Here is a 56,902-nt window from a genome sequence, read left to right as displayed (position 1 = left end):
AACATAACCTATCATCCACCAAATATAATAGCCAATGAATCCTTCATTGACCTTTATCTGGTCCATTAAAATTTATTGACTTTGTTTCAAAAGCATGACTCTAAATTTGATTATAAAAACCTAAGATTAAAAAAAAAACTCAATAAACTTCATGTGGTAAAGTATGCCTACAGTGTCTTCACTTGGGATGTGGAAAGATCAGTATTCCAAACCCGTCCTCGGGAAGGCAATATATTTGTGCTAGAAAAGACACAACTTCAAAAACAAACAAACAAAAACACACATAATGAGTGGCCATAAAGCAACTTTGATGATCTCATTAAATAAGGCTCATGAATTGTGTCTTAGTTGGGATTTCTATTGCTTTAATGAAACACAGTGGCCAAAATGCAACTTTGAGAGGAAAGGGTTTGTTTGGCTTACACTTCCTTATCACTGTTCACCACCACAGGAAGTCAGGGCAGGAACTAAAACAGGGCAGGAAGCTAGAGGCAGGAGCTAATGCAGAGGCCATGGAGGAAAGCTGCTTACTGGTTTGCTCATCATGGCTTGCTCAGGCTCTTTTTATAGAAGCTAGGACCAGCAGCCCAGGAGTGACTCCATTCACAGTTGCTGGGTCCTCCCTATTGATCATTTATTAAGAAAATGCCCTACAGCTGAATCTTATGGAGGCATTTATTCTCTGATAACCATAGCTCACTTCAACTTGTCATAAAAACAGACAGGACAGGTGGTTACTTCTCTGCAGTCATGTAATAGCTCAGTCTTGATTGGGGGCTTTGGCTAAAGTTTCTGTATAAAAACGAGTTATGGTAATATGAAATGGCTCTTGTGACATTTCAGGGGGACTATGATCTGGAAAAAAAATCACTTAAGCTCAAGGTTAACTCAGTGGTATAGAATTTGGCAAGAGGCTCTCCTGAGGAGCATTACAAAATCACAGATGTTGGGGCCCTGCCTTGCACATCAGCATCTGTAGAAACTTCCTCTTGTAATTTTTGCTCACTCCTAGATCTGCTAGCTCCCAAGATCCTTTGCAATCCCTCAAATTTCAGACTTTGGTTTAATAGCTTTATCTATACTTCCTTTTGGTTTCTATATTTTTTTTTCTATTCAGTCTTTTTCCATAATAGGAAAGTACTCACCAGCAATTTGGGTGTTTTTAAACATGTTTGCCAAATTTTCTAGGTTTCTCAGCTCTCTGTGCTTCACTTTTCTTGCATGTGGTATTCTAGAAATTTGTCTCTTTGACTTCTACTACTGCTCTCTTGGTTCACTTTTCTGACCCTACCTAGTCAACTTCTCTTTTTTCTTTGTGAAACAGTTAGGAAGTGCATTTATTCACTGAGACGGGATCCTTGACTTTCTCTTCAGATGCCTTAGTCACAACAAAGCTTCATATAGAAATTCCTTAACTTATGCTTGTCCAGCCTCTTTCATGAGCTAGACACATGTGCAAACTTTCCCCGGACATCTGCAAGTATACAGCAAGGGTCAGGTTTGCTGTTCTAATGGCCAACAGTAAATGCAGTCCTTGCTCAGTCTGCCACAGTAGTCTTAGCCCAGAGAATAGGTTTTGCCATGACATAGGCATGCTTCCTGCATAAGAAAACAGAAGTTGCTCTGCTAGGGGTGGGGGGTCCATGAGAAAGGGGGGGGGAATAACCACCTCTTCCCTTATTAGTTAAATATGTAAAATAAAATTTACAATGTGATTATCACTGATTCCTCCATCTCCCCATGCCAGGAGATGGTTTCCAATTATCATTTCATTCTTGACTCTATTCATCCTGGTAGCATTAAGCAAATTACAAGTGGTAATATTCCATTCAGAACAAGTGTTAATAAATTGACCATATGGGCCCCAACTAATTCATTTATTTTGAATTGTTTTGCCAAATTTGCCCAAACAAGTTTTCCAAACAAACGGCTGATATTTTAAACTATCATAAATAAAATCTGGACATATAGGATATGTCACCCATTCTGCAGAGAGACATGACCATATCCTCTCCTTTTCACCATTAGCAATTTTTTAATGGCTCATTTATTGGAACAGCAGTATCCATTTCTACTTATAAATTTACCTTTCTTAAAAGTACTAATGTTATTGCTTGTGTGCCACTAACATATGTATTTTTAGTTGGAAGAATCAATTTTTACAACTGGAATTAGTTGTTATGATTGTTGATTGTATTCATGTATTAATTCCTCTGTTAAGTTTAATCCTCATATTCAATCACTTATGATATTAAGGCAGCGTACACATATTTGGCTGCCTGTAAACTTAGGTCGTTCTTGGGCTCAAAATCCTCTAGATTATATTGTTGTAGAATCCTTCAAAAAGATATTAAAAGGAACAAAGTGCATGTTAGGTAATAACTGTAATTATAGCTGTAATTCTTAACCCTGCTTCTGTTGTTGCTACTGCTTCTCTGGTTGGTATTGCTTTATATACATCTTTGCAGACAAAATACTTTGTAGAGCAATGGAATAAAGACTCTCATGAACTTTGGATTCAGCAAGCTCAAATATATGCTCGACTTCAGACAGAGAATGATGTACTTAAGCAAACTGTGGTATGGTTGAGAAAGAAATATTTATCTTTGCAAGAACAAATAGCCTTGCCTTATGATTGGAATTCAACCACTTTTTGCATTAATTATTTGGCTTATAATGATTCTTTACATGAATGGAAGGTTATTCAAACTTATGTTTTAGGCAATGCCTCTACTTGATCACTCATTAATCACTTACAGAATAATATAGTATTTACTTTTGCTAAATAATTTCCCAATTCAGATGCCTCCACCATTGCACAAATTTTTGCTGAAAAATTGACAGAATTAGATCCTAAGGGTTTCTTACAAAGTATTCTTCATAACTCTGGTGTATGCTTATTGTAATCATTCTTATGTATTTTTCTTGATTATGTATCAGTTTTGTATTCGATCAAATGCAGAAAATTTACGTGGTTGAAAATTCCTTTTAACTTCACATAAAAATAAAAAAGTAGGAAATTGTGGAGACAAAGAACTGGCACAGAGTGCAGGCTCATCCTGGGACAGATGAGATAAAGTTGGTAAATGGTTGCTTGGCAAACCAAGCATAGATGAAAGCAAACTTTCTCTGCCCATTTCTCAAACGTTCTGTCAGAATCTGTACCCTGGATAAGGAAGTGGCCTTTGTGTTCAGTTCTTCATGCTCTACCAGATATAAAGGAGTGCTTTGCTTCTGATACTTTTTTTGCCTTATTTCTGTGTACTTCTTTGCATTTTTATTACTGTTATCAATTGATGTATTGTTTTCTGCAAGGTGAGGTAGGAGTTTCTCATGATCATGTATGTGAGTAAACGAGGCTTAAAGAGTTGAGGCAATGCTTTTTAGTCTGTATAAAAAGCCATACAAAATAAAGCTTGTTATGCAGTTGTTCATACTCTGTATTCCCTGTGTCCTGATTTGTGTGAGGTCCTTACTCAGGGACCCCCAACCCTCTAGATATTGACATGTTTCTACAATTTCTGTATACATAAAATTATTTGAAAATTAAGCCTATTAAGCCAAATGCAGTAGAATATTCTTGTAACTTCAGCATGTCCGGAGGCACAGTCAGAAGTGTATGGATTTAAAGCAAGTTTGTCCTAAGGGCATAAGACTGTCTCAAAAAAAATGAGAAAAAATAAATTGATTGAGTAGTGGACAGTAAACTTGAATCTCTGTTAAAATACTAGAAGATAAAACTAAGCTGTAACAGTGTTCTGATGGTAAACAGAGATGGGTACATTGTGTCATTTCAGAAGCAATGCATGGAGACAGCAAGTCCAGAGTAGACAGGGACATGACTACCTCACACGTGTTAGTCACAACCCATTTCCTAACCAAGAGTGATGTTTGTCAAACATCTTGTTTAAAGTAATTCACCAAACCGTACTTATTTTTTATTTAAACTAATTTTCCGTGCAATATATTTTTATCATATTCTTTCTCTTTTCTCAACTCCTCTCAGATCCTTCCCTCCTACCAACCTAGCTAAATACATGGTAGCTTTCCCTGTGTCTCTCTCTCCTTGGCCTCAACAATAAAGAAAAACAAAACAATAACAAAAACAAAATAACTAAAGAAAAAGAAAACCAATTAGACAATAAATAACAAAACAAAGCTGTACAACATCAAATGATATTTGTTTAATGTTGGTCAATTACCCCTGGGTACCAGTCCTGCCCTGGAGTGTAGTTGATGTTCCCAGGGACACTTTATTGGAGAAAGCTGGTTTTTTTTTCCAGTAGGCATTAGTTGCAAATAGCTTCTGGGTTAGTGTTGGATTTTGCGTCCACCTCCCCTGTTCAGTGCTGGGATTCTGTCTGGCTTGAATTGTGGTTGATCTTTTGTGTGCTGCCACAATCCTTGTGAGTTTGTATGTGCATTGGTCCTATTGTTTCTAAGGGATGCTGTTTCCATGGAGTTATCCATCACCTCTGGCTCTTAAAACCGTGATACCTTCTCTTCTGCATAGAATTCTGAGCTTCAGTGGAAGGGGTTCAATGAAGACATCCCATGTAGAGCTGTGTGCTACAAAGTCTTTCAGCCTTTACATATTGTCCAGTTGTGGATCTCTTAGTAAATTACCATCTACTCCAATAAAAAGCTTCTCTGAAGACAGCTGAATAATGTTATAGTCCATAGCTATAGCAATATGTCATCTGAAATCATTCTATGTTTCTTTAGCCAAAAGTAGTAGTAGGTATTCCCCAGGCTCAGAACCTATCTAGTCTCAGGTCCTTGGCCACTTGACAGTGCCAGGTACAGGCTTCATTTTATGTAGTGGACCTTAAGCCCAATTAAAAAAAAATAATTGGTTGCCCCCATAATGTTTTTGCCACTATTGTACCAAAAATATCTTGCAGGCTGGTTATTTCCGGAGATTACAGAGTTTATAGCTAGGGGACACTGATTAATACTCTCCTCCTGTAGAAGCATGCAAAGAACCTTCCAGCACAATAAATATGAGCAGTAGGGATAAAGCCTCTAACTGTATAACTCCTTGATTTCTCTGTGTTCAATGGCATAAGTTAGTGGAGTCTTCAGCAATAGGGTCCTACTCTTAGGTTATGAATAGCAACCAACAGTCTTGACAATAGTCTATGAGGCTCAGGAAAATCTACAGGAACACCTTTGGTCAACGGCTCAACATGATGTAATCCATTCCTGGAACTCAAGGTTTACTTGGTGACATAAGATAAGTTGCCAGAGCATCGTCTCCTCTATTTTATGGTGACTCTATTATTATTCCATTCATATATACATATTTTAGGGTTCTTCTACAATGATAGATTTCCATATAGATTTTCAAATGACCTTTAGAGCAATTGCTCCTCCTCTTATCCGTCCTCTACTTTTCCCTCTCATCTGCTCCCATCTTGTTCTATTTTTCCATTTACCTCTTTATAACATTATTCTCTCCTTCCTTGGAAGATCACTTTGTCCTCCCTGGTCCCGTAAGAGCTGCCTAACCTCTATGGTTATTCAAATCAAAGCACACATGTTTAAATCTTAAAAGCCTACATCCACATAAAAGATAAAACATGCAGTGTTTGTCTTTTGGGCCTCTGGTTTACTTCACTCAGCATTAGGGCTTATAGAGCATTCATTTACTTGAAAATTCCAGGGAGCCACTCTAGGTTCAAGTCTCTTGCCAACTCTAAGGTGGCTCCCTTAACTAAGATATGTGCTTCCTTGCTCCCCTATCCAACCTTCCTTTATCCCAATCATCCTGTTTCCCCAAGTTCCCCCAATCCTCCCCTTCTCACTTTTCTCTCCCCATCCCTCCTTATCCCCATCCCACCTCACCCCCAAGATCCAAATTTTCTCCCCGGCAATTTTGTCTACTTCCCATAGCCAAGAGGATAACTATATGTTTTTTCTTGGGTTCACCTTCTTCTTTAGCTTCTTTAGGTTCACCAGGTATACACTCCGTGACCTTTATTTATGGCTAGAAACCAATTATGAGTGAATACATCCCATGTTCATCTTTTTGGGTCTGGGTTACCTCGCTCAGGATAGTGTTTTCTATTTCCATCCATTTGCATGCAAAATTTGAGAAGTCATTGTTTTTTACCACAGCATAGTACTTTAATGTGTATATATTTCACACTTTCTTCATCCATTCTTCCATTGAAGGGCATCTAGGTTGTTTCCAGGTTCTGGATATTACAAATAATACTGCTATGAACATAGTTGAACAAATGCTTTTGTCATATGATAGGGCATCTCTTGGGTATATTCCCAAGAGTGGTATTGCTGGGTCCAGGGGTAGGTTGATCCCGAATTTCCTGAGAAACTGAATGTGATGTCCCCAGTTAGTTCCTTGGGAAGCTGAGGATAGGGTCACTAAAAGTTTCTCTCTGACCCCATTTAACCTTAAGATATGATTCAGTTCTCCTTTCTGGTTTCTGAATCCTATCCCAAATCTTTAAAGCTGCTGTGCTACATACGGACATAGTGTGTTCATCATAAAAAGATTGATCCTCAGAATCAGAATTAAGTTCCTTGCCTAGAATTTTATCTAGGGAGATCTCAAGTCCTTTTGCTTTTTCCTGTTGCTCTAAAATTCAAGTTGCTTTCTTAAAATAGTACCTCCAAAGTAACTGTGGTCCATTTTCTAAGACTGCTAAGATTAACTGAGTCCAGTCTTGTGGTGTTGCTTTGTTACTGGAAGCCAACATTTTGACCATTTCCCTAACAAAGGATTAATGTAGTCCATAAGCTACAATTGATTGTTTAATTTCCTTTAGATCAGACATACATATGGGCTCCAATGTATATTCTTTGACAACCTTAGGTACTTGGTTCCAGATACTCTTTTTGATGTTATTACTGGAAAGGCAGGGAGAACTCTGGGGAAGTTATCTTAGAGATTTTTACATACCAATGAGGCTAAATTTTGTCTTTGTACATTTTTTCCCTGGTTATCAAATTCAATACATTCCTCAATCTTTTCAAATCTATTTACCACTGCCTTTTGTAAAGTCTGGATCGCCTGTCCAGTATTCTGTTCTAGTGCCCTTATTGAGGATTCCAATTTATGAAGTCTGTCAGGTAGAGATAATGTCTCATTTTTGAACATAATCTTCATTGCATGCATATTACCTTCCTAGAGAGACATTCTACCAGTCAATCTGTCATACTCATTTGACAGAGTATGATTAATACTTTCAACAGTACGGATTATCCCAATGTTTCAGCACCTGCTGTCATTAATTGGGTTTTACTTGCCAAATCGGCTATATCTTTCTCCAGAGTACTGTATTTTCCTTTAAATAAATTACTATCAGTCTGTACCATTTCTAAAAGTACCTCAGTTGACTGAGTTTTGTTAGTTAAATTGTTTGTATCCTTCTTCAGAGTTCTGACCTCTTTTTTGAGAGGCTTAGTTTTAGTCTGTAAAGACTGTACCATTTCTAAAAGTGCCACATTCTTAGCCCTATTATCAAACCATATTTTTTAAGAAAAAAATATTGAGGACAAGACTAATCCTCAGATTCAAAAATAGTGATGTAGGAGGGAAATCATATAAGTCTTGTGAAACCTTGTACATGCTGTAAGTAAAGAGGCTATTGAAACTTTGTTTGGTTAGATTGTCCAACATATTGCCCTTTTAAATTATAAATTCATAATTTATATTTAAAATTACAAATCTTACCTATGGTTGATTTTGAGCTGGAGTAGTTGCAATAACTGTTACCTGTTAGTAGGTGTATAGACTATACACCCCAGCAGAATTTTTCATGCAATATAAAAATTAGTGTGGTTACATTCTATTTCTAATTTCTGAATGATTACAATAAATACAAGAAAAAAACAACATGGTTCCAATTTCCCTTGCATGATTAAATATTTTATGTATTACTGGTGAAAATTAAGTTCCACATACAGTAAAACATTTATAAAGGTACAACAGTAACAGGAGACATTCTGGAGCCAAAGCCTTCAGGAACTTGCCTATCTGAGGTTTACACATCAGTGCCTTGAATTCTGGTGAGCCAATCTCACAAAATCCAAGTGCCACCATCTACTCCTCAGACATGACCACCTGCTGGCAACATTTTAGGTTTTTAATGTCAGTTTAATTCAAAGAAAATTGAAGACTAATTTAAAACTCTTTTTTTTTTGTAAGAGCTAATAACTGCCCATAGGTTATTGATAAGAAAATAATCATTATACAAGCTAAGGCCACGTGATTCTTCCAGAAGCCCCATGGTGAGAGATCGATGCCCTTGGTCATCAAGTATTCTTCACCAGAACATCTGTAATTCAACACACACAGAAGTAACATTAAAGTTTATTCAACACGTTCACTGTTCCTTTATTTTAAAAACTCATAGTTTCAGTACATTATTAAAAATTTCATCAGTATATTTAATTGGTAATCATAATGATGTGCTTACAATTTTGTACTATAATCAATATAAACTACTTGAATCAGGTCCCTTTGTTAATTTGAAAAACCATCTAATAGGTGTAGCTATTGGCACAAAGGCTGAGTTTAGAGAGTCATACAAGATCCAACTTTGTAGTGTTTATGGTGTCATCAGAGATTTCTAAATCTACAACATTTCTCTCTCTTCAAAGTGCAAATGGATGGATAAAGGACTTGTTTCTCCTGAAGCAGAAAACCTCACCTTCCTAATGACACACAGACACTCTAAGAGATCAAAGACTTTTGTAATTCTGCTGACAGAATTCAGTAGACAGTCATACAAACAAACAAACAAACAAACAAAAAAAACACAGCATCAAACTCTAGACCAAAGAACAAAGGGAACTAGGGGTTTCTGACAAGCATTAGTCAACTGCTGTCAACTCCTGTACTAAGACTGCAGTGACGACCATGGATGCTCAGCTTTGGAACATCCCCAGGCGCCCATGGCTATAGATAGAGCCTGGGTATCAGTTGAAGCACAACAGGATGCAGGAGCCCTGACACAGGTTAGAAAAATAGCTGCTGCTAAAAGTCCTGAATACACTACAATTACTGCCCGTATCTCTCCATTCCTGTGTGTGCGTCTCAATCCATGTATATATCCATCCCTATGTGTCTCCATCCCTCTGTGACTCCATCCCTGTGTGTCTCCATCCCTGAGTGTATCTTGGGATATAACAGTCCTCATATCCACTGAAAGGGAATATTTCTTCTTCCTTTTGTGAGAAAAATTCTTTTGTGAGTATGAGAACTGCAGATGGCCCTCCTAGGCTTTACTTTACCCATCCAAGACCTCTTGACTAGAAAACCATAAGAAATTTCTATTAAAAGGATGTCATATGACACGAGGAGAGAGGAGATGTGGAAAATAAGATATCCCCCATATCTGGTTTCTCATCAGCAATTTGAACATAAGTTTGTGTTACTGTTAGTCATTATTATTTTGAAATCCTTAAGAGATTTAACATACCAGCATATTTCTCTCTCACATATATATCAAAATAAAATCATTGAGAACAATCATAGAAAGTGAGTGTATTTTCAAGGCATTAGACAAACATGGTATTTTCTTCTCAACAAAGAGGAATGTGTATTTTTACATTGTAGGAAAAGTCTTCTGATAGGACATTTTTCCTAAACACACACACACACACACACACACACACACACACACACACACACACGCACCACATTTTTTTTCTTAAAGTCATAGCTGTGTGGGGCTATGGTGTGGGTGTGGGGCAGAGAAAATACTCTGAAATCTGGCAGGCAAAGGTGACTCACTTTAGTCTTTGATGCCCTGACATTTTTGGGCTCTATTCGCAGGTGCCATAATTTACACACATGGAAACTTTATACATTTGTAAACTATCAGAGCATCTTATGCCAAACTTAAATGTTCTGAAACAAGGAACTCAAATCCACAATCAAGATACCAAAATCATTTTCAAAATGCTCCAAAAGAACCCTTTCTGAAAATTTTCTACACCACATAGCAATAGGATTTAAATACAGCCATGTGTGCATTGATTGCAATCTCACTCTGGGAAACAGGCAGGGTAAGGAGTGTTAATCAGGAAAGGGTGGATTTTCCTGCTGAGTCTAGTAGCATTCTATGTCCTTGAAACACTGAACTCAAACTTACATTAAAAAGTTCTTACATCTCCCGACTTCTGATGTGTTTCTTTCTGGACAGAAGTTTTGTCCCATAAATTCGTTGTGCATCAAAGCCTGTAACACAAACAGAAACAAGGAAAGGCAAATAGTTTAAGATTTTAATAAGTTTCCAAAAAATAAACACAGTTATGACTTCAAGTTCAATCTTGACTTTAATTTGCAAAAAATAAAAAATAAAATAAAATAAACAAACTCCTACAAAGTTCAGTCTGCCCAGAAAAGCAGTGCCCCTTCCCACACTCAGAAAGTTTCCTTGAAATGATGGTGCTTCCCAGCTACTAAGAAGTAGATAGTCTAAATTTCTCAGTACTATATCCTACTTCTCTGCCAAGTCCATAACCATGTAAACATTGTAAATAAAATAGCACTCTTGATCTATATTGGCAATAATTCTTGTTTATTTTCGTCAAAATCAGTTGTGATAATGGGAGTAAGAAAGTCTGGTAAGATTCACTTACTATAAAGATAGCTTGGCAAAACCTATATGTTTCTGGGTATCACATGGTTTCTTTCCAGAGGCCATGTGACGTCTTGAACAAGTTCTCCTTTTGGCAAGGCCAGGGAGAATTTAATCCTTTTTGGTAAGGCTGATGGATAGTTCACTGTATAATTCTGGGAATGACCCCCAAAGCATATGTGCTACCTGCTCTCCTTGTTTTTCTTACAGAAATTATATTGTTGGTTACCTTTAGTTTCACTTTCTTAGAGCCATAGATGAAATGGCTATTGTATTAGGAAAACTTTACCCTGATGATTCTACTCTGGGTGAGCCAGAGGGGATGTTGTTAAAAATATGCAGTCAGTCTGTTTCAGTTCTTAAAGCCTTTGGTGTTTAAAGTGTAACTCTGAATTCAGGATTCTTAAGAACAGGATGCTGTTTTTCTAACGCACCTGGTGACTAGTTTGGAAGAGTTACTGTAGTTCAGGACATACATATTTATGTAATTGCCCTGGAGAGAATGATTCTAACCACAGAGGTCTAAGAGTAATGAGAACAAATAGAGGATATCAGGAGTTAATGGGAAGAGTCTAAGAAGAGGGAATCAAGCAAAATCACATTGATCCACAATGCCCTCATTTCTAATAGCTGTGCCAATACTGTAGGCATCAACGCTGTAGTAAACTCAGAGGAAGTGGACATGAGAGCAAGAGATAAGCAGTGCCAACTATTATGTAGTTTTCAGGATGACAGGAGAAAACCTGGTGTGTCCCTTATAGAAGATTAGAGGAGTATAGAATGAAGAATGTATTGATTCAGTCTTGGCTGATGACTTGAATGTGAGTGTTTAAATTTGACTATGGCTAAATATTAACCAATAGAGCTAAAATTCTCGTTCACTTTGTATTACACTGTAACCACAACTGCTGCCAACTATTCTACCTCTAGGTGTGCCTCATTAGAAAACTACCTTTGTTGCTTGCTGTACTACTTATTCTTCTAATATTAAAGATACAAATCAAATAGGTAACGATTACCAGTGGTAAAGTCAGGAGATGGAAAGGAAATGAGGTAAGGAAACGAAGTGGCAATTATTGTAATTGTTATTAGAAACTTAATGAAACAAATTAAGGAAAAATTAATTTTCCTTAAACTTAAACAAACTAATGGAAAGTGATTGTAAAACTGTTCATGCAAACTATAGAAAAAAGTTTCAGGCTAACATGGGCCACTTGTTTGAAACAGGTGGTCAGAGTTTTGTTTGGCTGACTTCACACATCCATTCCAGGTTGTTGGATCAATTAAGAGCAAGGCTCCCAGGATTTTCGGTTTCTTTTAATTTCTTAGCACAAACTATCACAGTCCCTGATCTTTTCATAATTTCCTTATTGGGTATAATCACAACTGTTTGCTTTTCATCATCTATCGTCTATCTTTCTCTTTACACTGGGATTTTTCTCAACCTTAATTTTCCGCAAATAACATGTGACTGGGGAAAATCCCAAATGACTCACTGACTTTTGGCTAAAACTAACAGAAAAATTGTTAACTTTTGTTTCTGGAAGGAAAATCTCTGGACAGTGTCTGGTTAGATATTACAGCTGGGAAAAGGCATTGTAAGAATCAATTCAGTTACTACAGTTTGAGACCCCAGTTACAGTGACAGACAGGACAACTTACCGTAAAGCCATAATGAGGAATGCTAAAGTAGTAAATCCATGAGAGGTTCTGCATGAAGTTCATGAAATGTAGGGACAGACCTGAGATAAACTGCAATGAACAGAACCACAAATTAGAACCAGTCCAGGGACTAAGAATTCTAGACAAGAAACTCCCTCTTCAAGACCCCTTCATCCTTCTGACCATTTCTGCTCAGACCAGCTCTTTAAAGAATTTTTTCAGTACTCTAAACAGAATTCTTCAGTCTGCAAAGTTAAGGCTCTTTGTGGGTTTAAAAGATGGACTGTTATCCTGCCTCTGCAGAAGGTAACTCTCAGATGCTTATGTGATCTTTAAAAAGGCATGAAATCTATGTTCAAATTATGCACATCCTTTAAACTTGCAATACTCCTATCCTTCATATTTACATCCTCTTAGATTCTTTATAATATTTAATTTATGTAGGTATTATGAATGATGAACAAGGGATAACTGTGAAGATCACAAGAAATTTGCCCTATCTAGACTTAAGTACACTAGAATATACAAAATGGCTGTTGGATGAGGAATAATTCATCTTCTCTATTGATAAGAGGCTTTCAGTGGGCTTTCCTGCACATCTGGGAACAAGAACAGCAGACTCTAGAAAACTTTACTACCTTCTGTGTCCTCTCATATAGGGGGAAGCATAGCTGTGAACTCCTTAAGATAGGATATGTTTGCATTACAGAATGGCCATACAGATATGACCATATAAATAGAAAATAAAATAAAACTTTGCATGTTCTCAAGGACATAAATCCACCATTGCCAAGCTACAGTAAGCTCCTGCACTAGCAGAAAGAATATGAACATTAACACACTACATCAATCTTTCCATTTACTTGACATGCCTTTGGGGAAAATGTGGGAAATGGTTCCATTTATCAGATTATTGATTTATTTACATTAAGTATGTAATTTATGGGCATGAAAGACTAAGACTGGATAACCAATTACAAGCATTGAGCAGAAGTGTGCTAAAACTGGTAACTGATAAGTACTTAGGAATCTGGAAACTATTTCTATTTCTATCAGCTTTCAGAAAACAAGTGAACACTGAGATTGACTCCTAGTGCTGCACAATTGCATTGACCATGACCTTGGCTTTTCCATTAGAGACAATTGAATAAACCAAATCACCTATGATATGGTTAAAACAGCAGGCAAGTCTCTTACACCAAGATGAAAGAAAGGTTGCAATCTGTCTTGTAGTGGGAAATCATGCCACTTTCTCAAATTTATTATGGTTTTGTAAAATAATCCCAAGAAATGTCTGCTAAGAGCTCACTAAAAAGGGCATGTCAACCACATCACAGGACTACATCAGAGCAGTAACTACAAAGCCTAGGAGGAAAGGCAGCAGCTCCTTCTCTTCTACAGACCATAATAAGCTTTAGAATAAAGCCTCCTGTTTCAAGTCCTGATGTATCAAGTAGGTTTTATGTGCAAAATGGAGCACAAGAAAACTTTTCCTCTTAGAGAAACATAAGTCATACTCACCATCATGAACATAAAATAGGTGGTTATAAATTGTGTTGGTATAGCTGCTACATTCTCCCCTGCTCCTAAAGACAGTGGCAGCGAACTGGCAGAATAAGCCAACATCAAGACAATAAATATCATAGTGAAGAAACCCTTCACATCTGTTTTTACTCCTAAGAAACAAAAAAAAAAAAGATGTGTGATCAGTCCAGCTACTGAAATCCAGACAACTGTACATGTTTCAAGTAATACTTCAATCACCAAAAAGACTTGTAACAATTTTACAGTCATCCTACTAATCATGGGCTCCAATTTAATTGCTTCCTTCCAGGTGATTACATAAACTTCTCTTAATTTGTAAAGATTTATTCTGTTTTAATTCAAGTGTATGTTAATGTGTGTCTGTGGGAATGTATGTCATATGTCTGCAGTTACCTTTGGAGACATCAGCTCTCCTAGAGCTGTGACTATAGCCCTGATGATGGGGGTGTTGGGAACCAAATTTGGGGGTTGTGGGGTTCAGCAAGTGCTCCTAACCAATGAGCCATCACTACAGGCTCATCATATGGCTTTATTTTTACACTTGCCACATAATACCTTCCATATAATGTCTATTCTTTTTTATAAATAATTACAAGCAATTTATGAGATCCTGACATGTAGAGCTCCAGGGAACACAACTTGCCAAATATTCTGTTTTCTCTTACAGGAGAATTAACAAAAGAAAACATTCTTGTTCTCATTTTCCTGTGTTTATCATGATTGTGCTAGTAAAACTAATGAGATCAGTAGTGTGCCGGTTAATTTTTGTAAATTTAACACAAGCTAGGGTCATATGGAAAGAGGTAGCCTCAACTATCCCTGGGCAGTTGTTCCTGGAATCTGTAATAAATAAGGCTAAATAACCCATTAGGAACAAGCCAGTAAGCAGCACTCCTCCATGGTTTCTGCTTCACTCCCTGCCTCCAGGTTTCTTGGTATACTGAAAGCTGAGTTGAAGATTAAGCAACCTTGCAGTGGTTTAATATCTAGAGGACAGGAGAATGCCTCCAGTTTAAGTTTTCCTAGGAAATCACCATGTAACTGCTCTGGAAGAAAGCAATAAGTTCCACAAACTGATTTGTAATCTTTATGGAGCTAATGCTATGAGCCATGCAAAGTCCTGTGTATCTATAATAGTCATAAGGACACAAGTTAGAGTTTGCAGAAGTTGAGCTCCTTGCCTAATTATTTCAAAAGTTATTAATTTGATTATCATGGTGTGTATGATAGATGAGTGATTATGGCTGTGCATGTGCCGAGTTGTGCATGTTCCATGGTGTGCGTGTGCCATGGTGTGAATGAGCTGTGGCCTGCATGTGCCGTGTTGTGTATGTGCCATGGTGTGCATTGACATGATGTACATGTGCCATGGTACGAACGTTCCATGTATATGTGCCATAGTGTGCATGTGTCATAGTGTGCATGAGGCATGTGTGCATGTGCTATGTTGTGTATATACCATGGTGTGCATGTGCCGTGGTGTATATGTGCCATGGTGTGTATGCACCATAGTATGCATATGCCATGGTGTACATGGGCCATGGTGAGCAATGACATGGTATGCACGTGTCATGATATGTATGTGGAGTTGAATGAGATGTTTCTGGAGTGATTCTCTCATCCACTGTGGATTCTGATGATCAAATTCAGATTGTCAGACTTGCAAGATAAGCACATTTACCCACAACCATCCCATGGCCTTAATGACTGGCTCTGAATGATCAATTTTCTATAAAACAAAGTCTAAGCTGTATCAGTATTTATATTTGAAAGTGTGACAGTGTGTATGTGTGTATGAGTGTCTATGAGTGTGTGTGTGTCTGTGTGAGTGTATATACAAGTCTGTGTGTATATCTGTCTCTCTATGTTGTATATGCATGTATGTGCTTGTGTGTAAATGTGTGGGTGTATGTGTGTGTTAAAAGTATGGAAATGCTGAACAAATAGTTGAAAGTGAAGCTCAACCATAATGAACAAATGAATTGGTGTACATATTTGCAATAACTATACATATTATATAATTTCAACAAACCTCATATTCAGTATCCTTTCTCTTTGTAAGATTAGGTAGCACAATGCACTGTATATGTTTATGTTTTTTACACACATACATATGTATGGCATATTATATACTTTTCTATATTTTATTAACATATAGAGTCAGACAGAAACACAGAGAAAAATGCACAGCTGGGCTAGAAAGATGACTCATGATTGAAAATATGTGTTTTTATTTTAGAGGCCCTGGATTCCTACAGTGGTTATTCTGTAACTCAGTTCTTCTGACCTCCCCAGGTACAGCCTTCACTTAGAGCACACACACACACACACACACACTCACATACATACACACACAGAGAGAGACAAACACAGAAATAAAGAAAAAAAATATATGGAGAGATATCTCAATGATTTTACTCATTTGGCACTGTCTGAAATGTATGTTATTTATTCAGTCATTATACTGCACAAAATCTCTTAACAAAAGCACAGTTTCATAAACAGTTTTTGTAATAATTTGTTAACAGGTCTTGGAGGTTTTTCTCTCACTGAACTCTTGTTTTAGATGTCACACAATATAGACATTCATTTCTACTTATTTTCTTCTACTTCAGGCTTGCCCAAGTTGTACAAACCAAAAACATGTTCCCCCAAGAGTAAAGACGCATTTCTCAACTTACCTGCTATGCTGAAAAGTATAACAGTAAATATAATATTTGGCAATAACCTCCTGGGTACCAGATCACCCAGCAATTTCCCAAGAAAATATGATGACACTCTGTAGTATCCACTGGTGTGCTCATGTCTACAGAGACAAAGATCATGTTATACATCCTTAAATTAGTACAGAAGACTACACTGACATCTGCTACCACAGGGAGTCTAACAGGACAATGTCCCCTATTACCCAGGCTGACTCCCACACATGTCCCCATCTTAGAGACCAGCATCTCTAGGCCATCATCCTTATGACATTCTCACTATGATTCTCCCCATCAGAGAACTCTCCCCTCTTTTGTCCACTCTGGGCATACAACAGCCTCTCCAGGGAAACAGCCCAGTGTGCCCACTCTTCCCAGAGTCTCTGCCCCTCTGAAGCTGGTTCCCTGAGGAGCAGCTCATTTGTACCTCACCTCAGACACTGGTCATGGAGACTTCTCTCCTTCCAGTTCTTATGAAGAAGGTGACACTGTCACTCTGAGGTTACAGTGCAGCTTCAGGGCACCACATCCTTCTTTTCTGCTACTCCCACTTTAGGACAGATGCATTCTTCAATAATCTCTCTTTACAACCATGAATCTTTACCAGACACCAAACCTAATCCTTTTCCTTCCTAGCCCTTCCAAATACCAATACCAAGCTCTTCTTTTCCCTCCTAGTGTCTTCATTTCATCTCTGTTTTTTTTTTTTTTTTTTGATACAGGATCACCAGAGCAGGCTGGCTCTAAATTCCATATGTAGCCAAGTATGACCATCCTGCCTCTACCCTAGCCCCAAGCCCCAACTTCTGGGATTAAAGAAATACAGCCATGCTCAGGGTTTTGTGGTACTGTGACTCTAACACAGAATTGTGTGCACACAGAGTCAGCACTCTACTGGCTGTGCAGGTCCCTCAACTGCTCCCTGATGACTCCTCTCCTTGGAATGTACTTACAGGCAAATCTTTGCCATCTTTGAGAACAGGGACTCCTAAGCACAGGTCACCAGGAAAAGGTTCTTCAATGTTTGAAAACCATGGGGGATAACCAGCTCTTTTATATGTGGCTGCTGTCTGGCTCTTTCCAGCCCTGCATCAAGAGGACCCCGATTCTTTTGCAGCTGTACTCTCTAGCTCCAATGGGCTGCTGAACCCACTACACCCAAGCTCTATGAAACCCCTGACATCCTTCTTCGGGGGCATCATGAATATCCTGTGATTTTTTTTCACTCCATTACTACTGCGTTGTCTACAGCACTGAGGTCTGGGGACAACACCACATATCTGAAACATTTACTGAATAGCAGACCCCTCTGCTCTTGGTTTCTCATCCAGTTTTCATTAATATTAGTAATATCTTTACATACTTAAGAATGTAAAGATGGGACCCCAAGAATGATGAATTCAATCTTTCATAATTTACTTACTCTTCAGCTAAACAAGAGAAAAAGGAAAAATATGCTGTTATTTCATGAGATAACATCCTAGGCTTCACTATGACTGTAATCAACTTGATCGCCAACCTCTGATGCCTTCTCAAAAGTAGAGGATACTCACAGAAAGTGATCCCTGTCAATCATAAAGAGCTCTCTGGAAGACATGCTTGTGATACATTCAAAACCTGTAAGCAAAAGGAGCAAGACAGCTCTGCAGGGAGAGAATGGAGGCAAAAAGAAAACAGAAAATTTAATATTAGAATGCTTTTTTTCCAACAGAGCTTATTCCATAGATTAAATAACATAACATAGACTTAAGAAAAAAAAAAAGCAAGACTGCGAGATGAGCTCAGCAATAAAGAGTGCTTGTTGCTCTTGCAAAGGACACAGGTTTAGTTGTCAGTACATACATGGTGGCTCACAACCATCTGTCCTTCCAATTCCAGCCAATATGTTGCACTGATCTCCACAGGTCTAATGGCACATACACAGTAAATATACATCTATACAGGCAAACACTCGTACATATAAAAATAAAATAAGTATTTAAAAAAAAGAAGGAAAATGTGGAACTGTTCTGACTAAAAAGTTCAGGAAATATGAGTCCCATGAATTATTCAGCTCTCTGTTGCCACAGCAGTGTCTATTATTTGAAGTGTGTCCTCTAAAGTCCAACAATTGGATAATGATCCTTAATATAATGATTCTAGAGTATGTGATTTAGAACTTAATTGGTTTTACATGAAATCATGAGAGTGAAGCCCCCGGATGTCATTTGTGTCCTCATCATGGGAAGAAACAGCATTTCAGTGTCTCCCACGAGAGAGCTGAGAGAAGGTGACCAGACAGGAAGAACCTAGGAAAGAATCCTCACCACACTCTCACACTGTAGTATGGAGACATATTTGTTTTGAAATCTACTGACACTGTGATATTCAGTCATAGCAGCCCAAACCATCACTTCAATTTAAAGTTGGAAAGCATCATTCCTAATGTATAAAGAAAGAAACATAAAGATAAATAAAACTCCAAAATGTCTGAACATCTATTTGGCCACTTTGCTTTTAAAAAATGTAAAAATGAAAAACATGGAATAGTGGGGGAATACCCACTCAACAGCTTACTACAAATATCAACTGTAGAAACATTGTTAAAGCGTTGATTATTATCCCTAAAATATGATAATTAACTCTTTGCAGTGTTTCCAAAGTTCTCAAAAATAAATTCAGTCATGCTTATTTATGAAGAAATAATTTATACACACTGATAGGGGATGGTAAGCAGGAGGAAGCCCTTTGGAGTGATCTGGTTTTTTGGAAATACATGTCAGGTTCCTCTAAGACAGATGGTAGAGCTGGATCCTAAGAGTCTGCTACATAGCATCTTTTCAAGGAAGTCAGAGGTCAGTGACTCTTTATCTAGGTACACAGTTAGATATCAGATCAGATGAGGGGGACCTTAGATGTATTAGTTTCCTCATATATCAAAGAAAAATTCAATTTTGTAATCTACCAAAGGCCAGATTAAAGAAAAGGATGAAAAAGAAAAAGACAAGTTAAGCATGGGTAAGACTCTAAGAAAAGCAGGAAGCAGTACTCCCAAGATACTGGAACTTGGGAGACAGATGCATGAGGAAAGTGGCAGGCCTAGGTCAGCCTGGGCTATATGACAAGCTCTTTGCCTTTCAGGTCACAAATGTGGTCCTGCCATTAATGACCAAACAAGAGCAGAGGACCTGTTCTGAGTACCACATTATCAACCATAGAGGAGAGGACCTGGGTTTCTCCTCCTCTCCTAATGAGCCAGTCTTGCTTTCAAGGCTTTCCTATTTGACTTTACTAAACATACAACTTTCTCTCTCTGCCCACTTTTCCATTTCCACACACACTCATTTTCTGGTGTTCAGTGCATTCTTCTTCTCTCTGTCTCCAAAATATTGTGCTCAAGTTTCAATCTGTGTTTACTTTCATATGTTTTTACCGGAAAAAAAAACAAGAACTTAGAAAGGGAACTTTATTGCCTTGGCTAGCTTAACCGTATACAACACATGTAATTTCTATATGATTTTTTAGATTGTATAATTGTAGATTGACAATGTATAGCTACATATTTAAGGTGTAGCACTAATATGTTTCAGCCTGGTAACGCTGTAGCAGTCATCTCACTACAGACTAACTTCTGATCCACACAGAAGGCAATTCATAGAGATGATTTTCATGTTTATTCTTTTCTTCAAAATTAATCAGTGTTTTCCACCTATCAAAACAGATTTTGGAGGCTGTGGCGCTGAACCATTCAGGAAAGTTTCTGCCATGCAGCCATAAGGACCAGAATTTAGATACATAGGACCCGTGTGAAAGTGTCCAGACACAGTACTTCCTATTTGTAAACCCAGAGATGAAGGGTACAGAGGTTGACACTTGGAGATTATGGGCCAGCCAATCTAGCCAAGTCAATGAGCTGCCAGTTTAGTGAGGGACCTGCCTTAAAAAAAAGTGTGTGTGGGGGGTCATCAAGGAAAGCCTGGCATCAACTTCTGACCTCCACATGCAGATACATGCATGATCACTAGCATGCACGTGTATATCCTCACCTAAACATGAGTGCACCTGGAAGAAATCTGTAAATTGCTGTGGGACAATGGTCTCATATCCTGTAAAGATTTGTCATTTGTACTGGTTTAATAAAATGCTAATTGACCAGGGTAGGGCGACCAGAACAGGAGAATTCTGGTAAGAGGAAAGGCTCAGTCTGCAGTTGTCACTCGGACCAAGAGGAAGAAAGATGAGAATGCCTCACTGATAAAAGGTACCAAGCCACGTGGCTAACACAGACAAGAATTATTGGCCAATTTAAGATGTAAGAATTAGTTATAAGAAAGCCTGAGCTAACAGGCCAACCAGGTTATAATTAATGTAGACCTCTGTGTGTTTCCTTTGGACTGAGTGTAAATATAACACACACACATACGCACACACATACACACACACACACACACACACACACACACACACACCAAATCAACAGTATTTCCATGATCAAGCCTCTCTGACCATCAGGTGGTACGCTGAGGCTGTGAGCATCAGGAAGGAAGCTCAGATGAACAAATAGTGGTGTGCCAAACATAAATTGCAACAAAAATCCTATAAATTTTGATCCTGATGAGAAACTATGTTGGGAACATGCTATAGTCATTAAAAAGTTTGGAGATGAAAGAATATCTATAAAACCACATTATAGCTCAAGCAAGACAAGGACCACAAAAGTGACATCCATATGGCAAGTCAAGAAGAAAATCCGAATCTCTTCCTATTAACCCACACTCACAATCCAACAAACCTTATATAGTCCAGAAAATTGTCTCCGGGGCAACAAAAGAAGAATAAATAGGTAAACTAAAACATTTATGCACCAAGACATTATAAACAGCATAAAAAAGAAATGCATAGAAGCGAAGAAATAAATGTGAATCATGTTTGTTTCTGGTAGGGGATTCACATCTCAGAAAGGAAACTATTATACCTCATTATTATTGAAAAATTAAGGGCCAATTAGATGGTTGAGTCAGGAGGTAAGATGACTGCCACCAAGCTTAATGAACTTGGGTACAATCCTTGAAACCCATTTGGTGGAAGAGTCATCTCTTGTCAATTGTCCTCTGATCTCCACATGCATGGTGTAGAACACAAATGCTCGCACAAATACACATACTAGATAAATAAATAAATACTTTTGGAATGAAAAGAAAACATTCAAATTTAAAATGGGAAAACAGGTTATACAGATACTCCATAAACTATCCAATAAATTATGATTCATTTTTCTTTGATATCTTATTCAAAACAAGAAATATTATAAGGGTGGGTGAGGATGTGCACATATTGGAGTTCTTGTGTTGTGCTGGTGAGGATATAAAATAGTACAGTGGGGTTGGAGACTGGATAGTAGTTTCTCAATTAACCCAATCGCCTATGATTTAGCAACTCTTGCTTTCTACCTCAAAGAACAAAAGTCCAGGGCTCAAACAGATGGACTTGTACACTCAGGAGCATGGTTCATAGCAACCAAAGGTGAGAGCAAAGCACATTTCCAGCCATAACGAATGGGAAACAACTCAGCATGTTCACACAATGAACTGTTATTCCGCCATACAGAGCCCAAGGAATCCTCACATATGACATACTTTGATGAGCCCTGAGGATATCATACTAATGGAAACAAGCCAGCCAAAACACATACAAACAACACCAAAACACAGACACTTGTGTGACTCCAATTCAGAGTTCCCACATTAGTAATATTCAGCGACAGAAAGTAGAATGGTTGATGCCAGGAATCAGAAAGGGGTAGTAGGGGGAGTCTTCTTTCAGAGCTGTGGGATTCTATATGGGAAGATGAAAACAATGACCTACATTTAGAGTGTGGTGATAGTTGCATAACATGAAGTTCCTCCATACACTAAAATGGGCACAATGTGAAATGTGTGGTATATGTAGTTACACACTATCTATACTCAAACACATGTGAAATCATAAGTTCTCTCAATCAGTTTTCAATGTACCAACACTCCCTATCACATAATGAAATGATAAAATGTTTACTCTGTTCTTGTGATGAATTCTAGTTCTAATTCTTAATGGTTTTAACTGAGTTTGAACAAAGTGATAGTATTTTTTTCATTTTCTTACCTCTTCTGGGCTTCTGTACAATCATTTTGTAAGGAACTGAAAGGAGTAACCAAAATGACAGCAACTATGATTGTGATAATTACCTTTCAAAAAAATAGAGGAAAAAAATTTCATTATTTTTCCTAATCAAATCTCTCCAGTAAGGAAAACAGTATATTTTGGCCAGAGTCCCTGGAAGAATATACAATATGCATGTCAATAGACTTCTCGTATATTAAACAAAAAATGAAGTTCTTTGCAATCTGAGGCTCCAACAGTGTAGACCTTGGAAAAGCCAAGACTTCTCCCAGTGCTCCACCAGGAATGACCAGTGAAGGACTCATCATTTCCCGCCTGTCCAGACTCAAAATAAGCATACAAAAACTGTATTAATTGCAACACTGCTTGGCCCATTAGCTTAGGTTTCTTATTAACTAACTCTTACATCTCAAATTAACCCATTTTTATTGTTCTATGTATTGCCATGAGGCTCGTGGTTTACTGGTAAGGTTCTGGTGTCTGTCTCCTTAGGCAGCTACATGGCATCTCTCTGACTCTGCCTTTTTTTTTCTTCTCTGTTTCTCCTTGGAATTCCTGCATTTCTCTATTCTGTGCTATCATAGGCCCAAAGCAGTTTATTTATTAACCAATGGTAATAAAACATATTGACAGCTCACATCACTTGCGGAGGTTAGTGAACAAACACAAGTAAGTGTCAGAAAGGGTCCACCTAAACTGAGATCTCAGCTCTGGTGCCAGTGAACATGTGCAGTTTTCTACTTCAGGTGGTTTAAGGGAATTCAGACTTTCTTTACTCTTATAGTTAGAAACAAGTACACCCTAGGCCAGGGGGACAGCTCAGTGGCAGAGCCCTCACAACATACACTAGACACATTTCCTCTAATGCAAACCAAACAAAAAAATTAAAAATGACTCACTACACAGTTCCTAGCAGTGGAATTTTGTGTGCTGAGAAGGGTGAGCTGGTTCTCACCTGTGTCACCTCTGGGAAATCTGTACCTGTGTGGAAAACTCACTTGTTCCCAACTATATAGAATCTTTTGTTTTACTATTTTATTTTTTTCCAATAAGTCAAGTAAATTTTATTAAACTGTTCCTCTATCAACTATAACATCCGTTTCCAATAAACAACAGTTATAGTTTTCATAAATGCTCTGATCACATGACCATTGTGTCCAATTTGATATATTTTACTCTGGTTCTCAACATCAGCATAGAAAATTGAAATTAAAATCAGAATTCCTTGAACATTCCCTTTCACTGCAATTTCTTTTTTATTATTTATTTATTATAGATTTCTGCCTCCTCCATGCCACTGCCTCCCATTTCCCTCCCTCTTCCCCAACCAACTCCCCCTCCCTCAGCAGCCCTAAGAGCAGTCAGGGTTCCCTGTTTTGTGGGAAGTTCAAGGACCACCCTCCTCCATCCAGGTCTAGTAAGGTGAGCATCCAAACAGCCTAGGCTCCCACAAAGCCAGTACGTGGAGTAGGATCAAAAACATATAGTTATCCTCCTGGATATTAACCTTCATCAGGCGATGAAAGGAGACACAGACAGAGACCCATATGGGAGCACTGGACTGAAATCCCAAGGCCAAAATGAGGAGCAGAAGGAGAGAGAGCACGAGCTAGGAACTCAGGACCGCAAGGGGTGCATCCACACACTGAGACAATGGGGATGGTTTATCGGGAACTCACCAAGGCCAGCTGGACTGGGTCTAAAAAAAGCATGAGATAAAACCGGACTAGCTGGACATAGAGGACAATGAGGGCCGCTGAGAATCTTTTGTTTTTCCAAAAATAATTGACCTAGAAAGGCCTCTTTTATGATTCAAATGCCTAAGTAAAAGACCAAGGTGTTTGGAGCAATTGACAGTATAACTTAAATGGTCAGAATATTCACATAAACACAGGGAAGGCAGCTACATGAAAAGGGCAGCACACATGTTAAGAAATAAGTGATGTTTCACTACAGCCAACAACACACGACCTTTCAATATTCAACAGAAACTAAATAACTGAGAATGATATAGTACACTCACAGAAGAACTATGTTCTCGTTGGATAGGGACAGGGATGTAGGTCCATGGTAGAGTGATTGCCTGCTAATGGCTAAGGCCCCAGGATCAAACACTAACACAACAGAATCAACATCATGAAATAAAAGATAACTGCATAAGTGATGGCCCAATGAGCTGGAAGAACCACATTTCTCTGTGACATTCATGTTAAAATAGAGAAAATCTTAAGTCATGATGATCCTTGTTATGCAATCAGTACAAAGAAAAGTAGAACTTCACCTCCTCCCAGTTCCAGTTGGCTGACAGGGAAGAGCATTGTGCAGTCCAGTTACTGTGTGTGTGAGCTGCACTCTTGGAGTAGCTACTGCTTTCACACACTGGACTCCTGATGAGGGAACAGCACTCTGCAGCTGGCTCATCTCAGGCAGTGGATGCTCAGGCTCCCTCAGAGCTGTTCTATGGCCCTGTCTCCTCACCACATGATTTCAACCACAGATCACCCGTCCTTTCCCTCTCCAGTCATCTCCACCCCTTCTCTACTTAAACTTTCCCCAAGTCCATTCTCTCATCTGACAGGCTACAGTTTTATCTGTTTATCCAGTTACCATCCATCCACCCACATGGAAAGTTGGATCAGGAAAAAAGCCTTTCTTCCTTTTCTCATTTCAGGACTTTGAACTTGTAGGATGCACAGGTGAATTAAAGTAGACAGGTGTGAGAAGTTCTCAGGTGTGCTGAATGTGTTTTTGCGTTCCCTGAATTAAAATTAGTACTTGGATTTCTCATTATTGTTCCTCTAAACAACAAAAAAAAAACTACTAAAAGTTTTTCCATAATTAAAAAAATCAACCATGGTCTACTTGATTTATTTAATATCTCTATATGCTAAGCAGAGTGAAAATGAAAAATATATGGAAGGGAGTAGAAGATAAATGTGACCCTGACGTGTATTGACTCAGAAACATATTGTTCCCACTTGAGTTTCACAATTGAAATAATTCATCAGATTACCCGAATTATAGTGGTCCGTGGAAAACCCTTGAAACTTTTAAATGAACGACAGATCATCCACTCAAGCTGATGCCAGAAAGGGGTGACACACGTGATCTCCCCCAAGGCTGAGCTCCTTCTTGCCGTTTGTTCCTCCAAGAGTGGATCCAGTTCAGTTCTCATTTTGCTGTATAAGGAAGACTGTGTATACATATTGGCTAAGTTTTCGCTGACATGGTTCTGTCTCTCAGAAAGCTCTTTATGTTCATTGGCTTTAAGATAAAAGTGGATAAAGTCAAGAAACAGTAATGATTTTTCTGTGATACTTTTTATGAATAACACATCAATTATGTATCAGTTTTTCTTTGAGACAGTCTCATGTACCCTAGACTGGCCTAAAGTTTGCTATGAAGCCAAGGGTGACCTTAAGCTCCTCCAGGTCCTCCTGTTTCTGTCTCAAGTGCTGTGACAGGCATTCACCTTCACACCCAGTTATGTGCTAGGAACCAAACTCACAGCTTTGTGCTTGCTAGGCAAACATTCTACCAGTTGATCTTGATCTTCAGCCTGCAACATTTTTAACATAATAAAATAACTCCTATGTAATTCCTTTACGTATTAGAAAAGTGTCCCTAACTGGCCTGACTACTGTCATTATTCCATGGGTTCAGGAAATTGAATGGCTTTTTCCCATCCAGACTTAACTCTCTTTGTTTGTTTGTTTGTTTGGTTGGTTGGTTGTTTTTTTTTTTTTTATAGATTTTTATTGAGCTCTACATTTTTCTCTGCCCCCTCCCTACTTCTCCCCTCCCCTTCAATGCTCCCCAAGGTCCCCATGCTCCTAATTTACCCAGGAAATCTTGTCTTTTTCTACTTCCCATGTAGACTAGATCCATATATGTCTCTCTTAGCATCCTCAATGTTGTCTAAGTTCTCTGGGATTGTGATTTGTGGGCTGGTTTTCTTTGTTTTATGTTTAAAAACTACTTATGAATGAGTACATGTGATACTTGTCTTTCTGGGTCTGGATTACCTCACTCAAAATGGCGTTTTCTAGCTCCATACTTTTTTCTGCAAAATTCAAGATATCATTATTTTTTCTGTTGTGTAGTACTTCATTGTGTAAATGTACCACATTTTTCTTATCCATTCTTCAGTTGAGGGGCATTTAGGTTGTTTCCATGTTCAGACCCTAATTCTTAACATAGTCTTACTTCTCTTTTGGTTCTATACTTCTTAATGTAAAAATCTGGTCACTTCTTCTGCTTCATGTGAATGTATATGAAAATGTATAAACTGATAAGTATTTTGTTTCTAAAATTCTATAAACAAAGCAAGCATGGTGACACAGTTCTATAATACCTACACTTGGGAAGTAAGGTAGAAAGAACACACATTCAAATCTAGTCTGACTACATAAGCCAACAATAATAAAAAGAATAACATAACAAATAATAAGTACTTTTTAAAAAAATCCTTTTGTGACAATATCATATAAAGGTTCTTTTGTAAATTAAATTTAAAAACACCCAGCACTAATAGACAGCAAAGTCTATTAGCTAATTTTAAACGCTGAATTAACACAAAAGCTATATTCCAATGAGACAGATGATTATGTTTTAATGAAATCAATTAAGCAAAAAGCCTATGACTTTAGGAGGCTCACATACCTTCATGGTCATCTTTTTCTGTGTCTAATAGAGCAGAGAAACCTCCATTAATGATGTTCAGGAAGAAGTCTGCAGGGTTGTTGTGGGAATCATAGTTGTAACCTGCAATGAAGGTAGCCCATGAATACAAAGGTGAGGACCTGTTTGCAGAGAGTGGGAAATGGGAGAGGAGACAGAATCTAAGAACTTACTCCTCTTTTTTCCCATCCCCACAAATTTATCCTTTCTTATTATATATATATACTCATATTATTTCAGCAATCTCTACTTTATAGCTTACTGAATATATGTGTATGTTTATGCTGGTGCTATAACATATATGATATGTACATATACGCATATGTATATATAATACACAGACATAGACAGAGTAGATATAGCCATAGATCAGACATAGATGTAGACATAGACATGGAAATAGACATAAACATAGACTACACATAGACATAGACATTGAGATATGGACATGGAAAATGACATAGACATGCACATAAACATAGACATGGACATAAATGTGGTTATAGACATGGACAAAGACATGGATATGCCCAATGACTTGGTTATGGACATAGACATGTACATGAACATAGACATAGAAATAGACATAGGCATGGACATATACATAGACAAGGATATGGATATAGACATGGCTATCTATGGACATAGACATAGACTACACATAGTCATAGACATGGGCATAAACATAGACATGGACATATACATAGATAAAGACATGGATATGGACATGGGCATAGTTATGGACATACACATAGACAGGGACATAGCTATAGACATCAGCATACACATTGACATATACATGATATGGACATGGGCATAGATATGGACATAGACTACGTGTAGACATGAGCATTGAAATAGAAATTAACATGGATATGGACATAAACTACACATAGACATATACCCAGACATAGACAAGGACATAGTTATAGACATCAACATAAACATAGACATGGACGTGGATATGGATATGGACATAGACTACACATAGACATAGACATGAACAGAGACTACACATAGACATGGACTACACATACGTGTAGACATGGGCATAGATATGGACATGGATATGGATATGGATATGGACATAGACTATACATAGACAGACATGAACATAGACTACACATAGACATGGACAAAGACATAGACATGAGCACGGACACAAAATATACATAGGCATGAACATAGACATAGGTATGGACCTGAACAAGGACATTGACATAGACTACACATAGACATAGATAGAGACATAGATCAGACATTTATATGAAGTATTCCCATAAAATAATCATTTGAATTTGGCCTACAGACTCACAAATGCTTGCAAATTATTAAATGACAAAGATTAATCAAAAACAAATGAATAGTACTGTGGTGCAAATATTTAAGCTTATATTCATAGTCAAAGAGAATCATCCATAACTATATCCATATTTCTCTAAGAAGAAATTAATCACATGAATCATTAAAAATATTTATCATCTAAACTGACTGTGAAAAACTCAGACAAAAAACTGACTCTACAGAAGCCAGACTTCAGCCTCTATAGCCCCCAATCAGCACCTAAACCTGAAAAGCAAAGTTACTAGTAAGTTAAGAAATGCCTCTACAAACACTCAGAGTCAGATTACACTAGGGGAAACTGAAAACCACCGTCTGCTACCTGAGCAAGAACATAATGATGCTGAACCTTTCCAAAGCTGTTTAAAGGATGGATAATAAGCCAGAGGCCAGCATGTTAATTAAGAGGGTCTCCACAACTAGGAAGCAAAACAAGAGGATTAGTAAATATCCTGTAACACAGATATGATACAGGATAGAAGAAAGAAAAGAGGTAATTTGGTACGAAATGCAGCATTCAGTTCCTTGAGGAGGCTGATGCTTTTGAACAATGATACAAAGCCTGGGGAACTGATTACATTTTTGAAAACTTGCATCTCCTTACAGAAAAGTAAGAAAACAGCTATTAATGGTGGCCATGCCTTTAATCCCAGCACTCAGGAAGCAGGGACAGGTGGATCTTTATGAATTTGAAGCAAGACTGGTGTACACAGCTCCAGGGCAGCCAGGACTACATAGAGAAACTGTCTTAGAAAAACCCAGCAAGATTGCATTCCCACCAGCAATGGATGAGGGTACCCCTTCCTCCACAGCCTCTCCAGCAAAGGCTATCATCGGTGCTTTTGATTTTAGCCATTCTGACAGGTGTAAGATGATATCTCAAAGTTGTTTTGATTTGCATTTCCCTGATTGCTAATGAGGTTGAGCATGACCTTAGGTGTCTTTTGGCCATTTGAACTTCTTCTTTTCAGGACCACGGGGGGGGGGTGCACCCACCCACTGAGACAGTGGGGGCTGATCTATTGGGAGCTCACCAAGGCCAGCTGGACTGTGACTGAAACAGCATGGGATAAAACTGGACTCTCTGATCATGGCGAACAATGAGGACTGATAAGAAGCCAAGGTCAATGGCAAGGGGTTTTGATCCTACTTCATGTTCCGGCTTGGTGGGAGCCTAGCCAGTTTGGATGTTCACCTTCCTAGACATGGAAGGAAGGGGGAGGACCTTGGACTTTCCACAGGGCAGGGAACCATGACTGCTCTTTGGATTGGAGAGGGAGGAGGAGAGGAGTGGGGGGAGGGGGAGAAGAGTGGGGGGTGGGGAGGGAAATGGGAGGCTGGGAGCAGGCGGAAACTTTTTTTTTCTTATTCTCAATAAAAAAGAAAAAACCCCAGCAAAACAAAAATAATCAATCCTTGCATGAGTTTTTGAAAAATTAAAGATTATGTTGAAGCTTGAAAGTATAAGAACTTGCAGTTTCCTTATGCAGCATACAAATCTTTGCTTATGGCTTTTTAAGTGAAATTACACATTAAATACCATGTGTCTTTTTTATGGTCAGCGTGTATTTTTTCTATAATCAAAAATCTAATGCCTGTAACTTTAAACAACAAATAAAATATATATTATGTATGAAAACAAAAGTCACTGAGGAAATGTAAGATCTTAGTAGGATTTGGGGTAGTCTAAATTGTTTTATTAAAAATTGTACTTTACTATAAATCCTAATCTACTTAGGTCCTGGGATGCCAACTTCACATGTCTCTCCCCTTGAATAATTTTATATATAACCGAATGAAGAACAACAAAGAAAAATTTTAAACCAACCTATATGGAAAAAGTTTTTTCTCCAAATTGTAAGAATAAAACCTCTAAAAGAAGAGAGAGACCTGCATAACAAGCCTTGCTGCACAAGGAACAGAATTCTGTCACCAAATTAACCAAAGGTATTTAACATACAGTAAGCCTGTATGAGGGCCAAGAAGCATTCCTGAGAACCCCTGTTCTCTCTGCAGAGTCTGTGAATGAAGAAGTTCTCATAGAAAAAGCCAGCCATACCTGCAGATCTGAAGTACTCCAAAGCCTCCTGTGCAGGCCCGTGAAACATGACTTTTCCTGAGGCCACTAAGGTGAGGCTGTCAAAAAATCTGAAGATGAAGTACTGGGGCCGATAAATGGAGAAGATGATGGTCCGTCCCCTCATAGACATCCTAAGTTCAAAGAGGGAGAAATCATAAGTCACTGAACAGAGGAACCCTGAGATTCTCAATAAAATATTTTATTCCCAAAGTTACACTCCCTGTTCCATTTCAGATGAATTTTCCTTAAAAACACCTCATCTCACTTGTATTATACACCTGATAGAGAAACCAAGGTTCAAGCTTTTATTTAAAAGATTAGGACTTCCAAAGTGTGGGACGACAGTAGTGCAGGGTCCGCTCAAAAGTTATCACGTAGATCCTGTAAGTGGGCAGGCTTCTCAGACACTGAACTAGAATATTTGGGAGTCAGTGCAAGGAATCCATATTATGAGCAGGCTGCCCTGGTGAATGACAGGTTCACTGAAGCTTGTAAAGCAACAACAGAGCAAACATTACAACTGTGACTGTATGCACAATTCCCTTCAATCATTCACACTTTCTGTCTCTTCCAGAATTTGTTTGCATTGTTCTGATAATATGATTTACATTTCTAACCATTTTCTCTCACACTAAACACTAGGCAATAACCTCATTCAGTTTTCACAATATCGGCATAATGTGATTCTAATATAATTTCCCCCTTTCTGTTGATAAACTTTAAAGGTCAAGCAACAGACCAAGGGGTCAGTTAGTAAGGGGCAAACTTGGGATTTGATCATTGGTTTAATTCGATGACAGGAAAAAAATAAGTTGAACTACCATTTCAGAACATCTGTGTGAGCACCAATAACCAAAAACTGTTTAAAACTATTGCAAAATATTTTCATGAAGGCTGGGTATTGTGGCATATTTGTAATATTCTAGCACTTGGGATGTTCTATAGTTCAATGCTCATCTATGTTACATGGGACCCTGTTTCAAATAGACAAAATGAAGGAATAAACAAAGTAGATGGGAAAGGAAGGAGGAAGTAGGAAGGTTGGAAATAAGAAATGAAGGAATGGAGAAAAAATGGAGGGACGGAAAGGAAAGGAGAATGAGAGAGCTGTGCATAGAGACAAGATAAGGGTAGAATAAAGGGCATAATAACTGATTACTTCCTCTGAGAAACTATTAATAAACAACAAAAGGAAAAACTGTAATTTCCTATCATATAACCCAGCAACCACCAGCATTACTAGATGATCAAGATTAAAGACAGGCAAACAAGATGGATCAATGGGTAAAGGAACTTAATGCAAAGTCTAAAGACCTGAGTTCAGTCACCAGAACTCACTTGGTGGAAGAAAAAAGCCAACTCCTCGAGTTTGCCTCTGACCTTTACAGGCAGGGTATACATGTATACATGTACACACACAACTCACACATATAGGAAGAAAGTGCATAGCACTAAATGCCTACATAAAGAAGTGGAGAAATCTCACATTAGTGACTTAACAGCACACCTAAAAGCTCTAGAACAAAAAGAAATAGACTCACCCAGGAAGAATAGATGACAGAAAATACTCATATTGAGAAATGAAATAAAATAGAAGCAAAGAAAACAATACAAAAAAAATCAATGAAACAAAGAATTTGTTCTTTAAGAAAATCAACAATATAGATAAATCCTTATCCAAGCTAATCAAAAGGCAGAGAGAGAACATCCAAATGAACAAAATCAGAAATGAAAAGGGGGACCTAACTGAAAATACCGAGGAAATCCAGAGAATCGTTAGGTGATACAAAAAAAAAAAAAAAACCTGTACTCCACAAAATTGGAAAATGTAAAAGAGAGGGACAATATTCTGGAGAGGTACTTATAACAAAATTAAATCAAAACCAGGTGAACAATTTAAATAGACCTATAACCTGCAAGGAAATATAAACAGTCATCAAAAGCCTCCCTACCAAAAAAAGCCCAGGACCAGATGGTTTCAGCTCAGAATTCTACCAGAACTTCAAACAAAAGCTAATACCTATACTCCTCAAAGTGTTCCACATAAGAGAAACAAAGGGAACATTGCCAAACTCTTTTTATGAGGCTACGATAACCCTGATACTGAAACCACGAGACTCAACAAAGAAAGAGAATTACATACCAATCTCCCTCAAAAAAACTGATGCAAAAATACTGAATAAAATTCTGGCAAACCAAATTCAAGAACACATCAAAAAGTCCTTCACTATGATCAAGTTGGCTTCACTCCAGACATGCAAGTATGGTTCAACATATGAAAATCTATCAATATAATCAACCATATAAATAAACTGAAAAAGAAAACCATATGATCCTTTCATTAGATGCTGAAAAAGCATTTGAAAATCCAACACCCCTTCATGATAAAGGCCTTAGAGAGATCAGGGACACAAGAAATATATCTAAGCATTTTTAAAGCAATATACAGCAAGAAAACAGCCAACATCAAATCAAAGTGATTCCACAAAATAAGAAAAAAGACAAGGCTGCTAACTCTTTTCATATCTATTCAACATAGTTATTGAAGTTCTGCTTAGAGCTATAAGCCAACAAAAGAGATCAAGGGTACTCAAATTGAAAAGGAAGAAATCAAGTTTTTGTTATTTACAGATGATGTGATAGTATACATAAGTGATCCAAAAAACTCTACCAGAGAACTCCTACAGCTGTTAAATACTTTCAATAATGTGGCAGGATACAAGACCAACACTAAAAAATCAGTAGCCCTCCTATATACAAATGATAAAAAGTCTGAGAAAGAAATTAGAGAAACATCACCCTCTACAATAGCCACAAATTATATCTTGGAATAACACTAATTAAAGAAGTGAAATATCTATTTGACAATAACATTAAATATTTAAAGAAAAAAAACCAGAGAATATACCAGAAAATGGAAATATCTCCCATGTTCTTGAATAGGTAGGATCAACATAATAAAATGGCAATCCTACCAAAAGCGATCTATAGATTCAATGCAATCCCCATCAAACTCCCAACACAAATCTTCACACACCTTGAAAGAAAAATACTCAACTTCATATGGAAAAACAAAAAAACCCAGGAGAGCCAAAACAATCTTGTATAATAAAGGAACTTCCTTAGGCATCACTATCCCTGACATCAAGCTCTATTATAGACCTACAGTAATGAAAACAGCTTGGTATTGGCATAAAAACAGACAGTGGGACCAATGAAATCATTGAAGTCCTGAATATTTATCCACACACCTATGAACATCTGATTTTTGAAAAAAAAAAGCTAAAATTATACAGGGGAAAAAAGAAAGCATCTTCAAAAATGGTGCTGGCATAACTGAATGTCAACATATAGAAAAATGCAAATAGATCCTTATCTATCTCCATGCACATAACTCAAGACAAATGGATTAAATACCTCAATATAAATCCAACCACACTGAACCTGATAGGAGCAAAAGTGGGAAGTAGCCTTCAATGCATGGGCACATGAAACCACTTCCTAAATATAACTCCAATAGCACAGACCCTGAGAGCAACAATAAATAAATGGGACCTCCTGAAACTGAGAAGCTTCTGTAAAGCAAAGGACACAGTCAAGAAGATAAAAAGACAACCTACTGAATGGGAAAAAAATCTTCATCAATCCCACATTAGATAGAGGACTGATCTCTAAAATAAATAATGAAGTCCAGAAATTAGACAACAAAATTCCAAATAATCCAATTAAAAAATCAGGTACAGACCTAAACAGAGAACTCGCAACAGAAGAATCTGAAATGACAGAAAGACACTTAATGAAATGTTCAACATCTTTAGCCATCAGGGAAATGCAAGTCAAAATGACTTTAAGATACCATCTTACACCAGTCAGAATGACTAAGGTCAAAAACACCAATGATAGCTTATGCTGGAGAGAATGCACAGTAAGAGGAACACTCCTCCATTGCTGATGGGAATGCAAACTAGTACAACCACTCTGGAAATCTGTATGGCAGCTTCTTAGAAAATTGGAACTCAAGCTACTGCAAGACCTAGTAATACCACTCTTGGGCATATACCCAATGGATACTCAATCATACTACAATAACATTTGTTCAACTATGTTCATAGCAGCATTATTTGTAATAGCAAGACTCTGGAAACAACCTAGAAGCTGCTCATCTGAAGAGTACTACTCCGTGCATGCAAATGGATGGGACTAGGAAAAAAAGCATACTGATTGAGGTAATGTAGACTCAGAAAGATGAACATGGTATGTACTCACTCATAGGTGGATACCAGCAAAGGATAAAGAGCCTATAGTCCACAACCCTAGAGAAGCTAAGTAGCAACATTAACCCAAAGAAAAATATATAGAGTTCCACCTGGGAAGGGAAAATAGACAAGATCATCTGACAAAATTGGAAGTATGTGTCTGGTGGGGGGAAGATGGGAGGGCAAAAGGGGAAGAGGAGGGGAGAAGGGGAAGGGGAGAAGAACTTAAAGGAATGAGATTGTCGAGATGGAGGAGACACAGAGATAGAGATCAAGAAAAAAAGATATTTTGATCAAGGGAACCATTGTGGGGCTGGCAAGAAACCTGGTACTAGAGAAATTCCCAAAAATCCACAAGGATGACCCCAGATAAGAACATAAGCAATAATAAAAAGCATACCCAAACTGGCCTTGCCCTGTAGTCAGAATGATGAATATCTTAAATGTCACCATAGAACCTTCATCCAGCAACTGATAGAAACAAAGTCAGAGACCAGCAACAGAGTGCTGGGCTGTGTACCCAAAGTTCAGTTGAAGAGTAGGGGGAGTGAGAATATGAGCAAAGAGGTCAAGATGGGGACACCCACTGAAACAGTTTACCTGAGCTAATGGGAGCTTGCCAACTCCAGCCAGACAGGGGAGAAACCAGCATGGGACCAAACTGGACCCTGGGGATGTGGATAAAAATTGTATGTCCGGTACAGACTGCAGGGCCATAGGTAGTGGTACCAGGATTTATCACTACTGCTTATACTGACATTGGGGAAAACCAATTCTTTTTGGAAGTATACCTTGCACAGCCTAGATATAGTAGAGAGGGCCTTGGCCCTTCCCCAAATCAATGTGCCTTACCCTCTCTGAGGAGTGAATGGGGTGGGGAGGAGGAAAAGGTAAAGGAAATAGGAGGAGGGGACAGAGTGGGAACTGGGATTTGTATGTAAAATTTTTAAAAAGATAGTTTGTTTTCTTTTATAAATATAAAATAAATAAAGTATTCTACAACTAGGATGCTCTTCCGGGAGTGTTGAAGATCAAGGAGAACACAGTATATCAGGGCCTGAGTCTGCTCCCAGAACACTTGGAGAAGCCACTTAGTATGTTCCCTTGCAATGCACTAAGACTAGGCATGCCATAAGACACAGGGGCAGAGAGAAGTATTCCATATTGGAAAAATAAGCAAGAACCTGATCTTAGTTGAGTATCCTTAAGCAATAAGGAAAATGAACAGACAAGAAAAGTGTGACACCTGAGGAGTCTACAGAGTAGAAGGTGACAAGGCCCTAATTGTTGACTTCATCACTGTGAAGGTACAATGGTAGAGTAATCTTGGTTCTTGGAGATACAGGCAAGAATATTTAGGGTGATGGACGACAAACCAAAGAACAAGGGGAAGGAAGGAAAAAACAGTGAGTAGTAAGTCCAACAGCCAGGAACATAGATCAGAGGAATAGAATAGTCTACATGGTCCTTAAGTTTATTCAGTTAGTTTGAAACTATTAATTTCTAAAATGTACAAAACATAATATGTATACTTTTTTCTATAAATATTTGAGTCACGGACTTACTTCATGAGATAAAGAAATACCTTTTCTTTTACTTCATTCTTCCCCTGGTTCAGGACCTAGACCTTAGGAATCATTCCCTTGGCCATCACATGCAGGGCTAATCCCAGAGATAATGTTGTTTATTCTATATACAAAACTATATAGAACCCACCATTGCCTAACTAAGGAACCCCCACATTTCATCCTCCTGCTGACATCTTTACACCCCCATGATGCAACTGAACAACCTTATCCATGATATGTTGTTCTACTCTAAATTCAAAAGCTTTCCCCCAAGCCCTCTCATGGAAAATAAGAGTCCTTACAGTGACCCAATCACTAATCCCTCTCCCTCCAATTGTGAAGGTGGAGGGCTGAATTGTGTCCTTCCAAAGACTCATTTGTGGAATACCTCACATCTAAGAAACTAAAATACAGATATAATTGGAGAAAGAGTCTTTAAAAAGGTAATTTATTTAAATGAAATTACTAGTGTGTCTTAATGTAACTGTTGTCCATTTAAGAGATCAGGGCATAGACACAGGAAGAGCGAGGAGTCACCTTCCACAACTCAGTGACCCAGGTCTCAGTAGCATGGCCTGTTAATACTTTAATATTTGGCTTCCAGGATCCAGAACTTTAAGAAATTTAACTTCTGTCAAGTCACTTAATCTTGTTGTCTTAAGCAGTGCACTAGCAACCTTCCATCCCCTAGGCTATGGGGTTCTAGTCAATGTGGTCTCTTTAATATTCCAGACACACCAAACATGCTTTGCCTCAGAACAAATGAGTTTTTCCTTGATCTAACACTCTGTTCAGATCTGATCCACTCATGCCCAGCTTGCTTGACACTGGCTTGAGGGTTATGGGTACATGCTATTTAAAGCAGTGCTGGACCTTCACCACAGCTGTTTTTACCTATGCTCCTGTCTCATTGTTCTTGATGTTTATTCCTTGTTAACCAAAGTTTCCCTCTAATAAACAAGGAAGAAATTCTGTTGCTTACCTCTGAATCTCCTGCATTACGAGAAGAAAACTCAATGTTCCTTCAGCACTTACCTTCTCAGGATGGAGATGACATCAGTAGTAGTGCTCCAGTCTAAGCCATTGGTGGGGTCATCCAAGAACAAAATGGGATGCTCAGCAACCAGCTCCATGGCTATACTTGTCCTTTTTCTGAGCTCTTTAGATCCAGGCTAAAGCAACGATAACCATCATTATGAGCAAGATCAACTAGTCATTATCATTTGGTGAATGAGACTTTCTGGCAATAAAAGTTTTTTGTTACACCATTATGGGCACCTGGGAGAAGGAGGTGTTTACTTTCCAAGTGAATATAAAGAAGCTGAGGTCAGACTTGACACGAAGCCCATGATAAAAAACAGTTACTGCTGTTTCTTTATCAAGTCACATTGGGTAGAGGGTAATGGTTATCACACTCAAAGACTGGCACAGTGAAATCTCTGTCTAAGGTCGAGGAAGACAGGACAGGAGAAGAGGAAGTATTTCTTGTAATTTAGTAGTCACTTCACCCTTTCCAACACACTTATGACACAGGCAATCTACACAAAATAAACACAACAGGACACCACACACACACTCTAGAGAACACACACACAAATACACACACAGCACAACACACTGACACACAGTCCCACACAGATATATACTGCTTTTTATCAAAAATTCCATGTTGCCTTATTAGAAATTTTTTAACTCCCTTAAGACTTTGCAAATTGACATTATATATGCTGTACAGCAACACATAATTCATGACTCATTCTTGTAGGCAAATCAAAAAGGTGGTATAGTCTACAGGTCAAACTGGCATAGTCTTTGCACCAGTCAATGACTCAGTAAGTGATGGAATAGCAAGGATTATGGGGACACAGAACTACGGAACAATTCTCCCCAAACATGATAACCAAAACCATGATGAAGCTCCACTGACAACATACAACAAAGGATGTTTGTGGAATGTGGATGAGTGTGGTCAGGACAAGGCTGAGGATATAAAAGAATCATTAATTGATAGTTAAGAAAAGAGTTTATAAGTAAACAGATGCCCTTATTTTTATGGATGAGAAGTAAGTAAGTATTCAGGAGTAAGGAACAACCTAATGCTCTTTTAAAATGCTGCAGTAAGAAATACCTTTACTGAGTATGTTGTTGTAAACATTAAGAAACCAGGGGGCTGGTACTATCAACTATGCTAATATGTTGGCTATATGATGGTCAAACTTTTACAGTAACCACATATTGTCTCTACATTTCTTAAATCAAAATCTTATAAAAGAATGAAGAGAAGTCTTAGAGGTAAAATGTATTTGCCACGCAAGCGTGAATCTTGAGTTCAATCTGTGGAAATCACATATAAAGCTGTATGCAGTAGAATGCATCTGTAATTTCATCAAGACATAATTACAGGGTGATAGGAGATGGATCAGAAAATTCAGTTATATGTGTAGGGCATCAGCAAAACAAGACAGACCCTGCCTTACAAACAAGGTAGGAGAAGAGAATGAACCCTTGAGAGAAGTGTCCTATGACCTCTGTGTGTGTGCTATGGCATTCATACACACACACACACACACACACACACACACACACACATGCACACACACACATGCACACGCACGCAGACAAACATATACACATAAGCATACTGGCATGTGTTCACTCACATGAAAGCATGTATCCACGTAAGCACTCACACATACACATATTTCAGAGCATTTTGGGGTCATGTAGAAACATGATGCAAGGAAAACTTCCATTACTCTACAAGGATGACCCCAGCTAAGATTTATAGCAATAGTGCATAGACTGAATTGGCCATCTCCTGTAATTAGATTGGTGACTACCCAACTGTTATTGAAGAGTTTACCAACTGATGGAAGGAGATGTGGAGATCCACAGTCAAGCACTGGGAAAATCCTGGGGAATCACGTTAAGGAGAAGGAGGTAGGATTACATGAGCCAGAGTGGTCAGGGTCATCAGAAGGGAATACACAGAAGCAATTGGGCTGCTCATGGGAACTCACAGACTAAGAACCAATGGCTAGGGAGTCTGCTTGGGATCAGTCTAAGTCCTCTACATATGTGTGTTGGTTGTGTGGTTTGGAAAATTTGTCAGACTCCTGGAAGTGAGAGCCAGGCCTACTCCTGACACCTTGGCTAGCATTTAGATATCTGTCTCTAATGCTAGGTTGCTTTGCACAGCCTTAATAACAGCAGAGGAGCTTAGTCCTACCTCAAAATAATATGCCATGCTTTTTTGCCACCCATGGAGGCCTGCAATTTCTGGACAAAAGTGAATGAGGAGTGGACTGGGGAGGGGGAAGGAGAAGAAAGGAGGAACAATTGGGAGGGAATGGAAGGAGAGACTTTGATTGGGCTGTAATATAAATTAAAAATAGCTAGTAAATATTATATTAAAATTCTTGCAATCTATTACATTTTATGATTTTCAAGAAGTTAATAAATATTTTATAATGTTGTTCTTAAAGAAACAAGTAAGCAACTTAGGGCTTGAATAATTATTCTTAAACACCTAGAAAAGAAAGTATCTTTTGTAAACATAAAACCACATAAATAAACAGATCCAAAGCTCACAAAATTCCATCACCCAGGAAAAAAAGATAGCAAGATAAATGCCAGATTTTCTATTATTCTTTCCAACAAGACAAATATCTTGTAAATGACTGTGGAGAAATATTGTGGGAATCAGCATCCAGTACCTTCCTAGTCCTCACTGCCTCTAAGAAGTCACCACATGAGTTAATCCATGAGAATCCTATTCTGGAGAGCCCATTTTCATCTATATCACCAAATGTATGCTAAAAATACTTCTATATATAATCTTCTCAACAAGCTAGTGTTATTGTAAGAATTATGGCAGCTTGGGAGAACACAAGAGTAATGTTGGAAAACTAAAGGCATATAATTAATTAAATGCTTGATCAGAATCTCCAAAGAATGAAATAAAAAAAATCAATTACTACAAATGGTTATAGATTAGACAGGGCTAAGGATATCAAGATTTTGTTCCTCTTGATAGTTAAGAATTGAATTGTGAAGATAGAAATGTCCTTATTTTTATGGATAAAAAATGAGGGATTGGGAGATGAGATACTAAAAATATTTTTTAATATATCAGTAAAATAATTAATAAACTCTCACAACAACAAGCTGTGAAGTTTAGCCGTCTGTTACCTTTCCTCATCCTGTTAAAGTCTCAGCAGAAAGAGTCCCTTGCATGTTGTATTATCTATAAAACCTTCCAGACGGTCTGGGAATAAATATTAACAGAAGATAAGGAAGCAGGGAGCAAGGGCAAAGTGTATCCTAGTTTCTGTACAGTTGATAAGATAGAAGGTAAATAAGGAGAAAAGTTTTTATTTCAGCATACAGTTCAAAAGTACATTAGACCATTGCAGGGAAATCAAGGCAGGAAGCTGATGCAGCTAGTTACATCCAGTCAGGAGCACAGAGAGGATGAATGCATGCATGCCTGTCAGTGTTCAACTCAATAAATCTTAAGAACAGCGCTGCCGTAGTGGGCTGGGTCTTTCCACATGGCTTAACCTAACCAAGACAATCACCTACAGAAATGCTTACAAGTCAACCTGACTACAGTTCCTCATTGAGACTCTCTTCTAGATAATTCTAGATTGTGTCAAGCTGACAGTTAAAACTGGGCACCACAGACAGGATGAGATAAAAACACAAAAAGAAAGACTACAGAAAATAACAAATACCACACATGTGAGAAGTAAAAGCTAAAGAGACCAAGGACAACCCTGGAGGGGAATAAATGCAGAGTGATCACAGAGCCAGAGTTCTCCATCTCATGCCCTGTGTCAGGGCAGAAGCACTTTCTGAAACAACAAGGGACAAGTCCTCTAGGGGAAGAGACAATAAACAGAAGAAAGCACTTTCTCTCTCTCTCCCTCTCCCTCCCTCCCTCTCTCTCTCTCTCTCTCTCTCTCTCTCTCTCTCTCTCTCTCTCTCTCTCTCCCTCTCTCTCTCTCACACACTCCATCTCCATCTTCCCCTCTCTTTTCCTTTCTCTCACATTTTTTTCACTCTGAGTCTTTCAAGACTTTTCTTCACATTACCTTGATATTTGACTCTTTATCTAGACACAGAAGTTCAAGGACTTCATTAATTCGCCTTCGTTTTTCATCTCTTGTCATAGTCAGTGGAAGTCGAAGAGCAGCTGAGAACTCTATGTTGTCTCTTACAGTCACCGTGCGCATCACCATGTCATTCTTGAGGTTAAGTGGAATTTTAAATTTAATTACAGGTAGTTATAAGTAAGACCATCTCTCTAATATATGTAACCTAGTCACATATAATGAATCCAAACTTAATGCTTTACTTATAAATAGTCTTTTAATTTTTAGAAATTTCAAATACAGAGGAAGTTGCAAACATTTTCACCCCCCTCCCATTTAACTTCTATATACAGCTCAGGGATTTTGGTGATGAATACCTTCAATTATTTGCATAAAGCATCTTCTAAGCAGTGGAGGAATATGAAGGAAGGTTAATATTAGACAACAGTAGTCCTTTGTAGAATTAAATTACAGCTGAAATTATTAATACTGTGCCACACATATCATACACCAATACCTTCCCTTCTTCATGTTCAATAATGCCACCCTCAGGCTAATGAGTCATTGTGCAGAGAAAGCAGGACATGTAAATGTGTCATATAGTGAACTGGAAACACACAAATATATAAGCTGAGCATCTACCAAAACAGAGGCAGGGGAAATCTAAAATTACAAACCCACCACCACTTACCTGTGGCACATAACCAGAAGTACATGTGAAATTGGCAGGTCGAGGTTTTCCATTTATCAAAATATCTCCCGATAATCCTCGTGGATCTTTCCTTGCAGCTAAGACATCTAATAACCTACAAGGGTTACATATGTTGTGTGGTTTACTTCCTCCCTTCAGTAACAACTATCAGCTTTCAGATACTCAGAATAAAAAGTCTGCATATCAAAAGGCTGAAATCTCTCTCTCTCTCTCTCTCTCTCTCTCTCTCTCTCTCTGTGTGTGTGTGTGTGTGTGTGTATGTCTTCTGTTCAGTATGTGCTATAATACATCCTAGAATTGTGAATGTAAGACATGATCTACATGACCAATCCTCTCTGTCATCTGACCTTGGAAACTCAAACAAGCAATGTGTTACTATATTTTGAGAATTAGGCCTGGTGAGAATTAGGACACAAAACTCTTCCTCATCTTTCTAATTTTAATATTATCTTGATGTGAAATTTTCCTCTGTATGCTGTGATTACCATTAATAAAAAGAGAACTGCTTTGAGCCTATAGCAAATCAGGGCAGGGCAGAGTAGAGCTATACAGGGAAGACAGGACTGAATACTAGGAGAAAGAAGGGCAGAGTCAGAGAGAAACCAAGTAGCCATACCAGAGATGGATGGAACTTTAGCTGGTAGGCTACAGCCACATGGTGATACATAGATTAATAGAAATGTGTTAAATTAAATTGTTAGACTTAGCCAATAAAAAGCTAGAGCTAATGGGCCAAGCAGTGTTTTAAATAATATTGTTTCTGTATGATTATTTGGGGGTTGGGCAGCCGGGAACCAATAAGCGGCTCACTCTATACTACACTATCTCATCACATTAAATAATAATATGTCACAGTAACACATGCCAATCAGTCTATCATTTCCTATCAGTAAAGTGACCTAGTAAGACTTTCTGCTCTTGATATAAAGTTAGAATACACCCTCCTGCATGTTATCCAGACTCACATGTACCCGCACAGAGATACACTCATTCATTATTTAAATAACTCCTATAGGAGTTATTTTTACAGCACAGAAACTGGATACAAAGGGCTTGTGTATGCTTTCCATTATACTCACAAAGATCTGCTCCCATCTTGAGGTCCCATAATTGCATTAAGGCCAGGTTTCATGATCCCACTGTAAACACAAAATTACACTGGTTGATTTTTCTATTAAAAAGAAGTTATATAAGCTTAGGGTCTACACTGAATATGCAGTTTAATTTGGGTGAAATTGTGCACATAATAAAACTATAAACTCATAAATTTGAAGTATTAATAGACATCTATTATTTGTAAAAGATGTCAATTGCTAGGGGAAACTCATCAGAAAATGCCTCATAAGTCACAAAACCCCTGTTGTTTATTATTCAAGGCCTTGTCTTTATTGAAACATGGTGCATCTCAGTTCTGTGTCCTTGAAACAAGTAGCAGGATCTCAAAAGGACTCCATCACACACATGGCCTTTATATGCCAAGTATATAACAGCTCCTTGCTAAAGTTTGATGAGAAATGTCTTTATATAGCTCTGCTTGCTGCCTTGTTGACCTTGTCACAAGAAACCAGTGATTCATGGGACATCAATAGCCATACTGTTACTATTAAAATAGAATCAAAAAAATTAATGCATCCTAAGACTATAAAGGAGCACTATCAATAGGATAGTATTGCCAAGTTTAACACTCAAAAACAAACAAACAAACAAACAAATAACCCACCAAAAAAACAAGCAAACAAATTGGAAAAGAAAAATAACAAACCCACAAACAAACAAAAATCACACGAAAACAAAGTTAATAAAAATGTAAAATCTAATAAACACTCACAAAATGATGATTTCCTTTCCTGATAAAGAGATTCACATCTCCTCAGTTTAGATTTGGGAGACATCTCTCATGTAGAGGACATTTATTGATCTATTGGTACAGTACAAACACAGCTGTGTTTGGAAATTGATTGATTCAGAGTAGTGAATATCTAGATAGAAAAAAGGATAGTCTTATAGAAACATAGCTACATTCCCAATTGTTATCTCATATCCAGACAATGTGTCAATCCTTTGCCCTACCCATTCCCCTCTTAGTAAGAAAATGATGGAAGTTGTAGGCAGAGGAGCGGAAACAACTAATGCCCAAGAACAGCTGCGATGGTTGGGGGCGGGGATCTATTCAGACTGTGTGGGGAAATCTTAGATATGTGTTCTGTCCTCAGAATTGTTTGGAAACATGGCTTCTCTATGTCATGGAACAAAGTGTGAAATGTTGGTTTTGGTTCTTTTCAACACTTAATGAATTTTGAGCAAATAATTGAGGACCTGGACTTTCTGTTTTTTGGGACATCCTCATTGCTTCCATCTCATCACTGGTAACTGACCCAGTCAGCCTGTTCTAAATGCTCAGTTCAGTTTAGGGAGGGGATGTTGGTGTGGGACAATTCTGTATTCTGTCAATTATACTTTAAATAAACGCTGATTGGCCAGTAACCAAGTAGGGAGAATAGGTAGGACAACCAGTCAGGAAGTAGAGGTGGGCAATGAGAACAGGAGAATTCTGGGAAGAAGGAAGCTCTTCTTAGAGTTCTGCCCAGACCACAGAAGAAGAAGGATGTGACCTACCCCACTGAAAAAGGTACTGAGCCATGTGGCTAACATATATAAGAATAATGGGTTAATATAAGTTATAATAGCTAATACAAAGCCTGAGATAATAGGCCAATCAGTTTACCATTAATATAGTCCTCTGTGTGATTTCTTTGGGATTTGTCAGCTGTGGGAATTGGGCAGGACAGAAACCTCAACAAGCAGGCCCTCATGTTACAGGATTTGTGTACAGATGTGTACATAATTCTTTTATGTATTAAATATATAGGTATTAAATTTTCAATATTCTTTCATCCTACTTTGAATTTAACTGTGTGTCTTTGTTATTATGTTTTCATATCAAATTGTAGAATTAAAATAATGTCTTGTGGATTTTTTCATAATATGCCTATGGGTTTATCAAACGTGTTTGTATTTTCAAAGAACCAAATTTTGTGTCATCAATCCATTATGTTGTTCTTTTAATCTCCACCTCAGTAATTTTACTGTGATTATGAATCTATCTTTAAGTATGACAAGGTGAGGCTGGTGAATGTTGTATTGCATGAAGCACTTGCTGAGGGAGGGTGAGGACCTATGTTGTCCCCCAGAATCCATATAAACTTGGGTAGAGTGGTGGGCATCTGTAACTCCATGCTCTATGGAGAAATTAGAGACAGAAACAGGAAAATCCAAGGACACTTACAGACTGATATCCTGACATAACCATCAGTGAACAATGAGATATTCTGTCTGCAACATGGTTGAAGGTGAACACCAATGCTCAAGGTTGCCCTGTGATGTTCTTGTGCCACGTATGTGTCATAGCATACACACATCTTATGTCTGAACACATACACACTTATTCAAACACATAAGCAGATATATACACATACAAAAACACATAAAAACACTCACAGAGATTATTAATAATAGAAAAAGTTTATGTTTGTTCAAAAATTGTTCAATATACTGATCTATTTAGTTCATGCACATACCTCATATTTGATAGTCTTTCTATCACACATGTTTTTTTACAAAATGCAAAACCACTTTGCACTCTTTCTTGATAGCTGATGTTATGAAAACTTAGCACAGCCTTTCGAGTCAATATGTTTTGGTCACTGGTGTCCATTCCAGGAAGGTCATTGGGATTTCTTTCTATCATTGGTATTGCAACAGGGTCAGTATTGGAAGACATCTCCAGAGGTTCTTCCTTCCTATAGAAGGAACAGAAATTGTATATGATGGTCCACACAAACATTATTATTGGATAACACAGTACACTTAAGGATTGTTTTAATCTGTGTAATCACAGACAGATCCCTTCCTGATGAACAGCACATATGGCTGTGATTACCTAAAGACCCAATGAGAAGCAGACAGAAGGATATATTGACTCCCCTTAGATACCAAATTCCTAAGAAACAAATGAGCTCTAAGGAGTAGAGCATAAATATTATTCATAATTCACAAAGGAAGAAGGAGACAGATGAGGGGGCAGATTTGTCTGTGGCCAGAGGCTGCTTGATCTTTCCTGGCCACCCAAACCTGAAATAATCACACAGAACTATATTGATTACAATACTGTTTGGCCAATAGCTTAAACATATTTCTAGCTAGCTCTTACACCTTAAATTAACCCATCTCTATTATTTTATATTTTACCATGAGGCTCATTGTTTATCAGTACCTGTGCATGGGTGTCTTACTCCTTTGGTGGCTACATGGTATCTCCCTGACTCTGCCTAATTTTTCCTTCTGTCTGCTTGGAATTCCCATCTTGCCTTACTCTGTGCTTCAATAGACTCAAAGAAGCTTCAATAGGCTCAAGGGTATTCGCAGCAAAGAGAGGGGAATTCCACAACACCTTGCCTTTTCTGTCTAAGTAAAAAAGATTTTAACTTTAATATAGTAAAATTACAAAATTATCAGAATATAAATATTGTAATTATAATTACAAGAATTACAATTGTAATAGCAAGAATTACAGTTATATCTACTTTATCTTTTATCATAGCTAAGGTAAACTATAATTATGACTATTTATTCTTCAACTTCATCAAAGACTCCAGAAAGATATAATATTACCTAAGTAAACATATAGTGCATTGTAAGCAACTTCCAAAACTCTTGAATTGACAGAAATCTTACTGCCTGGGCAGTCACTCAAAGTTCTGTAACATTGGAGCATCCGTCTTCAGTGTACAGGTCCATAGTGTCTGGCAGAATTTTCCATGAAGCATGAAATTTCACAGACAGTTCCACGTAAATTGGCAGTTTGTCAATAATTTTCTTCTGTGTCCTGCAGAATGTCTGGCAGGCTCCTTCATGAAGCAGGAGACCTGAAGGACTGTCTCACCTTTAGGTAAGCTCAGGAGTCATTTTTCTGTGGGTCCTGCATGTCTAGTACATACAGCATACCATCAATCAGTCCAATAACAGTTTCTTGTCCAAATGGCTAATCAGCTCCATAAGGAGACTCTTTGATGCCTACCATCCTGTGAAGTAGATTGGTGCTACCAAGAGCAAATGTGCTTTATTTTCATGAAAAGTCCTAAGTTTTTAAAACATTTTAATGCCATATTTTGTTAGTCTCTGAAAGAGTTGAAGAATACCTAACTGAAATATATCTCTATATATCTAGAAAACCTAACATGACTATAAGATTGACTACTATAGATGACTATCTATTAACCTTTATTTCTTAATTATCATTACATTTTTAAATGAGCATCACAAACACAATACCTTAATCAAGTGCAGAAACATACATTTACCTTAAATTTGTAAAAATAGACTAAAATCCATACCAATGCAAAATATGCAAATCTATATAATATCTCTCTTTAAATGTAAACAACATTTATAAACAATCATTTAGGGAATTTAGGCACAGTTTTCACCAAACTGCTTCCTGCTTTTTATTGGGCAAAGTAATTTTGGGTGTTTATGGTGACCCTTTGGGGGATCTTGGTCTATCAAACCATGTTAGTATGGAAAGAAAACATAGTTTCTCATCTTCTGTAGAAACAAAACAGAACCTCTTTTCCAAAGTAACATATCATTAGACCCCCAATTTTAAAATACCTATGCTGGTTTAGCTTAGCTGTCCACACAATGAAATATCTCTCTGTAGTTAGCTCATTCATAGTAAAAAAAAAAATTAAAGAAAACACAATAATATAAATAATCTAGACTCTCTACACATTTTCCATATTTATGTAGTTTATTTTACTTTATTACTTTTTCTACAATTTTAATATTTTTTATCTTTAACCCTTTAATCTATGACTATCTATACATACTCTTTTATTTTATAACTGCCTATACTATTTTTCCTCTGTCTTTCAAGCCTACATACATTTATCCAACACTGAGACCTATTTACAGGACCTTTCCACACTAATCTGTCTTTATTGCATATTTGCAATTATTTTTTGACTAGGAGTGGATTTTTTTACGATAAGCAGGTATGGCTAGGACCAACTCTGTGGTCCTGCTTTCTTGCTCTGCCCAGTCCAACATGGCAGAGGCATGTTCACTGCTTCTGAGAGCCATGAACACAGCCTCATTTACAGGCACACAGAGGGTAGTGGGTCTATGTTGCCATTAAACAATTAGTACATTGCTCACAAACCCCATTTAAATGCTCCAGCAGAAAAGTCTCAAAAGAGACAGAATCATTCATGCTGGTGAACCAGGAAACCACCATTTTTAAAGCTCTGTACTTTTCTGCTGATGAAGCAAAATCAGGAAACCTCTTAAAGGAGTCACGTCCCTGCTTCCTTATTAACCAATGGTAGTCACGGCATACAGAGTAGAATCTCAGATCATTTGTCTTGATTGAAAAGTATATTTTGATATAATGTATTTCAAAGGCAGATATATGACCACAACTACCACATCTCCTCTCTGTGTGTGTGTGTGTATGAGAGAGAGAGAGAGAGATTTTTACAACTATCATAATTTGTTGGACTTGTACAGAAAACGGGACAAACAAATTTTTGGCTATTTTCAGATTGCACCTTCAGTTATTAGGCAATTTTGGACAGCCAACAAGATGAACTGCTAATAATGACATCATCATTGCTTTAATAGGTATGTTGTAATCTAGGAAGACATGGATTTTAAAGTGACAGGGATTTACTAAGCAGTTTAAGACTTTAAAGAAAAACAATACAAATTAAATGTAATTGTCTCATTTCACAAGTTATTGATGTCTGCTATAAAGTAAGGCCTTCAGTGAACTCAACTTAGGAACTAGTTTAAAATACCATGATGTAGGTGGGTCTTCTTTCTATGTGTTGCTTTCATTGGTTAATTAATAAAGAAACTGCTTGGCCTGATAGGTCAGAACATAGGTGGATGGAGTAGACAGAACAGGATGCTGGGAAGAAGGGAAGTGAGTCACACGCCATAGCTCTCCTCTCTGAGATGGATGCAGGTTAAGATTGTTACCGATAAGCCACCATCTTGTGGTGCTACACAGATTACTAAATATGGGTTAAAACAAGATGTGGAATTAGCCAATAAGAGTCTGGAACTAATGGGCCAGGCAGTGTTTAAATGAGTACAGTCTTGGTGTAATTATTCTGGAGCTAACCTAGCTGTGTGGGAGCCAGGCCACAGCCCGCCACTCCCATCACTACAATATCATCTTCAATATAGCTAGAAAGAGAGGTATATGAGAGCATAAGGAATCTGCAGGACTTGACGAAAGGGTCTGAAGTGTCGCTACAAGAATGCTTGTGGTGGGAGACAGTGCAGAAGACAACACTGGCCTGGACCTGAGAGCACAGGTTAGAGTAGTTCAGCATTTCTGAGCCCAGGGAAGCAACTCCAAGGTTAAACAGCCTGCCCTGGTAATGACAGGCTGGCAGGAGAAACATATCAGTCTCATAAGACTTAAATCCAGCACAAGTATTTGGCCTAACACTGTCTCCTCCCACATGGCAGAACAGTACTTGGAATGAACTCAGTGAATCAATCACTGTCATGGGGGATGTCATGTAAAAAACATGCATGGATACACTTATGTCAGCCACATATCAGACTACTGAAGAACAATGTATTCATAAGCAGCATCAACTTTCTTGCCTTTAATTTCCCAGGCACTTTTGTTTCTTCTGAGGCCTGTGGCTTTTGGCAAGTGTAAACCAGTTCCTTCTCATCCTATAGACCAACATTGTCTCTCAGATCTCAGACTGCATTGAGCACACAATACACAGTGTCACCCATAAAGGCTTACAGTGGTGCAAGGGTTAAAACAGAGCTGTGGAAAGGAAAACAAAGCTAATACACATGCAGCAGGGAGAGCTGTTTTGGAGCAGGGTGAACAATAAATACACAGTTGTTTCACGGAACAGTGTCAGTTCAAGATAGAGAGATGGTTCCTGGGGCAGATTTCTCCAAAGCACAGAACTGACTCTAGGCAAAAAGATCTGAGCAAATGGGAACTCAAGTGACTCACTTCAATTTGGGCTGTTCGTGTGAGCAGAAGTCCTGAGGACAGCCGAGAGTTTGTTGCCTTGTGTCTAGTGATGCACACACCAGGTGGCCTGATGATGACTCAGTGGGTATGATCCAAGTGTGAGGGCATTGCAGCACTCATTGCTCTGGTGTATTAAACAAGCACAATAGGATGGTTTCTTAGGCAACTTTTTCAAACATTCATGGGTCTAAGTGTTGCTGGCCTGATATTTTTTATAGGTAGGAAAAATTGTTTGTATTAATGAGTTACTTATCAGCATAGGTTTTGCTGTCTGTGCTGGACACTTGCACATATAAGGTACAGAGTTATTTTGCCTCAGAATTTACTTCCAAAATGAGGCAAATTACTGCTGTATAAATGGAGTCATTCAAGACAAGGCACACCTCCTGTCTGGAATAATACAGAGGAACACAGATGGGCACAGCCCGTGACCTACACACTCCTTCTCAAAGTGCCAGAAAGCAGGAGATTCTATTTTCTGAGTTTGAGATCTGGTAGGGAACCAAAATCATCAAGCACAAGCCATGGTTCCCTGGGATGCACTGGTTGGTAGGCATTCATGGGCCACAGTAATGGAGGTGTGAGTGACTGGCAAACAGCCCTGCCTCCCTATGGATGACTGATGGGCCTCAGAGTTCTGAGCAGTGCCTGGCAGATACTTTGGTTTCTGAAACTGACTCGTGGTACAATTTGTGTGCCGCAGACAGGGGCTGAGAACTTTGAACCTGAGTAAAAAGATTACTGAATTTCCACAGCTTCTTCTTTATTATATGTGGTTTATTGCTGGGCATGAAAATGCTTAGGCGAACAGCTTTGATCCCAGGATCTTTCTCCATTGTGGGCCTCCATACTCTGTTTGCCATCTACACTTCTCACAAAGCATCTGGTAAACATGACTTTGTTTAGAGAAACCTACAAACAGAAGTCCTACCTGGACCACAGGCCACAAAGAAAGACATCTGGGGTTAGCAGTGGCAAAGACTATACAAATCCTCACATCAGTGTGCAAGCAATATTCAATCCCACAGGTATACAAACAACAACAATAAAACACAAGAATGTGAGGAAACAAAACTTTCTCAAAAGATCATAACTTGTCAGCAACCGAATCAAAAGGTATTTAATTGGATAGAGTGCTGAAAAAAATATTCAAAGGTTTATTTAAAAATTATTACAACTTCAAAAAGATGGAAAACTGAAGGAAATAAGCAAAGAAATATAGAATATGAACGAGAAACTTTAAAAAATGCAAATCTTGGAATAGTTTGCAGATACAATTTTAAAAACTCAGTAAAAACCACCACCAGTAAATTAAATTAACTGAAAGATAAAAATACAAGAGCTTAAAATACAAGGTTAATAAGTTATTGCATTCCTCTTTATTCACGAGTAATAAAGAAAAACTGGAGATGACCTCCAGAACATAACAGACAGACCAAACAGGAATGTTTTTTATTAAAATAGAATGCTAAAACAGAGACTAAAGATATAGAAAACCTATTCATTCATGCAATATCCTAAAATATTCTGTATCTATTGAGAGATTAAGACATTAGGGTAATTAGTGGAGTTAATAAATTACAGAGGTAATTTTGACCATATGGATATGAGCAGAAAATAATATTGTCATACGACACTCTTGGTAAAATTCAGGGAGTTGAGAACAAGAAAAGAAAATCTGGAAGTTACTACAGAGAAGACCATGTTACTAGCATGTACCTGGTTGGCAAATCAATCATGACAGCAGAAGGTTTTTTGACAGAAAAGCTAAAGGCCAGGGTGTGTAACTATGTATTTTGAGTCCTCAAAAAAAAAAAAAAAAAAAGACAACCAATGTGAGTACATGCAAATTTTCCTTCAAGATGAGCACAGCTAAAGCAGTGCATGACCTCAGAAACAGCAGTGAAGGCGACACGGGAAAATAAAAACACAAAGGAAAAAGACAGAAAGCTATGATCACAAGAGCTCAGGAGAAAATAACTCCTGTAGTTCTAAGGAATCAACAGCAGTAACTCAGAAAGTGTGCTGGTTAGCTTTAGTTAGCTTGACACACGCTGAAGTCATCTGGGAAGAAGAATACTCAGCTGAGGAATTGCCTGCAACAGATTGGTAAGTCAATGAGGCATTTCCTTGATTGATGATTGATGTAGGAGGGCCCATCCCAGTTTGGGGTCCTAGGATACTTAAGAAAGCAGGATGTGCAAGCCATGAGAAGCAACTAGTGAGCCATGTTTCTCCATGGTCTCTAATTCTTGCCTGAGGTCCTGCCTTGGCTTCTTTCAGTGGTGGATTATGATGTGGAAGTATAAGCCAAATAAACCTTTCCCTCCCCAAGTAGCTTTTGGTCATGATGTTTTATGACAGCAATCAAAAGTCAACTGCCAATGAGCCAGCAAACATCTAAGATGAGAGAGAGAAAAAAGAACATATAGCAACTAAAAGAAAAACAGAAAAATAGAAGGTAAAGAGAAGCCAATCAAATTATAGTATTTCATTCAGTGCAAACATTTTAGCACTAACCTAAAAATAAGTAGATTCAATTCTTGAGTAAAAGATGAAATTGGCAGGCTGAATTGGAAAGCAGAAAACAATAACAAATTGTTTATTGCAGCGGGAAACCCAACTAGCTGGCAACGCATATGAAAACTGAAAGAGAAATGATGGAAAATGGCATTTTAAGCAAACAGAGTGGAAATCTGTACTCTTACCTAACAAAACAGACATCCAGTCAATGTTGGGAAAAATAAAGATAACTACATATTAATAATTGGAACACTCCATCACACACTTTTAACAACTCCAAAAGGTAATTTCTTATATCCTATCAGCTCATAATGAATTGTAGTAAAAGTCAACAATAATAGAAAGCACAGAATCACATGATGAAAGAACACTGTGTTTTTGCAAGCATGGTCCAGCATATGCAAATTAATAAAAGAAATTTAGCACATAACATGATCCAGGATAAGTATGATATAATCTCAATAGATGTAGAAAGTCTTTAGAAAACTAAACTCATTCTTGATCACAGACCTGAACAACTAGGAAGAGAAAGCTCATTCCTGCACACAATAAAGAACACTGTGGTAATCCTTGCAAACAAATATACTGAATAGGGAATAACTTAAATCAGTTCCTCTAAATACAGGATAGAGCCAGGAGCAACCATCCCTCAACTATTGTTTACTGTTTGGATCCTCAGAAAAATACGACGAGAGGAGGAAGAGAGATACAATCAGGAAAGGAAGAATTCAAATTGCCTTACTTGTGGATGAAATGCTTTTATATTTAAAATCCCACCAGGCTGGCAGAGCACTTGCCTAGCATGTGCAAGACTCTGGATTTGATCCTCTGAACTCATACCAAGAAAAGGGTTCTGAGAACCACCCAGGGTCCAGCAAGAGGTGTCTGCAGGTAAATGTACCGGCTGCATAGGATTGGCTATCTGAGTTCAATCCAAGAACGCCATGGAAAGGGGACTACAGTGGCATGCCTTTGCGATCCCAACACAGAGATCTCCTGGAAGCTGAGGGGCCAGCTACCCTGGAATTGGCAGCATGGAAGAAAGTACAGGAGAGATCTCCTCAACAAGCTGGAAGAAAAGAACTGACTCTCAAAACGTTATCCTCTGATATCCACACACATTGAACAGTGCCCTAACCCCACTGCGCATCCCCTACACACACACACACACACACACACACACACACACACACACACACACTGCAAATACTGAGAGAAACTGTGGGAAAGCATATCTGGAATAAATAAACAGAGTACATTATGGAGATATGTTTGCACACCTCTGAATATTCCCATAGCCACACAACTGTGCACTGTAAGTCGGTGAGGTGTGTGATGCTAATTATACTATAAGAAAGCCATTCCTGTCGCCCACACTCACTGCTGTCAGATGCAGGGGAAGAGGAGCCTCTCAGGCTGCTGCTCAGCTTGTCCTCAGCCTCTGCCTGCATCAGGAACTTCAGGGAAGGAGAGTGAGCCTGGGCGGAGCCAGAAGAGAGGAGTGGAGCTAGCGCCACCTTGTGATCCATCCGTATTCACTTGTACTATGTTGTCCTGGTCAGGCAACAAAAAGAGATCTGGTCAGTCTGCACTGAGCCCTAGCTCAGACACACAACAGCTGAATTTTGGAGAGCCAGTCCTCAAGAAGAGAAAAGAGGAAAGCAAAGCAAAGATGTCTGTCTGTCTGTTTTCTTTCTTTTTTAATAGATTGGCATTGTAGGTCATAAGCAGGAGGGAATATGCTTAACACAGAAAGGGACACACAAGGGGGTCAGGACAGCCAAGGGTATGGCTTGTTAAATACCCAGGTTGTCTATATAAATTGATTTATAGCTTCACTTTATATCTGAAAAACCAATTGAGAAATAATTCACCGTTCACGATTGTAATCCCTGTGACTGACTGGCTGAGGCAGGATGATTTGAGGTTTGGGCACCTGGGCTAAATATTGAACTCTGTCATTAAAGAACAAGAAGGGGCAGGGAGGGGGACTAAGTGCAGACTGTTAGCCTGCAGTCAGATGGTGCAGTGTGCAGCGTAGGACACTGCACAGACCAGAAAGTTAATGTTGAAAAATATTAATTTCATACTCTTATAGTCTTTCTAACCTTTTAGCATGAGTGGGGAAGGGTCACACGAGCCATCGCCCTTCAGCTGAGGAGCTGCAGACAGGTGATGACTGTCATGAGAGGGAGAGTTGGTTCTCTTTAGGAGTGTGTCCTTGGTATGTCGACTGTCCAGTGTATTATTCTACTCCCATGTGTGCGTGGCAGCACTGACTGGACTCAGTGGGTTAGTGAAGAAAAGGAGAAGGGAGGTAAAGAGGGAGGGAGGGGAAGAAAGGATGGAGGAAGAAGTTGTTGGGAGGGGGCTTTGGGGGGAATTCTGTTGTAAAGTACCAGTGGAGGGTGAAAGAGGCTCAGTATGATTAAAATACATCATATGTATGAAATCCTCAAAATTCTCAAAAACTAATAATTGCACAAGTTTTTGATGACATTTACTTTATCAGAGTATGATATAAATACAGAGAAAGAGCATGCTGAGCAGTGGCCTGTGTCTGTAAGCATGAGGACTTGAGTTCAGATCCAGCACCAGGTAAAGAGCCTGATAGTGGGAGGGGGAGGCAGGGGATCCCTGGGGCTTGTGGCCAGCTATTCTAGATAATCAGAAGGTCCTGATTCATTCCTCAGGTTCAGTGTGAGAGTGAGGATAACACTAGTGTTGACCGCCACAGGTATGCACACCCATGTACAGCCACACATGTACATACATGCAAAATTAATTATAGAAAATCTGACCAGGCAGTTTGATGTATATTTAGAATGTGACACATTTGTATTCGTGAAACTCATTTTTCTGAACATTTACAGTACTGCAGAAGGAGGAATAGGAGCACACACCTATAATCTCAGGACTTGGTCTGAGGCCCAAGGTTGCTGGACAGCCTGGGCTACAAAGTGAAACTGTCTCTGCTCTCTACTTTGAAAAGAAGAGCAGAAAGTAAAGAGAAGAGAGGGGAAGAATGGGGAAAGTACAGAAGTGGGGGAAATAAGGGGAAGGGGAGAGAGCCGCAGTGAGACACAGAAGAAAGACAGAACCACAGGGCTTCGACCAACAACTCACAAGGAGGTGTCCCACATCTGTGTCAGAATTTTATTGAAGAACCCAGGCTCTGGGAGCAGCGTTATCCATTCCCACAGAGAACTTCCCTCTCAAACTCATTTTTTACATTATTTTGGTGATTTTGTTTACAAAATTGTAGTTTCCAAATGGCTTTTTCATACCTATCTAGTTTCATATGAACTTCCCTCCACCTCTCACCTCCTTTCTCCTCCCTTATCCCATCATCTTTCTTAGACCAGAGTTCACTCTCTGTTTGCATATAACACACATTTTAGTACCCGCCCTAGCAATGGCCCTTTTCACACTTCCTGGCCTCTTCAGGAATCCAAGTTAAGCGCAGAAATCTAAAAATTTCAAGGTAGGACCAACATTTATGAGTGAAATTTGTTTTCTCAGGTCTGGGTTGCCTCACTCAACTTAATGTCTGCCAGTTCCATCCATTTTCCAACAAATTTCATTTTCTTTACAACTGAATAAAATTCTATCACATACATGTTCTAAAGTAACAAAGGAAATGGCATCTTTCAGTCAGCTCAGACACTTCTCAGCCCTCTACACCACACTCAACAGTGATGTCTGCTCTGAAAACACAGTTCAAATTCTCATGACCTCAGCAGTCCAGATGTATTAACCAAAATAATTATCAATATATGAACTTAAACTAAAATAACTGAGTAAGGTGTAAGTCAAAATTAGTTGCCATGTTGGTTTTGAAATAAATATGTTCTGTCAAAACAAATGATACATAGTTAAACTGTTCCTCATTTAGCTTCAACGAAATTGTAT

At 38.3% G+C, this 56,902-nt stretch overlaps 1 protein-coding gene across 2 annotated transcripts; it reads right to left on the bottom strand.

The window, feature by feature from the left end:
• Positions 1-7,883: 7,883 nt before the first annotated feature.
• Positions 7,884-50,596, bottom strand: LOC126509738 (ATP-binding cassette sub-family G member 3-like). 2 transcript variants are annotated; one of them, XM_050155823.1, is made up of 16 exons: positions 50,447-50,596; positions 45,972-46,193; positions 43,473-43,532; positions 42,373-42,487; positions 41,682-41,834; positions 37,621-37,757; positions 30,741-30,892; positions 27,323-27,424; positions 25,674-25,924; positions 22,643-22,725; positions 18,076-18,165; positions 16,502-16,626; positions 13,797-13,951; positions 12,276-12,365; positions 10,125-10,210; positions 7,884-8,303 (listed from the first exon to the last, which is right to left on the bottom strand). In XM_050155823.1, exons 2-16 carry the CDS (start codon positions 46,172-46,174, stop codon positions 8,150-8,152), a joined length of 1,956 nt encoding a protein of 651 aa, XP_050011780.1. In that variant the 5' UTR covers positions 46,175-46,193; positions 50,447-50,596; the 3' UTR covers positions 7,884-8,149. The 2 variants fall into 2 exon arrangements, with proteins under 2 accessions (XP_050011780.1, XP_050011781.1); XM_050155824.1 differs by lacking the exon at positions 50,447-50,596 and adding an exon at positions 44,222-44,372 and having other exon boundaries at positions 45,972-46,113.
• Between the last annotated feature and the right edge of the window lie 6,306 nt (positions 50,597-56,902).

Source organism: Alexandromys fortis, unplaced genomic scaffold (assembly GCF_014885135.2).
Source record: "Alexandromys fortis isolate MF-2015 unplaced genomic scaffold, M_Fortis_MF-2015_v1.1 scaffold_87, whole genome shotgun sequence".
Taxonomy (NCBI): Eukaryota; Metazoa; Chordata; class Mammalia; order Rodentia; family Cricetidae; genus Alexandromys; species Alexandromys fortis.
The sequence above is the reverse complement of the archived record's forward strand: the minus strand, read 5'-3'. Positions and strand labels throughout refer to the sequence as shown.

Excerpts from the sequence above, each read along its gene's own strand:
- LOC126509738 (XM_050155823.1), bottom strand. The coding sequence starts at position 46,174 with ATGTCTTCCAATACTGACCCTGTTGCAATACCAATGATAGAAAGAAAT. Across the intron at positions 41,835-42,372 it reads CTTCTGGTTATGTGCCACAG|AATGACATGGTGATGCGCAC; the intron begins GTAAGTGGTGGT and ends CTTAACCTCAAG. Across the intron at positions 16,627-18,075 it reads ATTGACAGGGATCACTTTCT|ACATGAGCACACCAGTGGAT; the intron begins GTGAGTATCCTC and ends TTGTCTCTGTAG.